Source organism: Phalaenopsis equestris, unplaced genomic scaffold (genome assembly GCF_001263595.1).
Source record: "Phalaenopsis equestris unplaced genomic scaffold, ASM126359v1 Scaffold000600, whole genome shotgun sequence".
NCBI lineage: Eukaryota > Viridiplantae > Streptophyta > Magnoliopsida > Asparagales > Orchidaceae > Phalaenopsis > Phalaenopsis equestris.
The window spans coordinates 1,400,412-1,472,500 of NW_018165040.1; the positions used below are offsets into that span (position 1 = coordinate 1,400,412).

General features: G+C 34.1%; 5 protein-coding genes across 5 annotated transcripts in view; 3 read left to right on the forward strand and 2 right to left on the reverse strand.

The window, feature by feature from the left end:
• The window catches only part of LOC110029770 (F-box/LRR-repeat protein At4g29420), a 19,255-nt gene extending 13,838 nt beyond the window's left edge, over nt 1–5,417 (forward strand). Inside the window, exon 2 of the mRNA XM_020732200.1 lies at nt 4,321–5,417. Within this exon, the coding sequence (XP_020587859.1) occupies nt 4,321–5,216 (896 nt within the window). The 3' untranslated portion in view covers nt 5,217–5,417. The remainder of the gene's footprint in view (nt 1–4,320) is intronic.
• Nucleotides 5,418–10,947: 5,530 nt separating this feature from the next.
• Nucleotides 10,948–14,445, forward strand: LOC110029746 (1-aminocyclopropane-1-carboxylate synthase 7-like). The gene is made up of 4 exons (XM_020732172.1): nt 10,948–11,115; nt 11,270–11,398; nt 13,246–13,406; nt 13,566–14,445. The coding sequence occupies exons 1-4, from the start codon at nt 10,948–10,950 to the stop codon at nt 14,443–14,445; spliced, it is 1,338 nt and encodes a 445-aa protein (XP_020587831.1).
• A 6,934-nt stretch (nt 14,446–21,379) lies between these two features.
• LOC110029768 (far upstream element-binding protein 1-like) lies at nt 21,380–36,121 on the reverse strand. Its single transcript, XM_020732198.1, has 7 exons — nt 35,691–36,121; nt 34,969–35,087; nt 34,687–34,872; nt 34,509–34,604; nt 34,350–34,421; nt 30,765–30,884; nt 21,380–22,567 (listed from the first exon to the last, which is right to left on the reverse strand). The coding sequence occupies exons 1-7, from the start codon at nt 36,013–36,015 to the stop codon at nt 21,569–21,571; spliced, it is 1,917 nt and encodes a 638-aa protein (XP_020587857.1). The 5' UTR covers nt 36,016–36,121; the 3' UTR covers nt 21,380–21,568.
• A 4,985-nt stretch (nt 36,122–41,106) lies between these two features.
• On the forward strand, nt 41,107–43,961 carry LOC110029629 (uncharacterized protein At5g41620). The gene is made up of 3 exons (XM_020732000.1): nt 41,107–41,745; nt 42,057–42,179; nt 42,246–43,961. The coding sequence occupies exons 1-3, from the start codon at nt 41,245–41,247 to the stop codon at nt 43,683–43,685; spliced, it is 2,064 nt and encodes a 687-aa protein (XP_020587659.1). The 5' UTR covers nt 41,107–41,244; the 3' UTR covers nt 43,686–43,961.
• A 963-nt stretch (nt 43,962–44,924) lies between these two features.
• On the reverse strand, nt 44,925–55,260 carry LOC110029628 (ABC transporter C family member 10-like). Its single transcript, XM_020731999.1, has 12 exons — nt 54,862–55,260; nt 52,738–54,770; nt 52,089–52,409; nt 51,923–52,009; nt 47,713–48,309; nt 47,460–47,624; nt 47,086–47,380; nt 46,701–46,915; nt 46,292–46,597; nt 46,081–46,144; nt 45,738–45,977; nt 44,925–45,432 (listed from the first exon to the last, which is right to left on the reverse strand). Exons 1-12 carry the CDS (start codon nt 54,875–54,877, stop codon nt 45,323–45,325), a joined length of 4,449 nt encoding a protein of 1,482 aa, XP_020587658.1. The 5' UTR covers nt 54,878–55,260; the 3' UTR covers nt 44,925–45,322.
• Between the last annotated feature and the right edge of the window lie 16,829 nt (nt 55,261–72,089).

Consider the following 72,089-nt stretch of genomic DNA (forward strand, 5'->3'; position numbering starts at 1 on the left):
CAAAAGGTCCCGGGTGAGTGCCTCGAGCCATCGGATGCTGCGGGTGAACCGTAGATCATCTTAAGTCGTGCAAGTGGACACCCTACACTCGTGACATCAAAAATTGATGCGAACAATGGTATAAGAGAAAATCACTTGTAAGTGATGTGTACCCTGCAAAATGAAGAGGATGTAGAGCTGCTTGAGATTTTGTTCCCTTGCATGTTGGTTCCTTTATGGAATCAAAAGAGAAGGTGGAGGAGTTTGGTCATGTTCCACTAAAATCTTGGAGATGAGAGTTTTGGATTGTTATTTTTGTGAAGGAAGAGCTACTTCCTTGCTATTATTGGTTGGAAGTGTGAAGAAAGGAGAAAGAGGTTGCGGCTCATCATGTGAAGGCGGTAAAGGAGCTTCCTTGCCTGCAGACAAAAGGAGGAAGGGGAAGTTTGCGATTCCTTCAGTTAGAAGAGGAAGAATATTCCATTTCGGTTGGGTGGTATGGGAACCCAAAAATGGACACTTGGGGCATTAATAAGACTTGCTAGCCTTTAATCCCCACCTCTCCCTCATATTAAATTCATAGGGTGGAGAGAAAAACGAGGAGTTGAGGGCATGGAAGAAGGCTTAGGGTTTAGAAGAGGGCTTAGGCTTGATTTTTTTTAATTGGACATCTACATGCCTATCACCCACCTCTTGTGTATTTACGTTTCTATCACTTAAACTTTATATTTTTTTACATTTATGCTTCACTTTTAAATTTAAAATTGAAATGCATTTTTTTCATCTATAGAAAAGATGGCATATATGTAAAAAAATGACTTTTAGGTGTTATATATTAAATATATAAGATTTAAGTGGTATGTATGTAAATATTCATTTTGTTCGTTTATGTTTTGTTTAGTTTTAAATTTGGTTTGTTTTATGTTTGATTTTAGTTAAGTTAGGATTTAGTTTAATTATAGATTTAATTTAATACAATTTAATTGTTAATTTTATTCTATTTTGTAAGATTTAGGTTTGGTTTTAATTAATTTAAACTTGGTTTGATTTAATTTTGTTCTAGTTGGTTTTAACTTTTAAATCTTCTTTATTTAAACTTTTTAAATATAGATGTATGTTTGGGATTTAATTTAGATAATTAACTTAGATTTAAGCTTAAATACGCTGTTTAACTTTATATTTTAGATAAAAATCTAAAATATAAAGTTAATTTTAGATTTTAATTTTATATTTTATATTTTATATTTTATATTTTAAATAAAAATCTCTCGTGTTGATTTACTGCTAACTTTTATTTGATTTTTTGGTCTAATTCTTTTACTTCAATGAAAAAATCACTATTGAAATCTTCATGTTGAAAATCTAATGTTATAACTTTATTGCCATCATCCACGATCATTTATCATCTAATGGCACAATATTTGATTCTAATGGATCTGTTATCTTCCTCTGTAGCCTTTTCCTTCAAGTATTATTCCTTTAATCTAGTTTTATACATGATGTAAACCAATGAATTCATCCTTAAAGTGGTCAAACAGTTTCTCCTTTTGGCATGAACTTGTTTATATGGACTTCAATTTTGTACACAACAAAATGAAAAATATGTAATTCCTATCCTTTAATACCAACTCAATATAGCTTTGAAGTGGCATCAACAAATTAAATCTACCATTTAAATAAACTAAAAAAACACTAAATAAAAAGAGCATTAAATTTGTTAAAATTTTAACAAATAAATGTTTAAATTTATCTAGGAAATATTTTATGATTGCATCTTTAGCTTGTTGTAATTGAAAGAAGCCTGCTTTATTTTTAATGTTATAAGTTGAATATTTTTCTTTACCTTCTCAATTGAGTTATAGCTATGAATCCTTTCATATTGTGATTCAAATTAAGTTCGATCTCATAGTTGGTTAACTTTTCTCAGCATTTTGAACTTAAGGATTTAGTATCTTTTTACATACAAATAAGGATGAAGTGAGAAACCACCACTTCTCATCAATTATTTTTTAAATTTCTTGCAACTAGGTTTTTTCTTCCTAAATTCTGTGATATCTATTCCTTACCTCAACCATCATGTTTTCTATGTAGCTCATGGCAAACTTTATATTCACATCAAGTATCATTAAAATTTGAACTAAGAGCTTAGCTGTTGTTATAGCATAGCTCAAACTTCAACCAAAAACTTCCATCAAAATAATTTTTTTAGCTTCGTTCTTTTTAGGTTTCTTTGCTAAGCATAGTTAAGTCATTGTGTGAAGGTGAAAATAGCTTTTAAAGTTACCTTGCTTCCAAGATGCTTTGTTGGATCAATTAGGCTATAGCAAATCTAGTTGCTTTTAATATTTGTTTTGAAATAAATCTTTCATTGAAGTAAAATTAAAAGCAATCACATGTTAGAGTCCATCAAGATGGAATTTGAAACATTGGGTAACAATTTGCAACCTGAATCTTAACCCTCAATAGTTTGTGTGATTCATTTGCAATCACCATAAGCATTCTTATGTTCAATTCTCCATGCCTCAAGGCTCTCACTACTCTCATCTCCTTTAACGCAGAGTTGTAACAGCGATCTTGTTTGATGAGGTTCAATGTTATGATTATTCTTTTGATAGTTAAATATTGTTTTAAACTTGTAGTAGCATTAACCTTTAGATCACTATGATATGTTATTCTACCGTAATAATATTTATCATTTTTTTTCCATCTTTAAAAACATACTTGATAAAATAATCTCATACCTTGGATCTTGGCTTTTTTGTTTGGAAAAGGTAGTTTGGTACTTGAAGTACTTAGATTACATACAACATTAGACTTGTTGGCCGGAGATTGGTTTTGTAAAGAACTAGCTACATTTGTACTCTTTCACAATGGAGATTGGTCCAAAACTGTAACATTATGGCAAGGATACAAATTAATATGAATGCAATAGGATTGTAACAATGGGAACTCGACTAGATATGCGAAAGTCTTGCGTCATCTATAAATTTACCCCATGTGAAGAACCAACATGATTGATTAGTGGTTGATTCCCTGATGCTGATCCTAAATGAAATTGGTGAGGCTAATGATGTTGAGAAGTTTATTTTAGTAGCTCTTAATTCCTGCCCACAACCATTGCTTTAATCTCCTTTGAACTAATTGCACTCTGCCAATATTATTTGGAAAACTACACTCAAACATTAATGTTGCAGGCTTTCTATGCTTCATACCAATTCTAAGAACTATATTAAATATAGCTTATTAGAAACTTTTTATGGATGGGTAGACAATTTTAGCAATACAACTTCTATTTCTCATCGTTTTACTTCTGATCTCTAAAGCATATAATGAGAATAAATTGCAAGGGATGCTTCCATAGAATAATTATAATAATATACTCAGACTGAGCTTAGGCTTGGTGCGTGTCTTCCCTGAATTGTATCTTGGACTTCCTTTTTGTTTATTGGAAACAGCTTCTGATAGCTCACATTAATCTTGACGATTTTCCTTATTTCAATGAAGAATGCTGTGCCTTTGATTTATCCTTTTATGATTTTACTATTCAGGTTTGTATGTTTATTTCCCTTAATTTCCTATTTTGAACATAGTTTTCTTTCTTATTTTTCCCTGTTTTTGTGGCAAAAGGTTTATGCATTCTAAAACTAGTTTATTAATTAGATTAGCGTTTGGATTGTGCCAAGATTGGGAATAAGATCTTTGGTTTTAGGTTTTGCATCAATGGCTTTTCACAAATGATCAATAAGGTGGTCATGATACGAACTTTTATGCATCTTACCTTTGAAAAGAATTTGTTCTGGAGATCTATAAATCATTATAACTTTTTCCTCTTGGAACAATATCCAAAGGGGCTTTTACATACATACCACCCAATTCTTATGCAGTACATATCTAACGCCTAAACTTTAATTTTTACATTTGTATCACTCAAATCTTTCATATCACATAAAAGTATCATTTTAACTTAAAAAATGAAATGTTTCTTTTCATGCATAGTTAAGGTGGTATGCAAGTAAAAATTTAAGTTTAGGTTTTAGATATGTAAATACATAGGGATTGAGTGTTACACTGGTATGTATGTGAATCTTCCTTATTTAAAAGTTCTAAATCTAGTCAAATAAGTTTGCTCGATACATTTTTCCTTATCTGGTTGTTCCTGAGATTAAATTGCAAAGTAATCTTATTGTCGCCATTACTATAGAATAAAATGCAGAGATTCTAATTTTGCATCACCTTCAAATTTTAATTGTTGTGCCCATCTTAAAACCGATACTCTCCAATAGAATATGTATTTATTTTGTTCATGCTATATATATATATATGATAATCTTTGATGTACAGGTTGTAACCTGCTGAACTTAGAAATGAAGAATGCTTCTCTGTCAGTCGATGGGCTTAAACCCATGCCAAAACTGACCAACTTAAGGCTCGAATTCATTAGATTAGATGACGAAGACCTAGACAAAGTCAACGAGAGCTTTCCTTCCCTTAAAATTCTCAAATTAATTGGGGTTGGAGGCCTAAGAAAGCCTACGATTAGCCTTCCACATCTAAGGATATGCCATTGGACGGTTTCAAATTTCCCATTGTGTTTAGCCGTTCATGCACCCAACTTAGTCGAGTTGAAATTAGAATGTGTTGAACCAAAATATCTTGTTCTTGAAGCCCCACTCCTATCTCAAATCAACCTTAAGATCAAAAAACCAGGTGGACTCATCAAAGTTCATAGTTTTCCTTACTTGAACTCCATCAAACTGAAAACATCAGATCTAAAAGGCATCAAACGACTGTTTGAAGGGTGTAAAGCTGTCACGAAGTTGGAGCTTGAAGGATTCCAATCTTCCAATGCCAATGAATCGTTCGGAAAATTCACGGCACTCGACATTGTCAGCACATTTCCTAATGTGGATGAGCTTAAGTTAGGACCGGGGGCGTGGACTCAACTGGAAAATTATGTCAGCTCGTCAATTTCTTCTCAGTGGAGGAAATTGAAGAGGTTGAGCATCAAACTGCCGCCAGTTGATCTTGACATAGAATTGGTGTCGTCTGTGCTCAACTTTTGCATGCCTTCTTGTGAAGTGGCAGTGCTTATTCACAAAGATTCTTCTGATTCTATCAAGAACAGAACTATTGGAAGGTGCAGAAGCCATTTCCCAATTTTTAAGTGGAAGTGGGGAATATGGAAGGAATCATGTGTGGATAACTTCATGGATTTGCATTATGAGATAAATTTTTGAGCTGGAGGTCTTTTAATCGAACAGTACGTCAGCTTTACTTCTGTTATTGCTGTTTTTTGTCTGAAGTATATATATTTGGCAATTCGGCTTGCAAATACGTTGTAGGTGGCAAATCTGTTGAAGAAAATGTTGATGTAAATATTACAAAAATGATTGAAGGATTCTTAAGACTCATTTCTGTATAGTTTCCGATGCATACAATTTATATAGTGTTGCTATTAGGCTCGGTATTGTATAATGTCTTTTATGTTGTCTTTACAAAATCTAGTACATAGGTGATATTTCAGAACGGCTGAACTGATGTATTTACGCGTGCCACAATCAAACCATTGAAAATTTGATAAAAATGAAAAATGGGTTGGGATTTTAACATGAATTTTGATATTTGACTGAGAATTTGAACAATGGTTGAAAGAGGGTGCTAAATTTATAAATAGCAATGTTTCATGTACCATGTATGTGATTGCCCCGTTTTATATTTGTTGACTCTGATTTTTTAATTAAGATGTATTGCCTTATCTTGTAAATACTGTAGGAATACCTTCTTTCTTGTTTTTGCTTTTCTTTTTCATTTTTTGGTTGTTTATAATCTATTTGATTGTTTTAAGCTCTAGATTTGTTCAGATTGGTTGAATGTGAGTAATATTAAACGTGAGGATTTATTGTTTATGTGGGGTCTAATCGCCTAAATTGAACATATGGCCTTTTTGAGGTTTATGATGTATTATTCTTAAGTTTAATGTTTTCTTTGGGATCAATAAATGAGTTTACAAACTTTTATTTTTTGAGATAATTACATACAGACTGCCCGTATCGTTTCAGATGATTTTTTTGAACTACTGAATCTATGTATATCTGTAATTGAAAAATGGATAAAAGAGGTTGGTTGATTTGTAAATAGCGAGTTTTAGGTGATATATATGTAATTGCTTCTTTCTTAGCATACATGCTCTTCATATTAATTGGAATTAAAATATTTGCTTTTGACAATGTTGGCGTTATCATAAACGTGCACTTCAATAACAATCATGTAATTTATGCTTTCTTAAAATTCTTCATGTCATTCATTACACTTGTACTTGTGGGTGACTAGCTTTTTAAGTGTAAGGAGTGCCTTTATTAAGTGAATTTAGGCATGTTTTTTAATTTTTATTTATACCTCATAATTGTGGGTTTCTTGTAAATATCGCCCTCATAATTTGGGTTTAATTTGAGTTCTATTTGCAATTGTCTAATGAAGCACCCTTAACTATTTCAGAGCAAGTAGGTTGTGAATCCAAATTGAAATGTGTTTCTTTTGCTATTGTTGGGGATGATTTGTGTCTCTCATTCATAGGATCTCTCTGATAGGATAATTATTTAGACATGTTCTAAACCTCGCGGATAATGATATAGAAGTTTTAAAAAACAACAAATTTATACATATATGTCGTGTACTTTGAATTGTTGGTTGGCAGCTGTGAGTCAGTTGTAAGTCCCTTGAGGTTGAGGGTTCGAATTCCCGACAGTCGCTTTATGAAGGGTGGTATTTGAATGGTTAAACAAATTAGGGGTAGCTGGGGGCTCTTGTAATACCCTCCGGCCTTTCCTTTTCAAATATATATAGTATAAACATTATATCAAAATTATCTAAAATAAAACTAAGTTATAAAATGTGCAACAATATATTTGGATTTTCTTATGGGTAAAACATTTAGATATCCATATTATTGATGAATGTTATATTACTTAATGACACGTTGCTTTATATATTATTGGTGTTATTTTTTTTTCATAGAAAATTTTAAGATATTGTTCATGTGCAGATTGGATTTTATAAATCAAATGTTGTAAATTAGTTAACTATCAAGTTGTATAATTGATGAGAAAATTAAAATAAATAAATAAATAAAGAGTTATCAGCGTAAGTGTTCAACCATTTCTTTGAGTGGTAAAACCAAAAATTATTTCGTCAAATTAGTGTTTAATTATTTTAAAAAATCATGACTATTCGTCAAAAAAATTGTTGTATGGGGTGATTGAATATAGAAATAATTATAAATATTCTTATAAGTTCGTATTCTTATGATCAAAACGTTCCTAAAATCATATTGACACGCAAGAATCTCGGCGCACATTTTGACCGAGAGCTTCAAAATTCAAATTTAGAAACATTGTGCTCTGATTTATGATCAAATGAAGGGTCTTAGGGAGACGGGCCTGATGACATAAAAAACAACCCGATCCGAGTCCAATTGCACCCAAATCATGCACTCAAAATATAATTGTATGCTTTGAAATATATTTTGGAGTTTGACTAGTATGGTCAAATCGAGCGTCTTGACGAGCCATATATCACTTATTTCTAACATCATTAAGGTGCTTAAATGTTCATAGAATATCATTTGATCAAAGGGATCACTTTGGGTTGTTCAATGGAATAATCCGGATTCATGTAATATTTATGGAGCATGCTACTTACAAAATCTATAAATTGACCTCCACCTTATGCATGAAGAGGAAATTGGGCCTGGAAGAGAAAGTTGAAGGAGGTGCAAGCTCTTAAGGATTCCTGAGCTCCACTGCTGCCTGAAAAACGTTGTCGAGCCGTCGCAGCAACCAGACCACTGTTGCCCGACTAAAATCGTAGAGCTGCCGCCACAGCTAGGCCATAATTGTCTTGACACCGTTGTCTGGTCAGCTCCACCGTCAGACCACTGTCACTGCTCAACCACCGTCATTAAGTCACCGCCACTGTCGGACAACCATTGCTCGATCACTGTTATTGCCACCACTGGGGCACCATTGTCTGGCCAAAACCACCACTGAACCTCAGCCTTTTGACCTTCATCACCGTTGTACCATTGTTGCCCGACCCTCACCTTTGCCTAACCACCGTTGCTACTACCAAACCACCGTCGTATAGCCACAACCAACCCCATACCACCACTACGCGTCTGCCATTGTCGTTGAGCCGTTCCATCATCATTGGGCCACTGTCACCACACCAAACCATCGTATGACCATCGTCGTCGCTAGACCAGTGTCTCCCAACCTCCATTATTGTTGTCATCAGATCACGAGCTTGAAATGATACTGTTCATAAACATAAATTAACCAAACAATAAGTTGTTCAAGCTTGTTTATTTAGTAATTGAATACTTATAAAAATGTTCAAGCTTGTTTAACTAATTATTCAAATGATCATAAATGAGCTTTAATCAAGTTGACCACAATTAGCATGTCAAATGCTCGATTCATTTGCAACCTCACGCAAGATGGCTAATGTTGCCACTACCAAGGCTCTGCTTGCAGACCATCATCATTGTCGCCTTCAGACCACAACCACCACTAACGACACTAGCATCAGACTTTTTGGCACTCGACCTCTACTAATGTCTTTTATTTGTAGCAGTCGGGTCACAACCACTTCCTCAATATTTTCTGCCACTTTCCTGGTAAAAATCACACTCCACTCATGTAATATTGCTTCTGGGTATTCAAAGGCCGAGAAAGTCTTGTAACATATATCAGCATAGCGCAATCATTTCACTTAAGTCAGACCTCATGATTTTTGCCCCTTCAAATTTTCCACGTAAAAAACTCTTGTCGTCTTTTTGTCAATTTCTTTTTACCAGTATCTGTGTCAGATTTTCGTACAATATTAAGACTTTAATATGACACACCACCGCCGTGAATTTATAAGCACCCGACAAGGATATGATAGGATATGTCATACTTCAAATTTTCCACGTAAAAAACTCTTGTCGTCTTTCTGTCAATTTCTTTTTACCAGTATCTGTGTCAGATTTTTGTACAAGATTAAGAAGTTAATATGTCACACTACCGCCGTGAATTTACAAGCACCCAACAAGGATATGATAGGATATGTCACACTTCAAATTTTCCACGTAGAAAACTCTTGTTGTTTTTCTGTCAATTTCTTTTTACCGGTATATGTGTCAGATTTTCGTACAAGATTAAGACGTTAATATGTCACGCTACCGCCGTGAATTTACAGGCACCCAACAAGGATATGATAGGATATGTCACACTTCAAATTTTCCACGTAAAAAACTCTTGTCGTCTTTCTGTCAACTTATTTTACCAGTAACTGTGTCAGATTTTCGTACAACATTAAGATGTGAATATATCACTCTACCGCCGTAAATTAAATTAATTAGTATGTAATTAATTAAAATAGTATATTTATTTATTTCTGGAATAATAAATTTATTTATTTGTCAATCTGATAGGTACAAATCATAACAATGATTTTCTGAGAAGCCATCCAAGCTACCCTTTATAGAAAATGTACTTTTCGCCCCTTCCCTTTTTGAACCTTCTCTTTACTGAATCGTCAACTCAAATACCTTATAACTCATTTTTGTTGCTCAACAGAAATAAAAATAGAGCAGAAAGTATGATGAACATTGCTCTATAGTGTGAACAAGCTTCCAACTTGATCATCATCTCTAGCACGAATTCTAAAGCTAGGACGGATTTACCGTCCATCTGCTTACAATGCAAAACCATTGGGACTGTTTGGAACATAAATTATATTAATTATCTTTTTTTATCTTATTACAATACACATTTAAAAAAAAAAAGATAAATAAATATAAAAACTTGGGGTAGTTTGGTTCCTGAAAAAATGATGGGAAATTTACATGCATACCACACAAGTCCTATATATTTACATATTTCACACTCAAAGTTTCATATTTACACTTATAACACTTTGACATCATAAACTTATGCATTAAAATATACATATTTCACTTCTAAAACTATAGTGATAATGGTAGTTTTGATGTGACGTTAAAATTTTGAATTGTATGCATGTAAATATGAATATATATATAGGTGTTGATGCATAAATTCATGAGAATTGTGTGGTATGTATGTAAATGCCGCAACAATGAATTAGAGAAGAAAAGTGCATTTAAAATTTTAAAAAATTATAGCCAAATAATAAACACTTCTACTTTACTATTTTATGGGAATAATTGTTATAAAAAAAAGGGAAATTTACCTACCTAGCACACAATTCTTACTGTATTTACATATCTGACATCTAAACTTTCATATTTACATACATGGCACATTGGTGTGCTATTTTATGTGACATCTAAACTTTCATTTGCATGTAGGTTTAATTTTGTTTGGAGTAATTTATTTGAATTTGATATAAATTAAACTTTGGAGATTAGTTTAATTAAAGTCCTAGTATTTTTTTTTTTTTTTTTGCTATAAAAAAAACTCTCATATTTTAAAAACTTAACCCTTGTAATTGGTTGAAATACATTAAATTTTATGTTAAATAAAATTTTTAATTTTGTTTTAAGATAAGTGCGATAAAAATTAATTAAAAAAACTAATTTAAGGTCCTTAATTATATGCCTAATGAAGCTGAGATATCAAACCATGAAAATATCTCACTGTGCTGCAAATCTGAAAACAGCTGTCCAAACACTCAGCAGATAACACTCTCCATTAAATTAAAAAAAAAGAAAATTGCCACAAAAAAATTAGAACCAATCATTAGCTTAATTGAATGTTAATATAATTAATTTCATGCAAATTTATAGTCCCATGCATGACCAGCTTGGGCTTTGGAGCCCTATAAATATGAGCAATTTATGGCAGACAATCAATTCCTTGTAGCCTTCTCCTTCTTTTTTCTAAGTCTTTCTCATATTAATACTTGTCTCAATCTAATCTCTGCTATCAATAACTACTAATTAAAATCATGTCTAAAATGTTTGGGAAAGAGGTGCCATTGTCAAAAATGGCGGTGTCTAAAGCTCATGGAGAGGACTCTCCATACTTCGCTGGCTGGAAAGCTTATGAAGAGAATCCTTATGATGCTGTAAGAAATCCTGATGGAGTTATTCAGATGGGCTTAGCTGAGAATCAGGTAAGTTTAGTTCAATAATTCCTCATGAGGTGCGAGTTTAAAAAGCAAAATTTTAGCTTTTAATTAATTAATTTCTTTATATAATTTAATTGCAGTACATGAGTTGTGCAAGTAAACATTAACTTTGGGCTGTATTTTTTTTTTCTCTTAATAGCTTTCTTTTGATCTGCTGGAAGAGTACCTGGAGCTGCACCCAGAAGCTTTTAGCTGGGGCTCTGACTCCTCTAGTTTTAGAGAAAATGCTTTGTTTCAGGACTATCATGGCCTCCAAACTCTCAGACAGGTCTCTCTCTCTCTCTCTCTCTCTCTCTCTCTCTCTCTCTGCGCAAAGAAGAAATATTAGATGCGTGGAACTCACCTACACCCAATAGGAAGCGAGAGGAGAGGAAGTGAGAGTGTCCGCCTTTCTCTAGCACTCAATAAGATGAGCACTTAGTATTTCTATATTTACATAATGTTTAATTACTTAAGTGGGACTAAGGCCCTCTTCCATTCAAAGAAGATTTTAATGAACATTATTCAAATAATCTGGATCATGTAATTGAGCCATCATTAGGGGTAAGCCTGTCAAAGCGACTCGTTCGTCACGAACAGCTCATGTTCGGCTTTTTAAGAAGTTCGTGTTTTACTTGTTCGCTAAGTTAGCGTGGCTCATTTTGCCTCAAACTACTGCTCATCAATTTTATATATATATATATATATATCAATTAAAAATACAATAATTATTTCAAGCCAAAACGAGCGGAACAAGAACACACAAATCTTTGTTCGTGTTCGGCTCGTTTATATATATATATATCAATTAAAAATACAATAATTATTTCAAGCCATAACGAGCGGAACAAGGACACAAATCTTTGTTCGTGTTCGGCTCGTTTATATATCGAACGAAAAAAAAAATTGTGTTTTGCTTGTTTGCTTAACAAATGAATCGAATACGAGCTGTTTGCAAACAACGAGCCGTTTTGACATCCCTGTATACAAAAATCCAAAATAGCTAAGAGAACGAGCCGAACACAAACACACTTTTTGAGCTCGAAATATAAACGAGCCGAACACGAGCGAGAGCTCATTTACACCCCTAATTAGGGTGTAGAATTAGGATTTCTCTGGGGTGGACAATTGCTCATCGGAATAGAATTTGAATATTTTTTCTATATAAATAATAAAATTTAATATTTATTTATGAATATTATTAAACAATTTAATAATTTTACCCCTTCTTAATTTATATTTTTACCCAATACTTTAAGAATATAGACATTTTATGGTTTTTGCCCACGCAAAAAGCAATGTTTCGGGTGCCATGTATGTGGATAATTACACATATACATGGTCGAGAATTTAATAAAAAAAATTATGAGTTATGGTTTTAACATGAATTTTGATAGTTGAGTGAGAATTAAAAAAAAAGATGAAAGAAGAAGCTAGATTTGTAAATCGCAATGTTTCGAGTGCTTTGCATGTAAAAAGCTCATTAAATAATGCTGGTTTGGCGCCTAACTATTATAATTATTTAAATTTAATTATAATTCTTCTGAATTAGAAAGATTATGGAATATTTATTATTGTGACGTATCTAATTTTTTTAATGGAAAAAAAAATTAAGAGGAAAAAATGATAAAGTACTACAAAATTTAGCATAAGGGATGCTTAAAAAGGACAACCAATCAACTCTTAACTTCGAGTAAATATTAGGGTCTATTTGGGTCCGCTTGTGTGTTTCAGGATAAGCAGCTTATCCTAAAACGGACCCACGGGTCGACAGGGGGGGTCAACCCGCGACCTACTTTTAGTGTAAAAAACACAAATGAGGCAGATAGTATTTTCAAAAATGTTCAAACAAAACGGTTAGGATGCGTTCTCAAAAACACCGCCGGACATATAAGCTGCCGCAAACATACCCTAAGCCAATAAAATAATACATCTTATATGAGCCCGAAGCCCGGTCCGACCGGTATTCATTATCGTGTAACATGTTAAGCATTACAAATCTTTTTGGTTACGTAAGATTTTCTACTTAACATTAATACTCTCACATTCCAAACTAGGCATAAATTGTCTTTCTCATATAATTAATCAATCATATTAATACTATGATATATTCCTCTATTTTTCTTTATTAATCAGGCATTGGCTAGCTTTATGGAGAAAATAAGAGGTGGTCGATCAAAGTTCGATCCCAACTGCATCGTCCTCACCGCCGGCGCCACCGCCGCCAACGAGATCCTTACCTTTATCTTAGCCGACCGCGGCGATGCCTTACTTGTCCCAACTCCTTATTATCCAGGGCAAGCATTAATCTTTTATTTACTTCGTCTAAATTTTAAATATAATATTTTGATCATCCATGTTTTGATTGGAAATATTAAATAGTCAAAATATTATATTTAAAATTTTGAATTATTAAAATGTTATATTTAAAGTTTGTGTCTCTGTTGATGTAATAGGTTTTTGAGAGACCTGCAATGGAGAACTGGAGTCACCATCTTCCCCGTCCATTGCTACAGCTCCAATGGCTTCCAACTGACTCTCTCCTCCCTCGAAAAAGCCTACGCTGAAGCCAAAGCTTCCAACTTTAATGTCAGGGGTCTTCTGATGACCAATCCTTGTAATCCTCTGGGCACCTCTGCCTCTCTTTCTCTTCTCCAAGACATAATTCACTTCATCTCAGACAAAAACATTCATCTGATCTCCGATGAGATCTACTCTGGCTCTGTTTTCTCTTCTACAAACTTATTCAGCATTTCAGACCTCATCACTGATGCCATCTCTGAACAAGTTCATATTGTTTATAGCTTATCGAAAGATTTGGGCCTTCCTGGTTTCAGAGTTGGAGCTCTGTATTCCTATAACGACAGAGTTGTTAAAACAGCTAGAAGAATGTCAAGTTTCAGTCTTGTTTCTTCTCAGACTCAAAAATTGCTGTCTTTTATGCTGTCAGATGAGGAGTTTACAGTGAGATATATAGAGAAGAATAGAGAGAGACTGAGAGAGAGATATGAATTAGTTGTTAATGGGTTGAACGAAGCAGGGATTGAGTGCTTGAAAGGAGAGGCAGGGCTGTTCTGTTGGGTGAATATGGAGAAGTTGATGGAGGAGGAGACGAATGAAGGAGAAGCAGAGCTCTGGAAGGTGATAATTGATGATTTAAAGCTTAATATATCACCAGGTTCTTCATGTTGTTGTGCTGAACCAGGTTGGTTCAGACTTTGCTTTGCTAATATGAGCAGAGAGACGTTGGAGGTGGCGCTGAAGAGAATGAAAAATTTTGCTCAGAAGAAGGTCGCTGCTAAGAAGAAGAAGAGGAACAATGTTTACTTCTGTTGATTAATTATACTTAGTTGTACTTAATTTGTTTAATTAATCAGATGAAAAGTAAGTTGTACTTAGTTGGACACTTTGAGAAATTAATGCTATTTTCATTGGTACGTACAGGTTGATATGTGAGTTTTGAGTACTGTATATATCTTAATTGCATTTCATGAAATAAATGTTAATTATTAATTTTCACTTTTTTTTTTATAATATTGATCTACTGGCACAATACACCAATTTATATATTTCATTATTACATTTTGATAAACAAAAATATATTTTTTTTGCATATTTTTATTTATATTTTGTATATGTTGAATGTAACCCCATTGTATCTATAAAAATGGTCCTTTTTTTCCAAATTTACCACAGTTTTGATGTTTTATATACCTGACGTCTAAATTTTAATATTTACTAAGATTAAAATTTAATATTATAGTAAGTTTAAAATATATGCTTGAGAAGATATGTTTAAAGAAAAATGAATATTGATAATATTTTTGATATGAGGATAAAGATCGTGATACAAGTAAATATCAAAATTTGAAAGTTAAATCCATAAATTTATAAAAATGCACGTTATGCATATAAATTCCCAAATTGTTTGTGCAAGTGGAAAATGCTGTATTTGGGAGCAAGCATTTTTTGATATGTGTGACCGTGACCACTGATTTGTATTATATTTTTGTAAGTGAGTCAAGCTGGCCTGTGAGTTGCTCGGGCTCGATTCAATAAGTGGCTCGTGAATTGAGCTCGATGAGCTAACATACCAAGCTAAAGCCAACCTCTACTCAAATCTTGAGCATGTGAGCCGGTTAGTTTAAAAAATAATTAATAAAAACATACTTACAATATATTCAAATATAAGAATTTTTTTTAAAATTATTATAAATATTAAAAAAAATGATTGGATGAGTTTCTGTTAAGTATCCCCTAAATATTCATTACATATGTTATGTTAATATAACACTAGATTATATTAATTTTTTTTTTCTTCATTGACACTAAAAAAATCGGTTTGGACTCGTAGAGTTAAGCTTAAGCATGAACTCAAACTCGATTAATTAATCAAGATATAGTTCGAGCTGAGAGTGACTCGATTTAGATTCGACTCATTTACATCACTAACCAACCAATAATATGCTACTCATTCAATTGGTTGAGTACAAGAGTTGGCCACTGTTATTTGCATATAAATATTAAAAAAAATATAACTTTTTTTCTATTTATGGATAAAATAGAGTCCAATGAAATGTGCACACTTCATCTTATAGACATTAACATGATATATCACCATTTTATGGTTGCTATCCTCCACCTATTCATGTGAATTGGGCTCCACAAACTTTTGATATTGAGTAATTCTTAAACAATGCGATGGCTATTACAGTTTTATTTTATTTTCGAAATAATCCTATGTAAATTTTTAGCAGATACTGCTTTTAGCCAGGTCAGGTTAATAAAGAGACGTCACACCGCCACCACACTGCTCCCCCAAATGCAACTTTAGCCATAACTTTCTTATTGCTCCTCAACTTTGAGACACTTCTATGATAATAAAAAGTATTTTTACAACGAGATATATTAGCGAATGGTAGCAGCAAACAATTCCACGACGAAAATAAAGAAGAATAAGTCAAAATAATATACAGAGTATTTAAAGAAGATCTTTGTGCAATGTTTGCCAAACATTGGAATCAAAGTTGGCAGACAAGAAAATAGTTGCATGAAATCAAAGTTTAGCAGTACAACCATTCTGTCAGCAGATACAAGGAATTAAAACTTAATTAATCCATATAAATGAATCATTAATATTAAATTAATCTGGTTTTTGAAAATAAAGAACCATTGATTGGTGGATCTTCCAATCAGTATAGATAACGTATAGATCAGTGATTGGTGTGAAAGGCTTATCTGCAAATCCTTTTCGGACGGCGGCCGATACTGCCCAATAAGCATCCATAAGAAGCATTTTCTGTAGCAGAAGAAAGAAGAGAAAGATTTCCATATTCATGAATTGTGCACAGCAGCCCAATTAGACCACCATGAAGTGAGATTTATATGTAGCACCAAAACTGGATTAGTGTACTTAACACCTTCACTTTTCACTCCAATGGTTTGTCAGAACTTAGAACCCAATTCTTATTCTATTAATCTAGCACCTAAATTTTATTTTTTTACGTTTATACCAGACATATCTTTCATAGAAGACCAAAAACACCAGCACTTGAATTTTTAGGAATATTTACATGCATGCCTCTTGATTCCCATGTATTTATATATTTGACCCCTAAGTTCAATTTTTACATGTATGCCACTGTTGAATATGAGATTGCCTATGAATAGTAATGAACGGTGATGAAGTGCATCATGTTTATAAAATGATTGTATTATTTAGAGTGAAAAAAAGAACAACGGTGATATTACATTTTTTGCTCTTCTTTGGAAGGGAGCCGTACTATGACATTTCTAGTATTTTATAAGTATAGGCTTATCGCCCAACTGACTTTTGGCTCGTGGCCGACTATGCTTAGTTGATTCGAGTATACATGCATCCTTAGACTCAATGTGGACCAAACTAGGGCAATGATAGGCAAAGTGACATTTCAAAAGGGGCAAAACTTATATTTTAGGAGGTCAGCATTTCTATACTTTGGAAACTCCAAAACACTTCTCTCCTCTCTTTTGCATAAGAAAAAGTCAAAATCAATCACCTTCCTATCAGGAAAACTGAAACTTTAAATGAAAAACTGCCCAAAGTTGGTTACTAGCATTAGAGAGCCACAATAGTGGCACCAAGGCACCACAATGCTTCAAAGGGGCATCTGGGCGTTGCATTTGGGCACTACAGTGTCGTGCTCTTGGGTTTTAAACTTGAATCGGGCGTGGTGACGTTGTCTTCTAAGCAATATAGCGAGAAAAACACACAGAACCACACCACACAGGCGTAGAACCAGCCTCGTTTCTTAGGGAGGGCAGACTGCCCCCTTAGACCCAACGTGAACAAACTAGGGCAACGAAGAGCAAAGTGATATTTCAGAAGGAACAAAACTGATATCCCCCCCCCCCCCCCCCCCCCCCCCCCAATAAGTAACAAATTTGAATGTAAGGGTGGGGTTGCAATTGCCCCCCTCAACCATACATGGGTTCGACCCTAACCACACCAAAAATATCCACTATGGAGAAAATGAGGAGAATCGTACACATTACACCACACTCAAGCCTTTCTATTCTTGGGAAACTCCAAAACACTCATCCCCTCTCTTTTGCATTAGAAAAAATTGAAACCATTCGCCTTCCTATCAGCAAAATTGAAGCTTCAAATGAAATACTGTTCAAAGTTGGTTACCATCATCGAGCAGCCGCGATAGTAGCGCTAGGGTGCCGCGATGCTCTAAAGGGGCATCAGGTTGTTGCATCTAAGCACTACTGTGTCGTGCTCTTGAGTTTTATACTTGAATCGGGTCCGGCAACGCTAGCTTCCAAACACTATGGTGATACTAGCTCACTTTTTAAAAGTCAAAATGGTGGTATTTTTTGGTATGAAATGAAATATTTGGGTGATATGAATAGAAAGTAAAGTTTAGGTGTTAGATATGTAAATACATATGAGTTGGTTGGTACGTGCGTAAATATATCTATTTATACAAACCAAATACACCTTTGCATGCATAGGTAAATGGTATTCACTTAAAAATTGATATTTAGTTGTTAGATATGTAAATACATAGTAATTGAGTGGTATGCATGTAAATTTTCCTTTATTTTATATTTCATATTGTGCATTGATTTAATAGATAATTGAATTTAGCTAAGAAATTAATGTATTTATATCATAAATTATGGTTAAAAAAATAAAGAGAATCTCATTGCATTATTATTGTGAATTGTGTAAATGAACAACAAAAACCAAAGAATTTCTCACTTTCTAGAACGTGGAAGAAAATTACATTATCCGCGCATTAAAAAAGAAAATGTTTTAGAGGTGGAAAAAAATATAATTTAATACTGCTCTCCATTTCTATTTAAGAGTAGAAAGATTTACATACATAATGGCCACTTAATTCTTATATATGTATATATTGTTGAATCTATATTTGTCATGTCATTATTTACCCATATTTTAATAAAGATGTTACACAACTCATTTCCTTCTGTCAATTCGCCCCCTGTGACCGATAAGCTTTGGATCGGCAAGGGGCCGCACGGCAAGCTCTATTGAGTTCAAGTGGCCGACCGACTTAAGCTATTGTTAGTCGGCGGAATCTTTGACCGGTCGATCGGCTTTTGTGGTTTATTGATCAGCTTTCGATTATTCTCTGAGGGAACTGAGCATATGAAAGTTTCAGGCTTATGTGCTATATATTTTAATCATTGGTGGGTCCTCTTTGACCACTCCTTTGACCTTTAAAATTTTCTCAAAATTTGTGCTTATGTGTTTTAGGTGCACACATATCTAAAACTTAAATTTCAATTCTTTTCATATATGTTATCTTATTTATGCATGAAAAGGTGTGTTTTACATTTAAGAAGTTAAAATAAAGTTACTTCTTGTGTTAAGAAAGGTTTGGATGGTATAAAAATTAAAAAAATGAAGTTTAGGTGTTAGATATGTAATTATATAAAAATTTGATGGCATGTATGCAAATGCACCCTTAAGATGATTACATCAATTGAAGGTGCCGGCACAGATATCTTTATCTCTCTTCTAATTCGGAGTATCAGTGCAGTGAATAGCAGAACAAAAGGGACAGTGAATAGCAGAACAAAAGGGACTATTAGTGGAGGCACAGCAATAAATGTGCATTTAAATTACAAAATATTATTCTAAATAAAAAATTGCATGGCAGAATTGAACAGTGCTGGACTGCAGACCGCTAGATGAATCAGTTTTGACGGAGAAAGCCGCATATTCTGGACCGCATATTATAAAGACTTGCAGAAATAGCCCGGATTTTAATAAAATCTTTATCACATATATTTGAATAAAAAGACGCCAATAATATCATAATAGCACCCGAATAATACTGCGCTATTATTTACTTGATTGTCCGGATGATGTTATTGGCGTTGTTCACAGGTGTTATTGTGATTTTATTGGAGTTATTTTGAGGGGTTATTGCGGTATTACAACGGTGTTATTTGTGTTATCCTCAAAGCGGTGCTATTGACGATGATTGCATATGTTCTTATGGTGTTATTTGAGTTGTTTTGCGGGGTTATTGAAACAAAACTGTGGTACTAGTGGTGTTGCGGTTTTATTGTGATGCTATTACAGTTATTTTACTATAACAACACAATAAGTGTCTTTTCGTCATTTCTTAGGTAGTCTTTCAGTTACTCCATCCTTTCCATATTCTGAGTACTCTGATAGCATAAGATCATATGTATATAAAAAAATTAAAAAAAATAAAAAAAATGAAGCTATTATTTGTTTAATTAGCACGCATTTGAGAAATACTGCATTATGTGTCGTTATGCCAAGGATGGATTCTCACTAAAATAAGTTTATTTCTACCCACTTTATAGGGCTTTTTTGTAGCAGTTTCTACCAATTTTTTTATTTCAGACCTCCCATCACAACTCTATCGAGGAATTATATTCTTGTCCCTTTCAAGAAATTTATATGGTTGGAATTTTTTTTTCTTCAACTTGACATATTAAAGTACAATGACTATAAGAAAGCTGCTAGGAAAAAGTATATATTTATAAACTTTACTACAGAGCTTTCTAAAAAATTATTTTCTTAATCATCATTTTACAATCACATTTTTAAAAATTTGCGGCTACACTTTTCTCTTTCTACATCTAAGAAACTAAAGAAAATTAAAACAAATTTTGGTTTAAATTTCAATTTGAGCTAAGCAAAATGAACAAATTTTGAATTTTTTTTCATTTGAATATAGTTCAAATAAATTTGCATTTGTCTATAAAGTTTTCTACTAATTTAACCTTTTTCTGTATCAAATCAATGTAATAGGCCATTAAAAATATGAGGCAATCCTAGCATACATTCCAATCGAATCAAATTTATGACTGTTTTCAATCTTCTCTGTAACTTTTCAAACCCTAAAAGGCTAACCACCATGCCCCACAAAGAGCCTAGGTAATGCCCTAAAGTTAATGCTTGCATTGGATCTATTGATTACTTTGATTTTGGTATTTAAACATTGATTTGTAAAGTTAGTTAATAATTTGCTTTATTCGCATACAAAGTTTAATGGAACTTTGGATTGAAAAATTATCTTATTCTAGAGTGTGCTTTACCTAAGCCCATTAAAGATCAAGTGTTTAGACTTGCCTCTATTTTTTATCTACCTACTAAATTTTCTAGTGTTTTTCCTGCTGTCGAGAAAATATTATATATGAACTCCGGACTCTATTTACGTTTGAAGTCTAATGATAGGGCGCCACATGTCAAGTGGGTTCCACCGTAATAAAAATGACGAGACCCAATGACACGCGGCACCCTACCATTGGACTACAGATGCATGTGGAGTCTGTAAGTTATATTAGTAGCATTCAAAAAAGTTGGAAATAATTAACATTCCCCCAAGATAATTAAGTTGACAACTCTGAAATATAAAATGTTAAATTTGAAGATAACAACAAAAGAGAAGCAATAAACTTAACAAGCTGTGGTTTAATATTTTCCTTTAGTGCTAAATACTAACAAAGATTATGACAATTTGGATGGCAAAAAAACTTTAATCGAAGTAAATATTCTCAAAAATATTAGTTTTTAAATAAAATGGCATTAATCCTTTATATAATAAGTACAGGGCAACAACGTAGCAGAAAATTCAAACCATAGTGCTCTGCCAGTCAACTACTATGATGCCACAACACAATTAACATGTTGCGCGGTGGTAAGAAATCATTAATATGTGCACCAAAAAATATCAAAAATGATCTACGGGGGCACAGGAAGCCAGGAAAAACAATATTTTCATCTGCAATCAAGATTAAAGCATCCTAATGCTAAAATAGCATTTAGTTTCAAAAGAAATTAAAAATATTCATAACAAATCTTAGACTTAAAACTAAAACAACTCCAAAATAGAGTCAAAACCTTATACCACAACATTTCCATGATAACTAGTAATTCAGAGGGGATAAATAAAAATAGCACGTATCAACACTGGTGAGAACCTTTTGTCGCTCCACTTGAGGGGGCCAGTTCCGCGGAGGTTGTAGGTATGCCATCGGTAGAATATGGAGGCTGCGAAAAAGCACTGCCAGAGTATGCATCACCATACACCTGAGTTTGCTGCTGAGTATAACCACCATAAGACGTCTGTCCATAGCCCGCCGGCGGAACCCCAGAAACATACCCAGGTGGGAGCTGCTGAGGGTCCTGAGCATAACCAGATGGAGCAGTTGGAGGCTGGGAATATCCCTGTGCAGAATGGCCATAAGCAGGCTGAGCAAGGCCGGCTTGAGATGGCTGCAGAGGTGCAGATTGGGAGTAGTTAGCATGAGCAGAAGGTTGGCTAGCATATCCTGGCTGAGATGTAGGAGTCACAGCATATCCAGGCTGTGTTGTGGCACCTGGCTGTTGACCAGTTGGAGCTTGTGGGGTAGAAGTTTCAACGCCATAGTTGGGGATATTAGATCCCTCTTGAGTTGATTGTGCAGTATTACCATAAGACGAAGCAGAGCTATAGGCAGCTTGAGGATTTGAAATTGGTTGAGTATAGCCAGCCTGAGGTCCAGCTAGATTATAATCACCCACCTGTCCATAGCTTTGCTGATACCCAACAGCAGCCTGAGAATACGTGGATTCACCATATGTTGCTTGCCCGTTGTAGGCTGTTGGAATCTGGCTGTAGTTGTAAGTGTTGCCATCCATGGGAATTGAGGTTCCCCCAGCCTGTGCTGGTGGTGGCGGCAACTGTTGTTGTTGCTGTTGTTGTTGGTTATAGTAATCATATCCTGTACCTTGGGCGGTTTGTTGAGCTTGAGGTGGATATCCCATATAAGGTGGCTGAGACATGTTATATTGAGGTGCAGAACCAGGATAAGCTCCTGGCTGCATGTAGCCATAACCAGGTTGTGGTGCTCCTGAGGGAACCCAGCTCGTTGGCGGCCTGGGCGGGTGATAACCCCCTGTTTGTGGGTTTCGAGCACGGTTCTGCATCATCCATGTCATCTTATAAATCTTATTGAATCATAAAAACATGCAAGACATAATGGGACAACATTCAATACAATGGAATCAGTACTGAAGAAGTGTCTGGCATTTAATATTCAAAGATTAAGCATTTAAGCATTCATTCGAATAAAATAAAAGACCAACTTACCAAATTAGATGATAACTCCCAAGGCACACATCTGATGTCCCCTCTTCTCCCATGTCCTAACTTATTTGGACTAGAAGAAAGTACCGCACAGCCTAAACAAACATTTCTAAGAGAACATGTATATACATTGCCACGTGCAACAAAAATATATAGTTTAATCAAAAGAATCAAATCACAGATATCTCAATTGGAGAGAACATAGATACAGAAGAATAAAACGATAAAGCAATAGGTTTAGGACAGTATTATAAAATAAATAGATTTAAGGAAAAACACGAACAGATTCTATGCACCATCAATATAATTTATAATAGCTAATAGATTCTTTTAAATAATTAAAAAAGAAAAATAGAGCATGATCATGTGGAGTTGGTGATAATGAAAGAGAAGAGAAAACAAATTCAATTGCATGAACTACCAGATTTCAAACAGAAGTTTGAAGAACGGAATTGTCTAGGAAGTCAACCTGCAGGAATGGAAGGCAGATTATAGTTACAGAACAAGATTTGAACTAGTGTAGCTCCACAGGCAGTTCCTGAATAGCTGAAGGGGTGAGGAAATTTGTTACAATTTCAGTAACCATTTTGAAACCACACAGTAAAATTAAATCTAAAGAGATGCTGCACCGTAACTCTTTAGGAAACATAATTTCTTAACACACTCAAAAACTCCATAATACTTCCAAAGACGACATGAATTCAAACATAACATGTTCAATTTTGACATATACAAATATGCTAATCAGAAACCTGTTCATACCATTCATCAAAGCACCTGTATAAAACATACATTATTTATGGATAAGCGTGATGATATTTTTTTTTTCTTGACAGATACACAAAAGCACAAACTAATGGTAGAAATTGTAAACGCTAAATACATGCAGAGGTGCATATCTCTCTCCACACGCATAACAGGATAGTGCAATATTATTTAATATGAAAAGAAAAGGAAGATTGTTCTCCACGAATTAAGAACATGCTGGTGATCTTATTTAAGAAAAACCTATGAATATTTCCCCATTGATCAAACTTGATGAAAAAATAGACTGACTGCATTTAACAAAAAATAGTAAAATAACTATTACTATTGCATTTTTTTATTATTATTATTGAAGCCATTCAAACTGGTTGTCATATATATTTTATTTTGCTCGAGGATTCTTACATCATAAAATTATTCAATCAACTATCTCACCATCAAAATCATCAATTAGGGATTTCAATATTATAATTGATGCAGATCAGATTCATGAAATTATTTTTCATCCAGTTCATTTTCACTGTGTGTATTACAATGAATTGTCAATTAGCTACAGAAGGATATTAGTATATCTCTCCGTCCAAGAAAATTAATGTGTACGCAAACACAAAATTCAACAATCATAGGAAACATATATCGTAAATTAACAAGACTTGGCATATAACCTTCTCATATGATGCAAATTTCCAGTGCATTCTATGCTTAACAGCCATCAAATACAGCTTACTGTTAAGTCAAAAGTGAAAAAAGTGAATCCTCTGTACGCAAAATTTACATAAACCAGTTAATGATTAATGAAGAAAATAATATGAACAAGACAGCTAGGATAAAATTTATTGTGGAAATAAACTTATTTGATAGTGTTCAAAGAGAAGAACCAATAAAGACAAAGAAAATGTCAAGGCTATGCAAAAAAAAAAAAAGGGAATGTCAGCCTCAATTAATCAGTTAAAAAAATAAAGAACCTTGATGAGAGCTCAGCAACTAACACAAAATTTTAGGACTATTCTTTATCATGAGCAAAAGCCATATGGAAAAGAAAATAACAGCAATTACGAAACAATAAAAATAAATATATTACAAAAGAAGATAGCTAAGGAAAGAGATGGGTGCATATAAATTTTTGGGACATTAAGAGGATAAAATATAAGAAATAAATGTACTTTTTATTTTTTACAATGGCAATTTAGTACAAAATATAAAATATAATTTTTTTTTGCCCAACTACAAAAACAGCACTTAAAAAAAACAAAGTTGGACATGATTAGAGAAAATAAAAGCAATTATATACCATGTCAGAGGCCCCATTCTGGGGAACTGATAGCTAGGTATGACTTTCTTCCATTAAAAAATTATTGAGCCCGAATGAGATTGAAGTAAAACAAAGTTCACTTCAAGAAAGCTTGATGTCTACAATCCTTTCAGAATTTTATTTAAGAAAAAATGAGAATGAAGCTCAGCATTACATCAGCCTCGTCTAACTAAAGGCAGAAAGTTCAACTCAAAATTTTCAAGTAACTGACAGAATTAGTAAAAGGTAAGTCTAATTTCGCAATTAGAGAATAAAAGAAAAAGAGAAGTAAAAGTATCCTTTCTATCTATTCACAAATATGCACACATTAAAGCACGAGCAAAATGATTCACAAACCAACAATGCACAAATCTCACTCTCCCTATCCCGCTCACCCATATATATATAGATATAGAAAGTACCCGGACAGCCAAACATACCCATGAAAACTCACATATAAACATATAAAAAAATATATAAAGAGATGCATCCATGCAAGCATATAAGCATCACATTGTTTTTAAACATTCAAAGATATATAAAGTAATAGGCATGGGAAAAAAACTTGAAATAAGGTAAACATAAATATACAAGTGTTGAAATATGCAACAATAAGTGCTTCTTATACTTGCTCAGAATAGGTTTTATGAATGTCCTAAACAAAGGACAACAAAAAAATGGAAAACTGTCTAGAAAAGATTGATATTTGATATAATAGAACCATGGTTCAAAACAGATAAATTGGACAACAAACAAAATTATATTATCATTTCATATATACAAAGCAATTTAGCAGTCAAAGATGGAGAACTGTGAAAAATTATGAACATCAATATATAAAAAAGCGGAAATTTTCAATACAAAATTATAAAGCAACAAAAAATTAGGGCAGGAATGGAATATATAACTTAATGGATAAGAGAAGTTCATCAGTACAAGAGAGCATTCAATTTTCCCTACCATCACTAGCTAATTAGAGAGAAAAGGCAACAGACTCTAGCTTTAGCAATATATCATTATCATTTGCTTTATCCCAACTATTTGAGATCAGTGATATACATTCTCATTTATCATTCATTCACGTTGAGTATTGTATGACGAGCTTGAAAGATTCTTAGCAAATCATTTTGAACAATTTCTAACACTGTAATCTAAGGGTAACTTTATCAATTTATCTAAATAATGCATTTTCTACTCATTTTATCAAGGTAGAGGTAGACCTAAAAAGCCTTAGGCATATTGTATAAAAAATGATCTTAAAATATGATACTCAATAGAACACAGTGGAGAAAAAGGATTCATGTAGCCGACCCCACTTAGTGGGGATAAAGGCTTGCTTGTTGTTGTTGTTGTACTCATTGCATTGTTGAAGCATCTAAGGGCCCGTTTGGGGCAGCGCCTCACTGTTTGATTCGTGTGTTTATCGTGCGTTTTTAAAAATGGAGTTTTATCTAATACATTAAACGCCGACCGCGGTATTACCCCTGCGTTCCGCGTTCACACACCAGCTATTACCTCCCTGCCCACGCTACCCGATCGTCGCCCCCCTAGTAAAAATTTCTTCTCCTCCCTCCTCCCGCATCAAATCTCGCTGCGCCGATTCTATCTCCAAGCAATCTTGACGTCTTCGAATATGTAGATTCTCTTCCACTCTCCCGATGCTTCACCAGAGAAGAGGTGCTCCCCGCAGCACCAAGACACTCTGGTCAGCCACAGAGGATGCTGGAGCAGGTGAAGAAGGATGAGATAGAGTGAGCTGGAGCTTTGTCTTCAACTTTTATGTTTTAGATTAAAGCTCGCAGGTGTTTTCGCTCGCACCTTGGTCAACACAGGAATTAGCGTTGGGTTGGTCGAGACTTCTATAATCCCCTTGCTTGTATGTAAATTCTTTATTTGCTCTCAAATCATTGTTGTTAAAGCTTAATTAATTTACATATATTTCCGCTTTTAGTGATTTTGCAAGATAAGGATCAAGAACAATTTATAAAACAACTTCTATACTACTTTGGGAGCCTTTGCAGGAGGGATTTCGGTGAGCTTATTGCTGCAACCTTGTAGGTATTGCTTTGTATTCTATTAAACAAAAAATATTGGGGCATTTACATACATACCACCCAATTCCTATGTAATGACATATCTAACACCTGAACTTTATTTTGAACCGTTTGTAATGCCCAAATCTTTCATATCAAATAAAAAATACAGCTTTTTTATGTTTGAAATATTGAAATACATATGTTAATGCATAGATAAGGTGGCATATATGTAAAAATTGAACTTTAGGTGTTAGATATGTAAATATGGAGGAATTAAGTTGTAGGCATGCAAGTTTTCCAAATGTTTTTTTTTTTTTTTTTCAATTTTTAGTTTCAGACTGATAAGCTAATTTCTAACCAAATTGTCTTCAGCTTGTCAATGGAAGTATGATATTTAATACTATGTTTCATATATTATTCTAAGAAACATATATGGAATAGCCTGAGAGAGGTTCATAAAACTTTTGCTCTTTATGAATGTATTACTTGAACTAAACCTTAAGTTACAGAAAAGTAAATCCAATGAAATAGCATAAAAAGTTAAATAATATGAAGAACAAACTTTCCTTCAATGAAATTGTGTTTATTTTGTTCCGATGTCTATTATTAGTCTAAAGCACCCTTTCTCACTTAACTATGGTAAGTTTTTTTTGTTGAAAATTTGAAAAAAAGATGGATTGGGAACGGGATTTGTTGCACTTATGACATTGTTTTTTAAAACTGTTTAAATTTGCTTTTGACAAGTTTCAAGGAGTGATGTTTGAATTTAAATTGATGGTGTTTGCTCTAAATCCAGAACATCCATTATAGGCTCCTGGTTTCGCTAATAAACTAAGCAGTGGTGATTCCTGGTGTTTTTAAATCATATTTCATTTATCATTTTCTTTGTGATTTTTTTTTAAGATGTTAATAGTTGACTCTAATACCTTTTTCCCTTTTTTCACTTTTGGAAGCTTTAATCTCATTGGTTTACTTCATGAAATTCAATGGTAGCACTTTACAGATCTTTGTCCCGAGAGATTATGCAAAAGACACCCTATCTCGAAGATGGTGGTCTTGGGTGACTTTTTTTATAATTAAATAAAATTATTGAAATTATCATAATTTTGTACTGTTATGAAATTATATTTTTTGTTTTGAACTGTCAAATGTATAGCCGTTAAAGTTCTAATATAAACAACAACACATCGTCTGTTAGAATGGTATTTTATCCACAAAAAACTGCAAATCAACTGTTTACAAACGCACAAATCAAACAGCTAAACAACTTATCCAAAACAAGGGCAGAATGGTCATTTATCCAGAATCAGTTTTTTTCGAAACACACAAGCCAAACAGCTAGTCAGCTTATCAGGATAAGCTGCAAATCAACAGATTATCATGATAAATTGTTTATCTGGATAAGCTGCAGCTGCCCCAAACAGACTCTAAATCTACTTTAAGTCTCACAATCTTCAAAAGATATCACTCCAATAATTTCTCAAATATAATATTTCATTAATTTATCCTTCTGAGTTAGGTCACACATCCATCGTAGTATTCTCAATTCTGCCACACTCAAGCTATAAATAAATGTTTTTTTTTTTTTTTCATTCAATTTCAGCAGCATACGTTTTATAAAATGTCATATTTAAGACTACATGACAATCTCTTCTCACATAAAACTCCAAAGGCAGTTCTCTAGTTTAATCATCCAGCTTTAATTTTATAACATATACCATCAACGAGATATCCATTCTGTTGTAATAATAAATCCAACATACTTAAATTAATTATACATAAATATCACATTATATTTCACAGATATTGAATAATGATTGTTAACATCAACCAATTTTAATAACATATCATATACAGGATGTTTACTCTACTGGTTATAAGGTCTCTAACTTTAAAGCATTTCCTTAATATTTAACTTACTGCAATAAATATCAGTATTCAAAATTATAGTACATGCAAAAGCATACACCAAGGCACCACACTTTGAACATATTTTGTAAGCATTTATATATCCATGTAACAAAATATGGTCTCAACATTAATCGTTGATATAAGCCCAAGTAAATGAAAATTCATGGTTTGTTCCACAATTATATCTAATAATAGAGATAATGCTACATCATACATAGTTTTAATTAATTTAACAAAAATTTAACACAAACTTATTTACCATAAAATACTATGGTGTTGATATGCTTTTTCAAGAAACAACAAAACCAAATGACAGTTCTTTCCTTCTTCTTTGTACTTCTCTTAATTATCATAATACAAAGATAGCTTTACATAGTAGATCTTTCTAGCATAAAATCAAATTGCTTCTCCAATTTTGATGTAATTATTAGATATAATTGTGGAACAAACCACGAAACATCAAAACCAAATGAAAGATCTTTCCTTCTTCTCTGTACTTCTCTTAATTATCTTAATACAAAAATAGCTTTACATAGTAGATCTTTACAGCATAAAATCAAAATGTTTCTCCAAATTTGATGTAATTATTACTTGGTCAAGCTTCATTATATAATTTATAAATTTGATTTGTTTATATTAAAAAAATGTTAAATAGTATATTAGTTATTAAATATTGGTATCAAAATACTTCTACAATCATTTGGCATCCACCTAATCTTAAGAACCCAATTAAAAAAAAAGTTGCTAATCAGATCATTGCAATATCCCACATATATTCAAATCTTAATAGCTATTTCATCTAGCTCTAAACTGAACCTTTATACATCTTATATAAAATTAACTCTACATCACTTTTTAGGATCAATTTATAATATACTTCATTATATGCTCGTCGTTATGTCACAATTTAACTTGCAATTCGTGGCAAGAAAATTTGAAATATAGAGAATGACTTTCCGCTGTGAAAGCTATGGATTATTTTACAGCACAAAAAGAAAATAAAAAACAAAAAATAAAAAAAAAATAAAAAAAAAACATGATACTCAGCCTCTATTCTCAGCCTCTATTACGTATATTACGTATAAATTTATGTTCCTTCCATATCCTGGTCCCCAGGAATAGCAGGAGCAGTTTTAAGGCATTCAGTTGGATGGCTAGGGGAAGAGATTTATTTGTATAAAAGTTGTAAAGCAGCTTTCTTTGCAATATATTGTGGATAGCTCCTTCGAAAGGTGCTTTCATGAATTATAGATTTGTTATTACATTAACTATAATGCATTATTATTATTAAGAGTTATATACAATTTAAATGATTCTATAAACTCATATAAGCGCCACAACAATTGTTGACCATGTAGCTGCAATATTTCCATCACCTTTGACAACCACCATAACATACTTTTAGCAAGAAATCCATCCACTTTAGTCAACAACACAGTACAATACAGTCTGGTGGAGCTGAAAACAACAATATGCTAAAAAGAACCTTCATATATGTTGTACGCATGATGATGTGGACAGGAATCAAATCAGATGGCAAAAAATCAAACTTTGACATTTGAAGAGTAAAAAAATAATGACAAGTCATAAATGAAGACATGCACAATTAACATTTGAAAAACAATTTCAGAAAACTTGATCATTTATGCCAACTTACTAATCATTTCAGTAGATCATTCAGACTACATTTTAAGATTGAATAGCATACATTTTATGGAACTGTTCAAATTCATTGATGATAGCTAAAAAGCAATTCAAAGTCCGTTATTATGAAGCAGCCAAAGCTAAAAAGAAATTCAAATTCCGTTATTATGAAGCAGCCACTAGCAATTCTTGATAATAAAATACATTTAAAAAATATTTAACTACAAATTTTAATTTTTACCTTAACTGATTATTGATTTTTTATTTTGCTTTAATTCTCTTGCAGAACTGAACTTCATTCAAACAATATAAATTCATCAAAGCAAAATAAATTTAACCAAAAAGTGGTCTAATTTTTTTCAACCTTTAGAGCCCTGTTTATACCTCATTACTTATAACATCATTGACCAACTGTTTTGCTAATTCAATCTGTTCTTTCGTGCCATCTATATGTACGGTTCTCTCAGTTGAGGGATCTCCTGGACGTAGATGCAGTGGTATCACCTGCTTTAAGACAGAATTTAAGCATAAATAAAGTCTAAAAGTAAAAGTAGAAGCACAACTTCATAAAAAGGTAAAAGTTATCCAAAGGGAAGGTAAAGAAATAAAAACATTTAATGTAGTTTCATGAGAAGTCGCAAAATTGCATCCTATAGCACTTAAATTTATTGAGGAAAAAAAAGGTCAGACGACAAATTATTGTGAGCGCCAAAAAATTAGAAGAGAAACAAAAAAGCCGGCAAAAGAAAAAATAACTTCTTGAAAACATGATATTTTTTCCAGTAAATAGATGTTAATTTTGAGTAGGCAACACCACGTATATCTTTATGTTTTATTCTTAACTAATTAATGACTTTTTGCTAACTACAACTCATACGAGGTGATTCAAAAAGCAGATCAGTGACTCAAGCTTAAAGTAATAAACCAAGGTTTAAATGAAAAGGCACAAATGTTCCAAACAAATTGGCCAAGCTGCACATGTATAACCTCCACACCACAAACCAAATATACGTAAAGCTCTTCCCAGGAATCACCAACACATAAGTTGAAATAGGTTTACGGACACGAGAGTTTGTGAGCACATCTCATGCTTTGTCAGTCCCACATAATCTGACAGCAATGACCTAGTGATTACTTTTTCCAAGCTGGCAATGTAATTACCTTTTCCAAGCGCATCTCACCCTTCATTAATCCCACATAAACTGGCATTCTCTACAGTTTTCCTTCATAACAGTAATCACTTGCAGTGAAATTGGCATATAAATCCCTGATTTTTTTGCAAGTTTTACTACAACGATTCATTATAAATCAAAGAAATTGGACCCTCAATTTTCTTTGCAGAAGGTATCAAGGTTTTTAGAAGTAGACCGGAGACATTAAACTAGAAAGAAGAAATTCAAAATTCCACTGGCTTAAACCAGATCTGTAATAAATATTAAATTAATTTAATATGATTTAAAGGATGTCATCATGATATGATAATGATGAAATAATGATATCTTCACCAATTCAATATACAACTTTATAAATCAGGACACTTCATTCACAATTATTTTGAATATGATCCTAAATCAAAATTTAAAAGCATGATATTTCAATTATTCTATTTTTAATACAAATCTTCTATTTTTAATCAAATGAACAAAAAATAAAAAAATAAAAAAATAAAAATGATCGATATTAGAACTGAGTGATTCATCAAAAATCATATTGATTTACCAATTCTCTGGTTCAATTGTTGGTTCTAATTAATTATATTTGGTTCTATGTAAAAAAGGTTATGAAAAACATACCAAACAAATCAGAGGACCGGTTTATGTTTGAACTAGTCGAACCGGCCAATCCAATCCATTGTTTAAAACCATGGAAGTAATAAATTAGTTCAATCAACAAATCTAATCAAATTGTTGAATAAGTATTTGACAAAATAGATGCACCTACCTCCCCGTTAGATTCCCAAGAGTATGGCAAAGAGGTAGCATAAAATGATAGAAAGTGGTTCTATTGCCCTATATGCCCTGACATGAAAGGTTGGAGTCAATGAGTTCAATATTCATTAAAATTATAACATCATGTACTCAATTCATTTAACTAGTCATATATCATTTATTATTCTAATTTTCCAATTCCAATACAGGCCGTATCATTTAAAATTATAATATACAAAAAAACCCCCACCAAGGTTTGTCTTCTTTAATATCCTTCACAAGCACCTTCATGCCTAAAATTAAAAGATATGACCGTATTATGATCCTTGATTGGCCCAAGAGGATGAAAATAAGAGCAGGTTTGTGACACCAAAATCAATCTAATAAGGCAGATAAGAGAAAGCGTGTGTGTGTGAATAATAGAAATACAGTTCTTCACTACATTCCAACCATCCTCTCTCTTTAGGTAGGCTTTTTATAGACTATCTTCTTTTCAAGACCAAAAGCATTCACCAACTTATCTTTATTTAAGAACGGTATGGAAAGTGCAAGCATGACCCCTAAAGTATCTTAGATGTCCTCCAGATTATATGGCAGGTATAAATTTGAAACGCAGATGAAGTTTCATAAGTATTGGGCTATAATTTGATTATGTCATACGTTGCACTTTTGGATGTTGGGTCTAAGTTAGAACACATTTAATTTTGCTACTCAACTCTTTATGGATAAGAGAATGCAAATCTTATTAAAACAATTTTAAACTTACAAAAACAAAAAAGCGGCTTTTAAATCATGTTCTAATCAGGTTTTCTGCAAAATTCAATAAAAAAGAAAAAAATTTCAAAAAAAGTACTAGAAAAGAATATCAATAAAATTTCCAAAACCATACCTTAATCTTTAGCCAATGTATTCATCTCATATTGATATTGACTACTTAAATATTGTAAGCAAGGTTCCAAGAGGATTGCCTAAACTAGATGCTATGAGATATTTTGTCTATTCGAGTATATGTACAATTTGGTGATATTGATGGGGATGTTATAAGTAGAATTCAAGTTGGTTGGTTGAAGTGCAGGAGTGTTTCGGGCCTTTTGTGTGATAGAAAAGTACCGCTAAGACTGAAAGGAAAATTTTATAAGACGGTGGTGAGACCTGCAATGCTCTATGGCGCTGAATGTTGGCCTTTAAAAGAGAAGCATAATAATAAGTTAAGTGTTGCCGAGATGACGCTGAGATGAGAATGATTGGGCGGATGATTGGCTTTACACTTAGAGAAACTAATATATCTGTGATAGAGCTGGCGTAGCTCTAATGACAGACAAAATTAGAGAGTCGTCTTAGATGGTTTAGTCGGATTAAATGTCTTTCATGTGATGATCTGATTAGAAGAGTGGATGTTTTAGATTCAACTTATGTTAAGAAAGACAGAGGTAGACCAAGGATGACTTGGGCATATTGTATAAAAAATGATCTTAATGTATTATAATTAAATGAAAATATGACACTAAATTGGACGCAATGGAGAAAAAAGATACATGTAGCCGACAACACTTAGCGGATGAAGGTTTTGTTGTTGTTGTTGTTGTTGTTGAGTATAAGTACAATTCCTTCTAAATTAGCTTTTAGTGTATGGAGAAAATTTATAAAACTGACAAGAACCACATTGAACCAATAAAATACTCAAGAACCTGTGCTTGAGAGTTTTCATTAGGTAAGTCTGAAATTTTCACATTCTTGTATGTTTTGCTTTTTAGCTAAGCTTTGATATTTTTATTTTTGCAGTTGATCAACTTATTTTAGGCCAGATTGGTTAAAACAAACTCCAAAACTACAAGTGCTGAGAGATTCTGTTCAGTGATTGGCTTGGGTGTTAAAATCACTACCAAAAAATGACAGAAATGCCATTGAAAGAACAATAGTGTCCAGCATGTAGAAAGGAAAATTCCATGTCTGGCACCGACAGAAAAGAGTGATAACAATTAAAAACCTTTTATTTATGCTGAAAATACGTAAAAATCACATAAAATAGAGGCATTCAGACCTGGATACGTGCACCACAAGTAGTCTGCATGTTTCTTATATTCTCACCACCTTTGCCAATTATTAAGCCAACCTGAATATAATAAACAACAAATTAAAATAGGTCTAAGCGGAAAGAACAAAGTAATTGACTCTGATATAGTTTGGCGAGGATACCAACCTTGTTGTTAGGAACTTTCATTGAAAAATGCTCAGAATTAGCAGGAACAGTAGATAATTTTCGAGCAGAGGAGAGACCAGAGCCACCACTTTCAGCCTTAAAAAGTAATGCAAAATTAGAAAATGAGAAAGCAATATATCAGAATCATCATTCCTTCCTGATGTATTCCATCACCTACCTCAGAAAGGACCTCATTTACCAATTGTTCAGCCTTGCTAATCTGCTCAGTGGTGCCAATAAGTTCTACAGTTCTCGTCTGTGAATTAGGATCAGCATCTACATCTCTAGTTATTTGAATCCTGGCTCCAGATTGCACCTGAAGATATTTTATTGTTTCTCCGCTTCGACCAATGATAACCCCAACCTAACAAGAATCCCCAAAAATAATAGATCAATAAAATGAAACACCCTAAACATATAGGAAAGCATGTGGAAGTAATTTGGTTCAAAAGATCATTACCCTGCCATTAGGAATCTCAATTTTTTTGCTTGAACCTGAATAGACATGAGAAGATAAAGTTGAATTGGTCCCCCCAAGTTGCAATGCTATAGACTGACCCATTGGCTTTAGTGATTGGTCTTTTGCGCATGCAAACAGAACATTTCATATTTTAGGAATAAAACATTGAGTTTCATAATCAAGGAATAAAACATAGAGTATCAGAATTAAATAAAAAAGCCAAGATAAATATTATTTGCATAAAAAAGTATGAAACCAATGTTCTGTGAATCAAAATACAAACTAAACAAAGTGGTGCAGTCTACCAGGTTCCAGTAGATCAAAGAAAACCATCTTAAACATAGAAAGAACAGCAAATGATGGAATTGTGTACCTCAGAACTGTGATCCAAAAGCTAATACCGTGGCACTACACTAAATTTGGACAAAACCCTAGAGATATACCACCGTACTATGGTATCCTAATAGAAATGCTTCATATGAAATTGTTAGCACCTACCACGTGATATTAGATGAATAGCACTAGATCGCCAATTCTTTCAGCAGGTCTAATGCCACTTAAATATATAAGAAGAGTAAGACGCTATAGTCATCAAACTTTATGTAAGGAAAACAATAACATGAACAAGTACACATATGAAGAATTAGCACTCTCATGAGCATATTCCTAGTAGATCAGGAATAATAGCGGATCATTTAAGGCGTAATATGTAAGATAGATACCGGTGCTAAAACCCTTGTTGCTTGAATCTTCAGAACCACCATCGCTTTCAAGCTTGGGCCTCTTAGCCTCGGCAACGCTGAATATCCTTGCAGCAATCTCCTGAGCCCGCTTCTTGGCAAGCTCGATGCCATCGGGAGGGGGCGGAACATTATTGTAAGACGACAGTGCTGCGGCGCCCGAAGTTGGCGAGATGATAGGAGCCGAGAACCCGGTGGGCCTCCGGCCAGACGCTGAGGTAGCAGGAGATGGAGAGGTAGCACCACTCTGATCCTCGAACCTTCGCTTGTTATCCAACCGGGAGGAATATTGAGGGTCCTCTGCCATTAGGAGAAGCCTGCCTTCCCACTGCAAAGCAAGAACCGGAGAGTAAAAGCCTGGTGACAGACGACCGCGAAAACCCTAGATACTGAAAAGGAAACCGGAGAATGGTGCGCCGTTATCGTAACTATTTATAACCCATTTTCATTCGCACGCAAATGCGCAAAGATCTTTCTTATGTAAAATAATAAATTTATTTTTAAGTTTATGATGGGCACGAATATAAACATTACGCACTACACTCGGTAATCTAGCGAGCCCAATAATGCGTATGGCTTTGTATAATAAATTTTGTTGTTTCTTATAAACCGAAAAAAAAAATGTAATATCATAATAATAATAAAATTTTCAAGCAGATTTTAACTTATTTTATTATTATGCATGTTAGAAAATATGTGGTGGTTGAGTAATGTATTATCGTCTTAGTGTTGCTTGAGAGTTCAGCACACACGTAAAAGAAATAACCACTTGAGATACTATAAAATTTTTACGTGAAAACCCCAAAAAAAGACAAAACTGATGGATCTGACTTTGTTATAAAAATCAATTATAAGTTGATAATTACAGAGATCTTTTGTCCCACAGACAGAAAAAAGTTACAAATTTTCTTAATTACAACATCAATATGTGAATGAACTTGTTGCGGGGGGACAACGGTCATCAGAGGGTGGTTGATAGTTATCAACAACGGTCATCAGAGGGTGGTCGACGGTGGTTAGCAGTGGTCAATGACGGTTGGCGGTGATCGACGATATTCGACAGGTGGTGGTCAACGGTGGTTGACAGCAGTCAGTGGTGGTCCACGGCGGTGGACAGTGGCAAGAATGATGTTCGACTCCGACTCCTTCTCAAAGCTTCAAGCTCTTCCTCAAGTCTCATGCTCATTTCCCCACCCCCCTCATGAAAGGGGTGGACTTTATTTATAGAGTTATGAGTGTAATTAATGCAAAAATATGAACTACGTGGGCTTTATTTATAGAGTTATGATTATAATTAATGCAGAAATATGAATCAATTTTATTAGACGACTTAGAGAGATTCCTCAATCATACGACATTTAATAAATATTTAAGTGCTTTAGCGATGTCAGAATTGATCGGTCTTGGGCTTGTCGGATTCTTCTTATCAATACACTATGTTTGACTATGAGAACATCATATTAGACATTCAACTGACCTTCCAAATTTGTCCGAAAAACTTTCAATAGTGGTTTAATTACTTGATCCGAGCTTGATATGGGATCTCAGAATAAACTAATTTAGATATTATTGGATTCATCTCGTTGATCCGGTCAGTTTGACTTTGAGTTTGCTAAAATCGGAGTTCTGAATGATTTTTTATGAATGTTTGAATATTTCTTTCTCAAAACTTTGCCTCGAGATACGTGAAAAATGATAAAAATTTATTAGAGTTGTATCGGTCATCATCACCATCTTTGATACTCTATTAACAAATTTTTAACATCCAATATGAATCTCGGGATATGACACAGATCTTGAAACACCCTTTTGAGCAAGAAATGTTCAAACTTAGATGTAAAGACGTCCATAGCTCTGATTTCAACAAACTTATAGTCAATCTGATCGGTTTGACGAGACAAACCTAATGATACAAAATTAGTTCAATCTGAGTCAGAACAAGTTCAAATCAAGCTATTAAAACACTTTAGAAAGCTTTTGGGGCATATTTGAAATGTCAAACGTATGTCGACTATGGTGAGCTTGTGGTTGAATTGAGTGTCTCGATAAGATGAATCCAAAGAGCCCAAGATTGCTCAATTTCGATATCGTTAAGACACTTAAATGTCCATCAAACACAATTTGTTTGAGGGAGTCTCTCGGGGGCGTCTGATCATAGGGGTTTAGATTCCTTCATTAATTGCAACTGTGACTCTATGAATAGAGCTCCAACCTCTCATGGAAGAGAGAAGCTTGAAGTCTTAAGAAGTGCTTAAAGCTTTAAGAAAGAATTGGATACTAGTTTCACTTTTGCTGTCATCGACATCAACTAGCCACCGTCGACCACCACTTGCCAATTGTTGCCCACTCCTTGTGACGAGACAACGTGCAAAACAACAACTGACGTCGTGGAGTCACAATATGACAGTGGTAGATTGATTTCAAAAGTTTACAAAGAAGAGGAAGAAGCATCTCCTAGCCAGGGAAAATGGTGTGGGAGCTCCCAAAAAGAGAATGTCACAAATCGCAAAATCTAGCGAAAATTGTGGAATCCTTTCTTTCAAAAGAGCAACACCGCATACTCAGGCCACATAATGATTACGTGAAGTGGAGCTAGAATGCAGACTACCACTTTTTGCAATTTATTTATCGACGACAGTTGTGAGAGGGTGGTCGACGGTGGTTAGCAGTGGTCGACGACGATTGACGGTGATCGACGGTGGTTAGCAGTGGTCGATGACGGTTGGCGGTGATCGACAATAGTCGACAGGTAATGATCAACGGTGGTTGACAGGAGTCAGTGGTAGTCGGCGGCGGTGGACAATGACAAGAGTGATGTTCGATTGCAGCTCCTTCTCAAAGCTTCAAGCTCTTCCTCAAATCTCATGCTCATTTCCCAACCTCTCACATGAAAGGGGTGGACTTTATTTATAGAGTTATGAGTGTAATTAATACAAGAATATGAACCACGTGAGCTTTATTTATAGAGTTATGAGTGTAATTATTATAGAAATATGAACCACTTTTATCAGACAACTTATGGATTCCTCAATCAAATGACATTTAATAGATATTTAGCTGCTTTAGTGATGTCAGAATTGATCGATCTTGGGCTTGTTGGATTTTTCTTATCAAGACACTCGATTTGACTATGAACACATCATATTATGCATTCATCCGACCTTCTAAATTTATCTGAAAAAACTTTTAATAGTGGTTTAATTACTTGTTCTAAGCTTGATCTGAGATCTCATAATAAACTAATTTAGATATTATTGGATTCATCACGTTGATCCGGTTAGTATGACTGTGAGTTTGCTAAAATCGGAGCTCTGGATAATTTTTTATCAATATTTCTTTCTCAAAGTGGTGCTCGAGATTCGATAAAATGATGGAAATTTATTAGATTTGTATCAGTCATCATCACCATCCTTGATACTCCATTAACAAATTTTTAACATCCAATATGAATCTCGGGGTATGACACAGGTCTCGAAACACCCTTTTGAGCAAGAAATGTTCAAACTTAGATGAAAAGACATCTATAGATCTGATTTCAACAAACTTATAGTCAATCTGATCGGTTTGACGAGACAAACACAATGATATAAAATTGGTTCAATCCGAGTCAAAAACAAGTTCAAATCAAGCTATTAAAAAACTTTAGAAAGCTTTTGGGGCATATTTGAAATGTCAAATGTATGTAAAATATGGTGAGCTTGTGGTTGAGTTGAACGTTTCGATAAGATGAATACAAAGTGCCCAAGATTGCTCAATTTCAATATCGTTAAGACACTTAAATGTCCATCAAACATAATTTGTTTGAGGGAGTCTCTCGTGGGCGTCTGACCATAGGGGTTCAGATTCCTTCAATAATTGCAACTGTGACTCTATGAATAGAGCTCCAACCTCTCATGGAGGGAGAGAAGTTTGAAGTCTTAAGAAGTGCTTAAATCTTTAAGAAAGAATTGAATACTAGCTTCACTCCTGCTGTCATCGACATCAGCTAGCCACTGTCGACTACCACTTGCCAACCGCCGCCCACTCATTGTGACGAGGCAGGGTGGGAAACAACAACTGACGTCGTGGAGTCACAATATGAAAATTGTAGATTGATTCCAAAAGTTTCCAAAGATGAAGAAAAAGCATCTCCTAGCCAGGGAAAATGATGTGAGAGTTCCCAAAAAGAGAATGTCGCAAATCGTAAAATCTAGCGAAGATTGTGGAATCCTTTGATTCGAAAGAGCAACATCGTATACTCAGGCCACATAATGATCACGTGAAGTGGAACTAGAATGCGGACTACCACTTTTTGCAATTTCCTTATTTCTTTCTTAGCACCATATTTCTAATTAGATTTTTCTATAAGAGAACTATTTATATCTTACGATTTATCTATTTTTCAAATTTTTAGTTTGGTTTATGTTATTTGGAGATGTATTCTTTTGATTTTTATTATTGAAGTAATATATCCTTTGATTTCTTTGAGGTGGTGCATTTGTAACCATATATGCTTTAAATTGATAATCTCTCTCGAACGTTCATAGGCCTCCTCGGTCGGCCAAAATGCTGACTAATGTTGTTCAACAATAAAAATTAACTATTATTTACTTCTGAATTGCTGTCATTCTATCGTTCACGCTAGAATTCAACTTACATTTGTTCTCCCACTTTCCTTAACTACCCTTGTGTTCTTCAATACCATCTAGAAGCTTTAAAATAGTATCACCAACACACTCCTCAAATGAGATGCAAAACTTTAATATAATTGCTAGATCATTGAGGACAGCTTGGCATTCCTAAAATGCATGAGGTGCTCTAGTCTAATTCATGTTTTCTTCATGTAGTAAAATTAAGGTAATGAAATCATATCTATCATATCATTACTTTCAAAACATTTAGCCGAATGTCATCAATGCTCATAATAAAGATACAATGTATGTTTTTTTTTTTTCATATTCATCTTGCACTTACAATCCTTCCAAGTTCTTAAATTCATATTTTCTAAATCTAAGATTAAAAACACACCAAATCCATCAATTCAATCACATCACATTCAAAAATTGAATTTCTGACTCAAAAGTCAAAATCTTTCTTGAGGATACAAATTACTAGAGAAAACAGACTTATCATTAATTGCTGAAGTGAAAAATTAAATGACTTTAAGGAAATATTCATCTATGATAAATAATATTAAAAAACTCTAGAAAAAGTTAAACAATAAATCAAGAAATATTCTCTCCTTACGAAACCTCCCCCAAGAGTTAATTCCCTGCCTAATATGAAATAAATTCATATATCCCACGTCTCCAATAATAAAATACAAACGGTACGCAAATTAAGAAGCACTTATTCTCTATCTCTCACGCAAATTCCTTAATCTGCCCCAAACGTTCCCTTAATTAATCCACCGCTGATTTCCTAAAGCGACAGTGCGAGCAAATGTCCTCAGGTCACCCAATCTCACATCCTAACTCTCCCAGAAACAGTACCGGCTTGACAAACTTTAATTTTTTTAGGGGAACTTGATGGTGACCAAATTCCGACAGCAGGGAAAATGACACCAGCTGCCTCACAGGAGAAGGTTAACCGCGAAGGAAGAGAAGTGGAGGAAAGAAAACCATGGGGCGACAAAAGGGTTAGCTTCCAGCCTCATAAAGGCGATAGCTTGATGATGGAAAGAGGGCGAGATAAAGGGAAAGCAGCAAGCGATGATGATGAAGGGCCGGCGAGAGCGCAGGAGACGCTGTTGAGTATAAAGCTAAGAAGAGGGCTTGCAGTCGGGAAAAAGGCCAGACCTTGCACTCCTTCTCCTGTCTGGAAGCTGGAGGAGGACTGCGGCGAGGAGTTGGAAACAGACGCCGGAGTAGAGGAGAGGCGTCAGTCTGCAGCGAGACGGAGAGAGTTTGTTTCGGCGAGGAAGCTCGGAGCGAATCTCTGGGAGGTGCAAGATTTGTTGCCTGCCGTAGGGATGAGTCGGAAGGGTGCGCGAACTCACCGCCGAGCGGATGCCGGAAGGGATCCTGATGATTTATTGGCTTTTGGTTCGGCTGATCCGGTGAGTTCATTCAATATCTAGGGATTCATGGATGATCTGATTAAATTGAATGAAGCATGTGGGCTTTTGGATTACCCCCCTCAAGCTCGCATTGTTCCTTTTTTTTTTTTTTGTTCTCTTTTGGAAAGTTAAGTCTTTTTTAGAAAACCTCATGATTTTTATAAAGATTCCCCAATCTAATATTAAAGATAGTATGGGGAGGAAAAAATTGGTGAAAACCTCATGAATTTGGTTAAAAATGGTAGAATTTCATGAACAGGGCATGTCTTCATCTTTTACCAGCAATAATTCTGTGAATATCTCTGTGGCAGCCTCGAAGTGCTGGAAGTTTAAGGAGGCATGTTGTTGCTTCATTAATCCAACACCGCAACTCAAACGAAAGGAGGAACCATTGTTTACGGTCATCTCCTGCAACTTACAGTAGTTCTATGGAGGTATACATAACATGTTTTGTTCATTTTAGACTGCATTTTTCTAACGAACAGCTTAGAACACTGCAGGTTACCCCTTTCAAGCCGGCAATTAGCCCCGGCGGTCCGGTGGGTCTGAAGGGTCGGATTGGAGAACCAGGATACAGCTTGAAAACATCAACTGAATTACTGAAGGTGTTGAATCGTATTTGGAGCTTGGAAGAACAGCACGCCTCTAATGTATCTGTGGTTAAAGCATTGAAAATGGAGTTGGAAAATGCAAGGGCGCGAATTCACCAGCTGATGCAGGAACAGAAGGACCATCATCACGAAGTGGACGAGCTGATGAATCAAATTGCAGAAGATAAAGCAGTTAGGAAGAACAAGGAGCATGGAAGGATGAAGGCTGCAGTTCAGTCCATGATAGAAGAGCTTGATGATGAGAGGAGATTACGAAGGCGCTCCGAGAATCTGCATCGTAAATTGGGTAAGGAGTTGTCTGAGACCAAATCCGCGTTAGCAAAGGCGATCAAAGCCCTTGAAAATGAAAGGAAATCAAATAGTTTGTTAGAGGATCTCTGTGATGAGTTTGCAAGAGGAATTGGGCAGTATGATAAAGAATTAAGGGAGTTGAAGAAGAAATATACAAAGGATTGCGAGCATAAAGCCGACGGTTTGCTGCTTTATATATCCCAAGTATGGTTGGATGAGAGATTGCAGATAAAAATGGCTGAATCCTGCAGTGAAAAGATTAAAAATGTCACCATGGTAAACAGATTAGAAGAGGAAATCATTTCATTTCTTCAAGCTAGACGAGTAGGCAATGTTAAGGAGGAGAGTCAAGAACAGCAACATCATCATAATTTGCGTCGTCTATCCCTTGAATCCCTCCATTTGAATGGCACCGTCAGCGCACCTCATGATGTTGAGGACGATGATTCCATTGCTAGCGATCTTCACTGCTTTGAGCTCAACATGGAGAAAACTAAAGAAGCAGCTCCAGATGCAAGAAAATTATCTTCTGGTAGAAAAACTGCAGGGTATCAGAAAAGTATCGAAGGATTAGAAAGGCAATCTGCAGGATTGGAGTTGGATTCAGATGCTGATTGTGGAGGAGTTGCAGAAGCTGATAAGGGTGAAGTTTCTAATTCTGCTGGTGGCGATGAACGAAATGTCGATGCCATGAATGGCTTGAACTTGTTGACTCATTACATGGTCAATAACCATTTGGAGAATTCTGGTGGCTTCAAGGTTCATCATGCCAACTATCGAGGGGAAGTAAGTCGTAACAAACTCTCGGGAAGAGGGCAATTTCGGCCGAACTTTGGCGATGATATTGAAGGAAATTTCGTCGCAGCATCCAGCCCTGTGCAACAGTGGAATCACAGGAGAGTATCTGCTGACCTTGAGGCCTCAGAATGCTCATCCAAGATGCCACAAGGACTGAAAGATAACACTTTGAAGGCAAAGCTACTTGAAGCGAGATTGGAGGGAAGGCATGCTCGTTTGAAAGCTTTGAAAGGGTCATGAATTGCAGAATCAGGTATTATAGAGTTACTGTTAGGGTTGCCAACTTCCTTCAATATATTATGTTTTAAGGATATGTAATTAATGGGAAAAAATTTTGGCTCTTGATATTCTGAATTAGTTATGAGAAGAAGATAATTGTTGTCTTTGCTTTGTAATTTGAGAGTTCCTGCAAAGCAAAAGAAAATTGTGAGCTGTGTCTTTAGAATTGACTCTGAATGTACTGAGCAAATTTTATTTTCCCTTCAGTGTATATGGAGCTGCCTCTGCTTTCTCACTATGCCAATATTTAAAATTGTGCAATTGGGTGCAATAAGCCGACCCCACGTAGTGGGATTAAGGCTTTGTTGTTGTTGTTGTTGTTGTTGAATTGGGTAATGACATGTTTTCCATTTGTAAGGCGAGGTGTAAGCCCAAAATTGCAGAAGTCAAAATAAAAGGATAAAATGATACATTAGCATCATAGACTCAAAAAGTGACAATTTGTATTTATACGAAATAATAAGTAACATAAGCTGTAAATTAGCATATGATAACTTGCACATATAAAATATAAAGTAAACATCAACTAATCAACATCACTGAGGCTGCTTGATTAAGGAGGGGGTGGCTTTAATTCATATTCAAATCGTCTAATATTAGAGGAAAAAAAATAAGCGCTAGAGGGGCACGCCCCAACAAAATTGAGATGAGGCCTGCCTCAACTAATGTGAGATGCATGTTTTGCCCAAGCTGTTCGAAGCATATACCTCAAAATATTTTTCTAGTTGCGTTGAGGCGGACCTTAGATTGCAAAAAATAAAAAAAATGCACAAGGCTTGTGCAATCAATGGCCTGCAATTAATTACTAAGTCTACTGTATATGGGGGCTTTAGAACTTAAATCATACTTTATTTCAAGTACCATTTCATCAAGCAATCTACCTTGAAATCCTAATTATGTTATTGTTATTATATGTAATTAAATTGATGTTGAGAGACTAAAATTGAATTATACTTTATAATAATAATAAGCTAATTTACTACAATACTCATTTTGAAAATGAGTGAAAATTTTGATCTTTTTTAAGCTTTTTACTGAATGTAAACAATTTCTATCCATTCTAACTTTAAAAATAAATAAACAAGGCAATACTTTCAAAGAAGCCCAAAAGAAATTGCTCAGTCATAAATTGAAATTATGAGTTTGCATCAGAATTCCAGGTGTAAATATAGCAGGCGCACAAATATAGGAGGGAGAAAATTCAATAAACAATTCCTCATAGCAGAATTGTTAACATCATTCATTTTACATTGAAAATCATACTTTTTAAGCACAGGCCTCTTTATAAACCAGAGACTTGTAAATACACAAAATTTTAATTTCACATATAAAATGAGAGCTCATCAACTATGATAAATACAATATGTAATTTAAAAATAGATAAACAAAAGCATGCAAATTCCTTCAAATATTTCTATCCATGCAAAACTCTACACAACGCTGCTCAGCATCAATAAAGGAGCACTTAAGCCTCCCTCCCAACTTCATGCACACATTCTCAATAGCTGCAATATGCACAATAAACTTCGAGCGTAAAGCTCAACAGCAACTTCGTTTGAACTCGCAAAAAGCTTCTAAGTCGTCTTTCTACGTGCTAACTACACATTTACATTTGCAGTGTGGGACCAATATTCATTGACGAGCTCCCGAAACAGAGATCCTTCTGTGTTCATGAGTTTCACTGGTTCATCATACTCTACCATCTTCCCTGAAATATAAAATCACATCATTGACATGCAGTTTAATAACTTTTATATGCTCACTCAATAATAATGTTAAATTTTATGTAATTATCCCTTTTTTTAATTCCTTGCATAGAGAATAAGAGCTTCTCATAACCTCATAAAAGTGTGAAATGGAAGAAACCTTTGCATGAATCAATGAAGTTCGTCGTTTGGTGTTAGAATGTTTTATCTCAGTACAGATTTTTTGATGATTAGAATCATGTCATGAACAAACTACGATCTAGCGATCCCTAAAAGAAAAGGATGGATCAGACTGATAGAAACTCACCATCACTAATGACAAGAACCTTAGTACAATCCACCACAGTTGGAATTCTATGGGCAATAGTAATGACCGTGGAGTCTGCAAATTCTGTTCTTATAGTCTTTTGGAGGATGGCATCGGTGGCATTGTCGATTGATGCTGTGGCCTCGTCGAGCACCAGTATGCGGCTTTTCTTTAACAATGCTCGGCCCAAGCAGAATAGCTGTCGCTGTCCCATGCTCCAGTTTGATCCATCTTCAAGCACTGAAGCGTAAATATTTGATTTTTAAGAACATGAAATGTAAAAGAGCTTGATGTTTTCATAATTTCATGACGGTATAAAATTGGTGGAACTGTAAATTGTTACCTATTGAATCTAGACCGCTTCCTTTCTCTAGGACAGCTTCTCGAAGTTGACATTTATCCAGAACCTGTTCAGCAGAGTTCAACAATCAAAATTCAAGCTTTAAGGTCTAATGAAAGAATTCAAGAGTTTTTTGATAAAACTAACACAAATCTGAATAAAAGATGCACCCAAGCTCATCCATGGATTAAATTACTACTTTGAACAACATTACCTCCCATATTTGCTGATCTTCATACAGTCCCAATGGATCAAGATTATATCTTACAGACCCATGGAACAGGGTGGGATCCTGAGGAATAATTCCAAATCTCAATCTTAGATCATGCAGGCCAATTTCAGCAATATCAATCTCATCTATAACAATCCTCCCTCCGGCCGGTTCAACCAGCCGGAACAAAGCCCCGATCAACGTGGTCTTCCCACTTCCGGTCCTCCCCACAATTCCAATCTTGTCTCCTCCTTCAAAAACGCAACTGATCCCCTGAATAACAAGAGGAGTATCTGGCCTATATCTGATCTGCTTGTAATAAACATTTTTAAGTTGAATAATTGTTAAATTTGCAATATTTAAGATATTTCATGAATTTAAAATGAAGAATTAAAAAGCATTTGGTAAGTACCTGAAGATTTTGGAACTCTACACGACCAAAAGCCGGCCAATTGGGTGTGGGTCGGTTGGTTCGAATGACTTCGGGAGCTTCGCTTGGAACATGCATGTATTGATTTAGCCTCTCGACGGAGATGATGTAATTTGCGAGCATGCACTGATTTTGTATTGAGAAAACAAGTGACATATTTAAGGATAGGCCGTAAGATAGCGCCAACCCAACAAAACCTGTTCCAAGGAGATGCAAAATGTTATTTACAAGGCAATGAGAAATAAAAATTTAGCATATTGCAGGTAATGAAAAGAGTGCTCATTTGTAATATAATCCCACCACTCTAATAAAATGTAGCCTACACGGTTTAAAAATTTCGAGGAGGAAGTGATGACAGATGGCTAACCCGGGCTGAAAGTTCCTGGAGGAAGTATAGCCATGACAAGAGCTGAAGAAGAAAGAATAAGAGCGCTCATGGTCTCCAAACGCTGGATCAACCACTCACTTGCAGCAAAGTTATGGAAATAGGGACTGGCATTTTTGTCAATAAGAGCCAAGCTTTTAGCAAAAAACCTATCTTCCTCTTCAAAAGCTCTGATTGTCACCACTCCTGATACCGATTCAGCAAGATGATTTGCTACTAGAGATTTAGTGGTTCCATTAATTCTCATCAACTCTTTTGCTGAAGCTAGATAGTACCTCTGTTTTGTAACAAAGTAAAATGGATCTATGAAACCTAGGAATCCATTAATCAGAAAAGGTATTATATGTAGAACAAACCTGTAAACGAAGAGTAAGGTAGACCAACGGTACAGCAACAAACAAAACTTGCCATATAACACCAGAAAGCACACCAATGTTGCTATAGGCATTAAATGTGGCGCCGAAGCTAAAAATTAAGGCAAATGGCACATCCAGATCCACAATACTAAGGTCAGAGGAGACCTGCATGAGAATTATATTAAAGTTTCAGATAAACACAAAATAAAAGAGTTGAATTAACAGCTTATAAGAACTGAAACGCCTTCATTACCCGACTAAGAATTCTTCCCAGAGGCGTGGAGTCAAAGAACGACATTGGTGCACGAAACAGAGAGTTTAGCAGCTGAGAAAACAGAGATCTTGATGACTCCATGCCCAGAACGACAACAAATATGGATCTGGATAACAAAAAAAAGACGGTGCCAAATCCTATCATCAAGTACACTGAAATCAATTTTAGCATGCTCACTTCTGGGTCTTGAACTTTAGCAGCCATCCATGAATTTTGGGAAATCTGACCACCCATGAATATGGCATGAGAAAGTGCAGCTAGTGAGGCAAACAAAAAACCGTTGTTCTGAGACAAGTACTGCAAGTAAGGTTTCATTCCAGTGTTTCCAGCTTCTTTTTCTTCTTTCTTAATCAGCTGCTCTGCTCCATTTGTGTCTTTGGTCATTGGTTGTTTTCCCCCATCATCATTATTGATCTCCATGATAGATGATTTGTTTCTTTTATTAGAATCCAGTTGATCAAGCCTTTCAGCACCAACAGTATTTTTGTGGGCATTGACAAGTTCCTGAAACTCCTTGCTGGAAGCCAATAATTCATGGAAAGGAGCAGCAGAAATAAATTCCCCATCTGACATCAGCTGCAAGGGTATATCAGCATTTGTTAATCTAAGAATAGAAAATTTTGATCACACAACATTTGTGCTCAGTGGTGGAAATAGTAGGACTTCAAGTGAGAGGAGTAAGAAAGGTTTACTAAACAAATTTGTGGAAGGGAGAAAGGAAAGGAGGAAGAGGGTGCAAAACTTCCGCCATTGCTTGTGCTCTCCTTGTATGTAATTGGCTTCGTGCCTACTAATTTGTAATTAGTATTGTGTCATACGTTTGGGTTAAATAAACAAGAGTTCCCACATTATGGACATATGCAGACAAAGAACTTGGTCCATGAAACTAATATTAGAATAAGTATTTGGAATATAAATACTCATGAGTAAATTAATCGAATTAATAGATATTATATTTCATAAGAAGATAAATTTCTTATACATTCAAAAAACTAAATGAGTTTGAGCAAAGACTAAGAAGAGTGATAACTTAGATTTTAAACTTTGGTATTCAAGTAAAAATCGTATTAAAAATGATGTATGCATTTATAGATAAAGAGTTTGAAAGATAAAGTTGTAAAAATTAATAGAATTGAACATAGAGTTATCGCTCTAAAAATTGTTATTGATATTAAGATTTTTAATGTTATAAGTGCTTATGCTCATCAATTAGATTTGAATATATGTTAAAAGAAAAAGTTTGAAATAGTTTAGAATAATTGATACAAATGACACCTCTCGAAGAAAAAAATTATTGGAGGACATTTAAATAGACATGTTGGTAGAATGAAAAATTTTTTTAGAAGTATTCATGGTGGCTATGATTTTGAAGTGATTAATGAAAAAAGTATAGTCATATTAGACTTTGCTTTAACTTATATTTTGTTATTGTTAATATTTGATTTAAAAAAAAAAGATGAACATGTTATCACATATAATAATGGATCTAATCAAGCACATGATTATTTTCTTATGAGAAAAATAGATGGTCAAAATTGTAAATATTATAGAGACATTCTAGGTGAAAATTTAGGTACCCAGCATCAATTATTAGTTTTAAATTTTAAAATTAAAGATTGGAAGATTAAAAATATAACAAAATATTATTATAGAGCTAGATATGAGTACTTAGTAGACAAAAAAATTATTTACGGGTAAAATTTAAGATCATAATATTTGGGATATTTATGACGAGCCAATATTATGTGAAATAAAATGAAGAGTATTATTAAGCAAGTTTTAAAAGTTGTGCTTGAAGAATAAAAAAATTATGAATAAATATAGATGATGGTGAAAAAATAATGTGTAAGCAAAGATAAAAAATAAAAAAAAATTATTATAAAAATTGATTTAGATGTAAGAGCTTAGAGAACTGAGAAAAATATAAGGTGACATTTTTTAAGTTTAAAAGATCAGTTTGTGATGTTAAAAATTTTATTTTTAGTGATATTTATAACAAAATTAGATATTAAAAACAGTGAACTATATATATAAGTTAGCCGAGCAAAGAGAATAATAAAGGTAAGGTTGTAGTTCAAGTATGTTAAGAATGAAAATCAAAAAGTATTTTTTCAAATGATAATATTCAACATAGATGAGTAAGATAATATGTTAAACTATTCAATGAAGATTATAAAAATATGATCAGCTTTAGTGATCTTAATATTATAAATAATAATAATAATATTTGTTATTTTTTCTAACATCACATTAGAATAATAGAGATTGAGGAGGCTTTAAAGAAAATAAAGTGTGGAAAAATAACAGAACCTAATGATATTCAAACAGAAGTGTGGAAATGTTTAAGCGATCTATGAATTCTTTGCCTTGCTAAACTTTTTAATATTATATAAAAAACTGAAGAGTAGAGAAATAGTATATTGATTCACAATTTTAAGAATAAAAGGGATGCACAAGAATATGCAAACTATAGGAAAATTAAATTAATTTCTCATATACTAAAGTTACGGGAGAAAGTAATTGTACATAGAATATAAAAATTTCTCAAAATTGGTTTGGATTTATGCCAAGAAAGTCTATTATGGAAGTTATACATTTATTGAGAGATTTGATGGAGAAATGTAGAGAAAATAAGGAGGAACTACAAATAAATTTTATTGAATTAAAAAAGCTCAAAATAAAGTTCCAAGAAAAGCACTTTAGACAATTCTAAAAAAGAAATGTGTTGCTATTACTCATATTCAAGTTATTAAAGATGTGTATATCGTAGGCTTCGAAAATTTTGATGCACAAAACTCTTCTTGTTATTGTTTGAGAGAGCTTTAAGGGTTAGCTTTTCAGAATGCTGATTGGGTTGTAGATAAGACCCTACGCAGCGATTTCACCCTCATTTTGCGATGATTTTTTTGATGTGGGGTTCGAGGTTTCTCATAGGCACAGATATCACAATGGGTCGCATGATTAATTACCTCTCCTAATAATAGGAGATCAATTTCGATTAAGGCTATTCATTTAACACTAACTAATCAACATATAGTAGCAACATGTATACATTTTAAATTGTAAAATTTATCACATTGAGCTTAAAAAGGATTGTGGGAGAAACAATGATAAACATGATTAAGATCTCATGGTTTTGTCATCCTGGGACATCACAACCGCCCACCTATTTAGTTTGAGAAGATAGTCGACCCAACCTAATTTAAGGACTCTTGTCAGCAACAATGGGTTCTTTCGTCTAAGCAACCTAATTTAGTGTCATCGTGGTCCCTAACCCTTCAAAAATCATGCTGCTCATAAGTTCGACCATTATGGTCTACGGACGTTATCACTACTCATACAATTCTCAACCTTGGCCTCTGTGCCTTACGAAATTTATCACAACTCATGTAACTCTCAACTTCGACCTCTATGACAAACTGACGCTACATCTATCATCTACAAAATTCACATCAAACTATTGCCTCCAGAGCAATTGACCACGGCTTTCGCAACTCATTACGACTATTATTGTTGAAATATTGTTCATGTCAACTTTATAATTTCATCTTCCCTAACTCGGGAGAAGAGTAGACTTGTGTACTCACCATTAAATAGTGAATTATTTAACTAGACTAGGTCCCATGATTTTTTCCCCTTTTTAGAGTTTTCCATGTAAAAACTTATGGTGTCTCTATCTGTAACTTTAATTATCAAAGTGTGCGCGCTGGATTTTCATGCAACATTAATACGCTAAATAATCACTTTGCCGGAAATCTTCCGGCATGCATCAATCCCATATCAAAATAGAAGGACAAATTTGACACTTTTAGAATCTAAAACTAAAATAACTCCATTTAAATAACCAAGTGACTATTTTGGCACTTCTGTCTCTCTCTCAATAATATGATCGGCTTTCAGATTAGATCACCACGTTATCCTAAGGTTATAAAATAACATTTAAAACCGTACTAAAGGTGGTAGCTCTCAAAGTAGACATAAATTAAACTAATCAAAAGTTATACACATGATTCAACAGTGCACGGCTTGTCCCAAAGTACGAATCATTTAACAAAATAGGCAAGCACATGTACTCGATAGTATTTGGTAGCTCTCAAGTATGACGTAGATAATAACAAGTTATGCACGTGGATTCAACACCACAAATCTGTGACATAAAAAATCAAGAGGAAGGTACAGCAGCACTTACCAAAATAGAGTTGAATGCCGGAAGAAAATCCACTTGATGTGTTACTAACAACACAGTCTTGGACGAAAGAGCACCCATCACATATTCCTGCATATCATCAATTACATTATTTACATGGGTCCTCCGCAATTCATTAATAGCACGACTAATATGTAACAGAATTTACATTAAAAAGGCTGCTGGCAGTATGAGCATCAACAGCACTGAAAGGATCATCAAGAAGATATATATCCGCATCCTGATAAAGAGCACGGGCAAGCTGAACTCTCTGTTTCTGTCCGCCGCTCAGATTAACTCCCCTTTCCCCAATTTCGGTTAAATCTCCAAAAGTCAACATCTCAATATCCTTAATTAATGAGCATCTTTTCAGCGTTTCATGGTATTTTCGTTCATCCATTGGGGACCCAAATAGAATATTCTCCCGCAGAGTTCCAGTCTGAATCCAAGCTGTCTGGGAAACATAAGCAATTTTTCCAGAAACTTGAACCTGCAAATTTCCAATCAGGAAAGCCATTTAATGCAATTTTACAACAAAAAAAAAAAAAAACAGATTTTAGAAGTAAAGCAGGATTCTTTTTCCAGCTGCAGTAAATATAAGCAGAAGCTGATAAAAGGGCCAAAAAAAAAAAAATTATATGCATACCATTCAATTCCTTTGTATTTACCTATCTGATACCCAAACTTCCATTTTTTACATACATACTATCTTATCTATGTATGAAAAAGGTGGTATCTTTGATATCATATTAAAGATTTGGGTGGTATAAATGTAAAAAGGTTGTGTTTTTGATGTGATATATATTTAAGGGCATTACCATGCCCTCTGTTTTAGTTATTTCTCCAAGGACCGCCGCCAAAAGAGTCGATTTTCCTGATCCAACCTCCCCGCAAATTGCCGCCTTTTCGCCGGTAGAGATCTCGAGGTTTATATTCCTCAAGTTAGGCTTTGAAAAATGCTCGTCCCATGAAAAGCTAGCTGAATTTATCACTATTGATTTCTTCATTTTCACGCTGTACCTTTTCGTTTTCAGCTCAGGCGAATCGAGGAATTTAACTATTCTACCAAACGCAACCTTGGCTTGTATGATCACTCCAATAACATCAGGAATTTGTCTAACCGGATCTTGAACAAGGCGCAATGTGGCCACAAAAGTAAATACATTACTCGCATTAAGAGGAATTCTAAGGAGATAGCAGGCTGAGAACGTAGCAGCAGATACTAGAACAGGGGAACACCAAAATAAGAAGCTATTATAAGCTCTCCGAAGCTGAAAAGCTTTAAGCCACTTACACTCTTCCCCTCTCAAGCCTTCCACAACCTTCCTGAAATGTGTTTCCCAAGCATACAACTTCAGTACTTTCATGTTCACCAAAGCTTCTGACAAAGCTTTCAGTCTCTCATCCTGAGCACTCATGAGTCTTGTCTGAAACTTGTGCTGCAGCTTGGCCAGCGGGGCATTGCAGAGCACAGTAAGGATTATGACAACCATGGCTGCTACAGTTGCAAGGCCCACAGCATTATAGAGAATTAATAAGGCTATACAGAGTTGGAAGCTAGTCGACCAAGTTTGATGAAACCAGAATGGGAATTCACCAATTCTGTAAGCATCGACGGTGAGATAGTTCGTTATCTCTCCAGAAGAATGGAGAAGTTTAGCTGAGTTTGACAGCTTGAGTTGCTTCTGATAAATGGCTGCTGATAACAAAGACCTCAATTGCAGACCTAACCTTCGGGTTCGGAAGTACCACTGCCTCTGTGATAAGGACTCTAATATTTTTGCCAGAAACAAAGCGATGGCCAGCACAAAACCTTCATATTTAAAAGTTCCTTTCCCTAATGATACCTTAATGAAAGCTTTTAGTAGAATAGGACCTGCAGAGAGTGTTAGAATCTTAAGCAGTGCGAAGAACCCTGATACTAAAATTTGATCTAAATGGCAACACACAATAGCCCTTAAAACAGAAGGAGAAACAGTCTGCTGCTTCTGTTTTAGCTTGTTCAACTGCTCCAGAAACAAGGAGTAGCGCGTCTCCGCTTGGTCATCTTTCCCCAACGAAGGAATATCTTTCTCCTCTAATGGCTTCTCATAGCCTTTCTTCATCAAAGGATTCAACCACCAGAATGACAATTTACTAAAGAAGCCAGCTTTCGCAAAAGGTGTAATTGAAGCATGATCATCTAAATCAACTAAGTCGCCGTCATATTCAGATTTAAGAGACTCATACAAAGAACTGTTTATGCTGCTAGAATTCTGTGAAGGTTTTTTCATCTTCATGACCAACACAAGCATAAAAATTGCTTCTGGCAAAGAGAAGATATCTACAAATAGTTTGATGGATCTTCTCTTCACTACAACTAAATCTAGAATGGAAGATACACAGAGAAATCCATCAAGCAAAGTAAAGGCTACACACCATACTTTCTTAAAGATCTCTCCTAGCAACTCTACTCGCATGCTCACCATCATGCATGCGATCAGCCAAGTTAAACCTATATATAGAACTACAAGCCATGAATGGAGAGGATAAAGGCCAGGCCTTTTTGTTAATTTCTCTTCCAATATCGTTAGAAAAACTCCTAAGTATACCAATCCCAGACTTCCATTGAGAGCCGAGCAGGTTGTTTCCAACGGTGAAGAGAAACTGAAGAGAGGTCGCAGTCTAACATTCCTTGACAAGGCAGCCTTGATAAAGAAATTGATCAAGAATGCGACAGCTAGGAGCAAACTGACTAAGCTAACAAGCAAATGATTCGAACGTGTGGACGAGCAGAGCACTCCCGCAGGACCACAAACATCGCCACCTTGTTTTAAGGAAGCAGAATCCGCAGAAAAGAGAAGCCCAGCACCTAAATATTTCAACAGAAAACCATTAATTTGATATGAAAGAAAACTGAATTATAAAGTAATAAACTCAGTGAGTTAGCTCATCCTCCTTACGCGCAAAAACCTCCATCTTTGCGGTTCCTCAAACTTTATTCCCTCCTCCAAACAATCAAAATGCTATTTTAAGCGATCCTAAACAACAAAGTAGAAAATTTTGGATTCTTCACAACGCCTTCAATTCAAGATCAAGGAAGAAAAGAAAAAAATTGCAGCAAACCCTGCACTAGAAATCTTAAAGCATTAAACAATCCGGGAAACCCTTCTCCAACCTGTAATCCACCAGAAAACTTTTAAAAAGCCGGTTTGTCAAATCTTAAAACCCTGAAAAGCATTGCGAAGCCAAATTGGCTTTCCATTGACAACGAAAGAACAACTTGCTTTTTTAAATACACGACATGAGCATCATCGGACAATGCGTGATAAACTCCCAAAATGAAGAGGTGAAAGAAACCGCTGAATCAAACAAAACTCTCTTTTAAAGCAGAACAAGTGGTCAAAGAAGAGTAAGAGTATTTTTATACGGAGAGATTGTGGTAGATTGTTATAAGATCGTAGACGAAACAAAAACGGAAATAAAAACCTGCGAGGGAGAAGAGAGAGCGGAATGGTCGGTGTACATTGAAGATTGAACGTCAGCGCTCACGTTGAAACAACGTGGCCAAAACTGGCACGACTCTGGTGCGCCACTTCATCATGGGGACGATTGGCTTTTTAAACTATTTTGCTTTCACCTGTGATGTGTTGCCCCTCGCCAGAATAATTTGTGCTTTTCTTAATATTGAATTTTTCTCTTAAGTTTAATTTGGAGTTGATGCCTTATCAAGAAACTGTATTTTTTGCCATTATGGATATGTTTTAGTAAGAAAAATTTTAGTTTCAAATTTAAAATTATTTGGGGCTATGTTTTCCACAAAATTATAGTTAATTTGGACGTATCAACAATATTGAAACTAATGATACCAAAATTATTTCAATCCGAGTCAAGTCAAGTTTATATCAAAATTTTAAAGCATATTTGAAGACTTCAAATCGTTAATCGAACAGTCAGATGAATTCCTAATTTAACATATTCATATTCATATCACACGTCTGAATGAGAGAAACCTAACGAGCATAATGACACCTCCCAAAAAAGCTATTCGGGGTGATGGGCAACCCAAAACTTACATACTACTTTTCGGCCCTACACCTAGCCGATGTGAGACATTTTTTGTCTGTGACATTCTCCTCCACTCAATCACATGACACCCTCATCACGGATCGACTCCACTGAGGGTCTCATTAGATCATGGAGAGTCCACACTCCTGACAGACAGTAATCTACTCTGATACCACTTGTCATCTCCCAAAAGAGCTCTTCAAGTGGTGGGCAGCCCGAGACTTAAATACTGTTTTTTGACCCTACACCTAGCCGATGTAAGACTTTTTGTCTGTGACAATAAACTCGCTTAATTATGAAGTAATTAATACTCTCAAATCAAAATAATTATTTATGATGGAGGAGGATCAATATGGGTCGTTCAATCATATGGTTATGAGATTTATTTATCAAAGGATCAAAATGATCCTCCTCTTAAGCTATAAACAGATCACTCTCTTAACTTGAGGGGAAAAGAAAATGAGTAGAATTCAAGTGAAGTTCTCTACTGAAGACAAGACAATAACTTTTGACCTTTGTGGCAACCACAGCTCGTCGACCGCCCCTGCTCGTCACCGTCTGCCACCTTTGCTTGTAACGTTGTATCTAAAATATAGTCATAACATAACATCTTATTGAAGATTCAACGATAATTAATTCCAGTGTTGTTATGTGTGAATCCAAATCTGTCCAACGAGCCATGCCTAAAGAATGAAGCGTTGGATTAAGGGAAAAATATTGAGAGATAGAGAGAAAGAGAGGAGAAGAAGAAGACTTCCCCCGGTCGGGGGGACATGGGGTGTTACAGGAACTCTTTGGCTCATTTTATTCCATTAAAAACTTGAGTTACAAGTGGGAGGATCCCCCTAAAAAAAGGGCCCCTCTTACATCATGAAACTCTCCGATTTATAGATGATAGAAGGGGGTAGAAAATATAAAATTTACATATCAGTTATGCCTTAAAAAGAAGAAGTAAAGGGAATTTTAGTTCATTTTACTCCAACCGTTAGACAGTCTCGAGATCCGTGATCGAATTAATCGGCCAGTTGAGAGAACTAGTCGGTCGATTGGCGTGAGGTGGATGGAGGAGAGATATGGACGGTTGATTGACGTGAGATGGCCTAAGGAGAAAACTTAACTGACCGAGTGACACGAGCCGGCTGACTGAAATACTTTTGTCTTCGGCGATGATTTGTTTTGGCCTGGTAAGGTTTCAGCATCATTTTCTGTCTATACATATTAAGTTCCCCTGTTTTCTTGCTCTTTAACATCTGCAATAAGAACAAGTAAATTTATATAACTAAAGCATGAATCATTAATGATACTCCCTACTAGGCGCTCTTCACACTTTATTTTTGTCATCTGTTGGGTCTGTCATTCTGGAGATTTTCCGTCGGGGAAGTCATCGAGTTCTGATGGTTGGTCGGAGGAAGGGCAGTGATCGAGGGAAGAGTTAGACGTCAGAGGGAGAGTCAATCATTGTAAGAAGAGTCTTAGAATGTACGCCCTTGACACACACCAAGTTTTACAAAGTACGAACGGCTCACACAAGCATACGTAGCGTATCAATAGTAACAATATTTTAGTTCGGTTGTCGATCCCACAGAAAATGAGAGGAATTCTAACAAAAAAAGTTCTACCCTACAGTTGTTAGTCATAGCCTTTAATTTTAGTTTGATTTAAATCCTATAAAAGCAATCTTAAATTAACAAAAAAGATGTTGAGAATTCAAGTACGTAAAGGTTCTCCCCTAAAATGGTTCGAATAAGACCCTTGAATGTAAAATCATATAGAAGTAACCCATCATGACAAATAGGAGCAAGACTCTTCTTTATCCCATTCTGGTAGCATAAAGAAGTTTGGCTAGACATAGCTTTATTTCCATAAATCCTATTACTAGCCCAATCACAACATTCTTCCCATATATTTACATCACCCTACACGATATATTCCTATTCCTATAGGCTAATGTGAATAACTTAGTTGATTCCATTATAATCTCTTCCAAGAGTTATAATTTGCAACAATTTTTAACACATTACACGACTAAAATGAAGTGTAAATGAAGTTCAGAAAATTAATCATCACCATAAAATTATTTTGTTCAAAGACAAATTGCCCTTTTACACCAATCCATCTTACTTACCCATCCCAAGGAAGAAATAGAAAAGTTACTCACTACTCATGCTGTACACACTAACACATTTATTTGTTTAAAAGAGAAATCAGGATTACAAAAGTCTTACAAATAATATATTACAACAAACTACATACGAGAAATTATCTTTATTATCTTTCTCTTATTCACAATAAAAAAACAAATGGAAATACAAGCACTTAGTCTCTATAGTATCTCACACTTCCTATCTTCTGTTGTTGATGATCTGCAAGAATTTTTCCTCATCGCCCAGAGAGAAGAAAAACTAGAACTGAAGTGAAGCAGAAGACTCCTCTCCAGTTCGTTCTCATTTTTATATTTTCCTTTCAATGAATTCCATGATATCTCGTGATCTCGAAGCCCGAGCTGCTTCAACTACTGGTTTCAATTTTGAGCACCTAGGCACTCAGGGTCTGGCGCCTAAGTGTCAAGCTCTCTGTTTGGAACTGTCCATCGGGCGCCTAAGTTTGTGGCGCCTACGCGCTCATTGTCGTGGCACCTAAGCACCCATGGATGGTGCCATGACACCATGCTCTCGGGTTGTGGCTTGATTCTAAGCAGGTTCTGATGCCTAGGCGCCCAATGGCCAAATTGTGCTCCATGTTTTCGTTTGATTCTTGATGCCCATTTCCTGTTGCAACCTACAAAATCAACACAAAAACCTTTCTCAAAAGTGTAATCTCATGAATTAATATAAATGCAAATAATATTAATTTTCAAATTATCAACATATTAAAATCCGCCAAACTTAAGGGTTACCTGTCCCCAAGTAATAACAAAACTTAAATATTTTATTTTGTTGAGCCTAATAGGAGCTGGTTTTCTACAATCAAATTTTCAAAGATACATAGTTAGCAAACACAATTTCTCTATTGAACTATTCCGTCACATGTGCTTCAAGAAACTTTGAACTCTTCAAATGTTATATAATTTCATATTCAATTTAAGGGAATTAATAAATGTTAATCTAATATAATTTACATATCAAAATTTAAGAATATAGCTCTCCATTAGGTGGTCTGCTGATAAATCATAATATATAAAATGAATAAAAGTAATGTTTGTAACTATTGTAGTGGTAGTCGAAAGATATAGAAATTAATGATCATCTTTTGACTGTCCATCGTCATGTCAATCCTCTGGCTCGATCAATTCACCTTATTGGGAATAATGTCAACAAATTATTAAAAACTGTCAACAGCCAAAAAGAGCTTTACATACCCATGAATTTATCTATTGAAGAAAGAGTTGCCAAGATTTTTTTCTTTTTCTTGAGGTGAGATACCTTTGTCTTCATGTAGTAACAGACAATTCATAAGACACTGTGATCGCCACTCCCCTTGGCTCCATTCAACACTCCTTAACCCCTCCAGCAAGCAAGACCAGTTGGCTTTCAACACTTATACCCATGCCAGACTCGGGGACCGCAACCTCCTGAAGAGAGACTTTTGGCATTCGCCCCTCGAGTTCCCCAAACGAGTTGACTTGATCAGTAGACAAAGTTTGGGCCTCGACCATTTTCCATTCTTAACCTTATTCTTCTTTGCAAGGACCAAGGGCTCATAGCCCTCCTTGCCAAGAACTTTGGGGTCCACAGTGATCTGGCTCTAATCATCAACCATGATGCAACTCATTTAACTGAAAAAGAAAAAAATGACGGCAGTAGATGCCCCGCCATGTCTATGACTATTTCTAAAGCACGTTGAGCACAAAATCAAAGGAAAGTTAATTGTCTCGTTAATTTTCTTGATTTTAGCTCCACTGATTATTAAATAGTTTCCATATCTTTATCGTAGTTGTTACTTTCAAGAAGAAAGAAAAGTTAGGGAACTAATATGTATACGCTAGAACTATCAACATGGATCTCAAAGCAATCCATCGGTTCAGGATAATTGATGGATGATCAAGGCGTCAGACCAAAAGAGAACGATTTGAACCGTTCATTCAATGACCGACCACTCGATCAAAGTCAACCGACATACTATGACGGGGGACTATCAACTGACCACGCTCGCAGTCTTGATCGCCTAAAGGCCCCCTACAAGGGCGCTCAATCATAGCTAGTCGGCCAACCAATTCTTTACTTTGGCAGGCACGACCACTATATGATCAGCTTCCTCGCTCGATCGAATTAAAGCGCGTCAGTTGGTCGGGTTGCCGCCACTTTCAAATTCAAATTGCAATACATTCTTGATATAAGATCAACATAATTAATCGTATTAAAAACGATTTTCATAACCATTTCTTCCTTTTTGTAATTGTACAAATACGCCTCTATAAATAAGAAGCTAAAAGACAAATAAATAGACTTTTCCCCGACTTCTCTAAAGGAATTGGCCTACTCTCTCTCTCTATCCCTCCTTTTCCCGACTCAAACTCTCAAGTATTGTTCACAAAAAAACAACTGAGGATCCAACATACACCATTCATAAAACATCAATTTTCTCAATAAAATACAAAATCAAACAAAAAAATTCTTTAAAAGGCATGAGGAATGATTGCATGGTTCTTCCTAAAATCATTGTATTGTGCCAAATCTGTTTGTCAGAAGACCACCATCAGATCTAATGAGGTTGATCATGATAAAATTATATCAAACAAAATAATAACACATTTATAAGCTAATTAGTCTTTGGTATAGTTCTTACATGCATTTACATCATTAATATTTAGGGTTTGTTCTACTCAGAATTTATCATAACCATTCTCACTTCAAATTGTTTCAGCAATTAAATAGAATTAGGTTTAACAAAATTTCGAATTTATTGTTTCCAATCAAAGCTTAGTAAAAATGAAAACATAAATAATAATATATATAATAAAGTCTTATTTACTAAAAAGGAGACTTTAATTCACTTATACACTTAATAAATAAAGCCAAAAAATGTATTTTTCCTGAGTTTATATGACCAGTTATTAGAGGCTTTATTAAATATCTATTTATATAATTATATTAAGAAAAATTTCATGCATACCACGTAACTTTTATGTATTTACATATCTAACTTCTAAATTTTGCTATTTAAATTTATGAATGAAATGTATTTTAATTTTAAAAAAGATAATGATTGTGATATTTTTCATAATTAATGAAAAAACAACTATTTATTTTTGTTTATCGATTTTAATATTCTTAATCAAAGTTTTTGTTTTACATGCAGACTTCAAAATAAAAAATATAAATGAAATAGATTAGCATGTGATAAGATTTATGGGTTCATTGTTATTTATTAAGAATATCACATCAAAATACTTATATCAAATAAATTTTCAATTGGAAGGTTAAACTCACCCTTATAATAGGTTGTTGTTGGTATGTAAATCGAGGGCTTCGAGCAATTAAAATCACGGTGTAGGAAAAACGATCATTCCAAATCGAAAAATTGTTCATAAAATATCGAACAATAACGCACAAGAAAGTCGCTCAATTAAAATAATCCAATATTTTTCTGTGATTAATTAAGTTGGAAAGTTTATCTCATCTCTATTTTCTTAAATGAATGACTAGAGGCTATTATAAAAGCTTCCAGTCACTCTTAATGTGTCTAATAATTCAAGTGTCACCTCTTTAAGTTCAATTGTGCTAGAGAGGATTCAAACCCACGACTTGAGGGGCTTACACCGATGATGCCAACCGACTGGCCGAGATACGCATCACAGTTTATCTCATCTATTTAATTATATATATGAAATGCAAGAAAAATATTTTGAATTTTTCAATATTTGAACAACATTAAAATTAAAATTTGGGCTCAATTTATTGCATGTAAAATATCTAAGAAATTAAACCTTCTACACAATATTTAAATTATATATCTTTAATATTTTAAATTTGAATGATTAAAATGTGATATTAAATATTTCAAGTGATTGTTATGTAAACATATTTTAGAATTTTATTAAATACCATTATTAGGCGCCCGATAAACATTTTTCCTTTTTTTTCTCTGCGTGGCCTTTTTTTTAACATGCTTTCAATTTTTTTTATTATTCTTCATTGGAAGTAGGGCTGTCGAAACGGCTCATTGTTCGCGAACAGTTCGTGTTCGGCTCGTTAAGAAGCTCGTGTTCGGCTCATTCGCTAATTTAACAAGCTGAACATGAACAATACTAACAAATATTTATTCGTTCGTGTTCGGTTTGTTTTGACTCGAAATACTACTAATCAATTATAACTATATCTTTGATGAGCAGTCTTTTTAAAAAAATTAATTGACTACAAGACTACAAAGATTTATAATCAATTAAAAGAATTAATGAAGAACATAAAATAAAAATTATTAAATTAAATTCAAATGACGTTTTAAATCATGCCCCAACCCTTAACATCTGATGGCTACCTGATTAGGGTCGTGAACGGCTCGTGTTCGGCTCGCTAAGCAAACGAGCTGAACACGAACACATTTTTTTAGCTCGAAATATAAACGAGCCAAACAGGAGCTGAGCCGGGCTCGCTCCTGTTCGGCTCGTTTACACCCCTAATTGGAAGTGATATATACGTAAATAGTTCTTAATGGATGATTAAAATTAATTATAATTGAGTTATTGTTTTTTTAATTTACAAATACAGTACAGTAAATTATAAAAATATAAAAAATAAACTTAATAATTTGATTTAAATTTAATTATGTTTTGTCGAATAATTATTTCAAATTTATATTAACATAATTTAATTTAATTGTCAAAATAACTTTTAGAAATATTAATAATAATTATTTTGTCATAACTTTTCACTGATTATTCTACTTGATCGTTAAAGAAGAAAAAAACTGCTATTGAATTTTAACTGGATCAATTAAATAAATTAAGAGAAACTTTACATATGTTCCACTAAATTCATGTGTATTTATAAATTGAATATTTGAATTTTAATTTTTTATAACAATTAAATTAAATTTATTTATCAATTAAACAAATTATTAAGTTAATATCTATATTTTTATAATTTTATGTAATGCATTTAAAAAAGAAGAAAAAAGTTATTTAAATTATGAATAATTTATTTTAATTATTAATTAAAAAATGTCGTATGCTATTTACATGCATACCACTTGCTATGATAAAAATTAGCTGTTAAAAAAAATTGAAAGCTGTTAAGAAAAAAAAAAAGAAAAAGAAAAAAAAGGCCACGCGGAAAAAAATAAAGAAAAAGATGGTTGTCTAACTGTAAGGAAATTTGAAAGCTTTGCCTAGTAATAAATTTTATATTTTGAATGCCGAACTCGATAATTTGTTTTTTTCGCGTGCGTGCCACCTTTAACACCGCACATAGACACCGCACACAAGCATACCTCACATCCACCACCAAACCCATACACACAAAGGCAGGAGAGCACATCCTAGCCAACCTAAACGCCACTCAAAATCACTAAACACAAGCACTCCTCACATCCACCACAAAAACCACACACCCAAAGCCATGAGAGCACACCCAAGCCATGAGAGCACACCCAAGCGTCATTCTCAAACTCATTGGTTCCATTAATTGACCCTACTCCATAAGAATATAAGCCAAGTGTATTACCAATGCCTTCAACAACATATAAGTTCACTTAAATATTTTAAAGCATGGCCTTTTGCTTCTACAGTTAGGATTTCCTAGGAATTCCCTGCACCAAGCATGGAAACTCATATTACATATGGACAATATAACCCAAGTGGCTTCCATGGAGAGCAACACAATCGGTGCAGTAGTGCACTAACAAATAATATAATATTTAATGCAAAGGAGCTGCAATCACCATTCTAATCATGTCAAGTTAAAAGAATTTAAAAATTCAACAAGTATTCTGAAATGTAAAGCAGCAACATGTCGTATAAAACTTAGATCATTTTAACTTTCTCGTGCACATGCCACATAAGCATAGCATTTCTAACTGTTATAGCAAAAAGAATAACTGAAATGCTCAAGCATTTCTCACGCCCGAAAACCAAGGCCAAAGCCACCCGAGAAATTAAGGACAAAACCACCTACACACATAGAAACCACACCCAATTGCCACAGCCAATAACACACACAGAGAAACCAAGGCTAAAGTCAAGTCATCAAAGAAAGCAAGCCCAGTTGCCCCAGCCACCAACACAAACAGAGAAACCAAAGCTCAACTGCCCCATCCACCAACACACATAGAGAAAGTTCTCACAGAGGTACCTTTCACAGATAAATCCATCACTTTTCAAAATAGAGCACTACAAAATTCTCACATGAAAGAAGAAGAGCAAATTTCAAACCCGAAAAAGACTCTGGAAAAAAATCACCAAGACAGAACACCAGAAAATAAGCGCAGATATATAAATACTAGATAAATAACCTTCACATGAAAGCCATTCTTTCAAATAGATCACCATAAACTTCTCACTTTAAAGGATGAGGGGAGATTCCAAATCCGAAAAAGCCTCTAGATTGAAAATCACCAAAACAAAGGTGACGATGTTACTTACAGAGCACCACAAGCATAGATCAGAGATAAGAAGAGGAGGATGAAGGCAACGGTCGAGAGAAAGGAAGAGAATCAACGAAAGTTAGGGCTTCGACACGAGACAAGCATAGATGAGACGATCGAAAGCAGAAGGAAAATAGGAGAAATAAACAATTTCTACACGCAGGACGCAGCCTCTCTACCGCGTCCGCGTATAATAGTAAATTGCGGGTGGTGTTTTGAAAACGCCGCCCGAACGTTGTAACCAAACAGTCGTGCGACATTTTCAAAATACCAGCCACACAAATATTCTCTCCCTAAGGCACCCTAATTTAACACTTTTTAAAAGTCAGAGAATAAAAATATCTTTTTTAAATTGTTGGGGACTATTTTGGGACTTTTCTCATTAATTTAATGTAGTGTTACAATAAAATGATAAATATAATTAGAACTTAGGAGGGAGATAATAAGAAATCAATTAATATAAAATACAAAATATTTTTTTTAAAATTATTGTTAACACTTTAAAAATAAAATCTTAAAATTTAATATATTTATTGTATATTTTGTAGAAATATTTGTTTAACTGAGCTGGCTCACGAGCTAAAGAGTCAAGTCGGGGTTAGCTTGAGCTTAGCTTGTTAGCTCATCTAAAAATGGTAAACTTATAATCCACTACACTCAAATACATACATGAATTTTATCTCACATAGGCTCACACACATATTCAAACATACATTCAAAACCGCTTCAAGTTGAAAGAAACTTACGTACATTGTGTTCGGACAACGGTCGCGATACACTTTATAGCAGCGATTTTTTTTTTTCTCAGCCACGATCAGCACATCATGGTCGTTATTCTGACACAACTCCGCTCGACTTCGCAAGCAAGCTTTTTCCTTGAAATTAAGGCTATAATTCTCCTACACATTCCTTACATTTTTTTCATATTTCACAAAAAAAAAATCATAAACACAATCAAACGTTCTTCATGATTTATCAATTAAAAAACAAATAAAATAAAGTGAAATGTGCTAAGAATAAACAATCATTTGAAATCATGTAAGTTTGTCGGCTGCAATTCAACAAAAGTAGAGGAAATAGTATATAGCTGCCAACACGTGCAAAAATAAGGCATATATATATATATATATATATATATATATATATGTACTGATTAATTAAGAAGATGATATGTAACTTCAATTTTGAAACTTACATACTCAACCTCAATTTTACTTTTTTTAGTTAATAATAATTAATTCATAATAAATTAACTGATAGATTAAAATACTTCTTTTTTACTTATAAATAATTTATATGAAAGAAAAAAAAATAAACTGATATTTTTAAGTATTGCAATTTAATCACAAAGATTTACAAAATTGCAAATTTTTATAATATATATTTTTGATAATTGATGTTTATGCATGGAATTTTCATGCTTGTAATCTTTCCAACAAATGACAAATTGTATTTGATGTTTAAAATAAAATCACATTTGCACTAATCATAGATCAACAATTCAAACTATTACTTTGTTTTGCAAGGAAATAACCTTATAATATTTTCCTACCATGGGACTAGGCTTAGTTATTATGATTGCCCATATATAATAAGTTTAGCAATGAAATGATGAATGTTCATTGCCACATCTATTCATTTTGATGACTCAATGAGCTAGTAAAGTAGCAATGTAAATTTGAATAATTGGATCAAAAAAAGTTTGAGAGATTGATAAATTGAGAATTATAAGTGTGCCATCAAAATTATACATAGTTATGAATTTTAAACTTGTTATAAAAACAAAAATTTAATTATTGATCCTATGTAGAGTCTGTTTGGAGCGGCGGTGTGGCAGTGTACCGTAGTTTTGTCTGTTTAAGTAAATCGGGTGAAATCGTGAGCACTGCATCACAGTTTTGACTAGGTGTGGTGGTAGATTTCTAGTTGAGGTTTGATTTTTCAAAAAAAGAAAAAAAACAAAATATTTTAATAGTAACCTCAGTTTTTTTTCAGCAACTTCATAACTATTTTTTAATGAGCTACGGTTGTTCCAAACAGAGCCTTCATATGCTACTTTAATTCAATAAATTTAATAAAATAATGGAAATATCACCATGATTTAAATTTTGATTGTAGTTTGATCACTTCTCATAAATTATATATATATATATATATATATATATGATAAAATTTGTCTCATGTTAAATGCTTACGATAAATCAAAGAATAATATGGTTATTGAATTGACAAGACAAGTATGGTGGTTTCAATAATGGACTGGTCACGTGACTTGCAAACCATAGCCCAATTTAGACTCTTACTCAATTTATCCTACGCATTTAACTTTGTTATTTTTTTATCATCGAATATTCAATATATTCCGTGATACATGATTTGTCATACATGTTGAATGCATAAGGATTTTGGAAAATTTACATGCGTATCACACAATTCTTAAGTATTTACATATCTCGCACTTAAATTTTTATATTTACATTCATAGCACTTCTGTTTTTTAAACTATGCAAAAAAAAAAAAAATTTATTATGTTTTTAAAAAGTGTAATATGTTATTGCATAAGAATTGTGTGCTATTTATGTTTGTAAATGCCCCAAAATTTATCTAGAAATTTTAAATGTTAGTAGCCAAAATAGAATATAATTGGTTAATATTTAGAATATTGCACAACAACAATTTTCTCTTGCCCACTTAACAAATAACTGAAGTGTTGATAAACATCCATGTCAATATCCTTTGAAAAACAATAATTTCATAACACGTCTTTTTGAATTTACGGGAGTCCCTCAAATAAGATAACCCATAATTGCTAACGAGATCTCACAGGTTTAAATGAGTCTAACAACTCATTTAAGCTAAGTAAATTCAAAAGAAAAGAGTGTTACCGGAATGAAGGAATCGTGGGATCTTAACTGGTGTCGCTTTAATCAACTTTAAGCCCCATAATGATTGAATTTAAACTTGTTAAACCTGTTAAACCTCAGACTTTAGTACTGCTACTTCGTCGAGGAGCTTGGAGCTAACTCTATGGGCAACCTTCTACAACAGTGATCTCTAACAGCATGAGGATCTAAAACAACAAATCTTTCCTTAGAATTAAAACAACATGCCGGAGGACTTCGAGGTTGTCTGCCTAGTGTGATTTATACCCTCAACTCATTTTTAGGCCTTTGCACAATTATGTTGTGCAATTTAAGCCCTAACTTGTTTTAGGATTCCGAGGTTGTTGTTCTTCATGACCTAAGTCCTCACATCTTCCAGACTATTTGTGTAATCGTCTCACATAAATGTAAGCCCTCGCTAATAAATTGACATGATGGAATACTTGATTACTTCTTTTTTGAAATTGAAACCAAACTTTAAGATAGCTTGGGAAGTCATTAAGATTCTCCTCTGCCGGAGGTTTTCGAGGTTGACTGCCTAGTGTGATTTAAACCCTCAACTCATTTTTAGGCCTTTGCACAATTATGTTGTGCAATTTAAGTCCTAACTTGTTTTAGGATTCCAAAGTTGTTGTTCTTCATGACCTAAGTCCTCACATCTTCCAGGCTATTTGTGTAATTGTCTCACAGAAATGTATGCTCTCGCTAATAAAATTGGCATGATGAAATATTTGATTACTTCTTTTTTTAAATTGAAACCAAACCTTAGGATAGTTTGGGAAATCATTGAGGTTATCCTCAGGATCTGTGAAAACCCCTAGTCCTTCTTCCTTTAGATTCCATAATTAAATGTTCCAGATTTGAGTCTTTCTCATTTCACATCTCTTTATCCGATCTTTGAAAAGCATTATCCCTTTGAATTCTTGGAGGTAATATTTTCTAATATAAATCGAGAGTTTTCATAAGTGACTTCAGTCATTTAAGATGTAATTGACTATTGGGGTTTGCCTATATAGAGAGTTATGTCTAATCGTTTGTATTAGATAGGATAACTTGTCGGTAAATATAAAGGTTCGCAGACCAAATGGATGTCATAAATTTTGTAGTTTATTTAATCGAGTCTCATTATCAAGTGATGTATATATTTCTCGGAGTAGATATGTCACTTGTAGTGTTGTGCTCGTTTATTTAAACTATTGTTCATTCTGGCTGCTGACAATTTCTAATTTGACGACTGACAATAACTTTTGCATGAAAGTTATTCCATCAAGTAGAGCACCACAAACTTCTCACATCACAGAAGAAGGGGAGATTCCAAACCCGAGAAAGCCTCTTGATTGAAAATTACCAAAACGAAGGTGACGAGGTTACTTACAGAGCACCACAAGCACGAATCAGAGATAAGAAGAGGAGGATGAAGGTAACGGTCGAGAGAAAGGAGGAGAATCGATGAAAGTTAGGGCTTGGACACAAGACGAGCGTAGAAGAGACGATCGAAAGCAGAAGGGCAATAGGAGAAATAAGTAGTTTCTACACGCGGGACACAACCTCTCTTCCGCGTCCGCGTATAATAGTAAAATGCAGGCGGTGTTTTGAAAACGCACCCCCCCCCCGACGCTGTAACCAAACAGTCGGCCGACCTTTTCAAAACGCCAGCCACACAAATAATCTCTCCCAAACACACTATAATTTAACACTTTTTGAAAGTCGGAGAATAAAACTACCCCCTTAAAATAGTTGGGGGACCATTTTGAGACTTTTCTCATTAATTTAAGGTGGTGTTACAATAAAATGATATATATAATTAGAACTTAGAAGGGAGATAACAAGAAATCACTTAATATAAAATACAAAATAATATATATTTTTAAAATATTGTTAATACTTTAAAGATAAAATCTTAAAATTTAATATATTTAGAGTATATTTTATAATAATATTTGTTTAACTGAGTTGGCTCACGAGCTAAAGAGTCAAGTCGGGGCTAGCTTGAGCTCAGTTTGTTAGCTCATTGAGCTCAGTTGACGAGCTATCTATCGAGCTAAGCTCACGAGAACGTGCTTTACTGCCTCCACCTATAAAGAGAACGTTTGAGGGTGAACCCTAACTAGGGACATTATCTATACTTCTGAGAAATAAATAAATCACGTTGCTTTTCTCATGCCCTCTCTCTCTCTCTCTCTCTCTCGCCTATTTATATTTTTTTCTGTTTTTTTGCATGTAATCTTATGAATATGGTCTCAGTATTACCCACAAACATATCAAAGTTTAACCGACGATTTAATAACTTCTATTCAATCACGATTTGAGCAAATAATTATATAATTTAATGAAAATTTTTTCTTAAGAATGGTAAACTTATAATCCAATACTCTCAAATACATCATAAATTCCATCTCACACAGGCTCACACACATATACACACATACATTCAAAACCACTTCAAATTAAGGCTATAGTTCTCCTACACATTCCTTAGATTTTTCTATTTTCACAAAAAAATCATAAGCACAATCAATCGAAATAATATTAGTTTGTCGGCTGCAATTAATATAAGCTGATGAAATAGTGTCGCTTTTTTAAAAGCTGCCAACAAAGCGGCACGCTCATTTTTTGAAATAGTATAGCTTTTTTAAAAGCTGCCATGCAAATGAGGAGGTCGATTATTTCAAAGCGATTGCAACATTCCCCCAACTTATATCCGAATAATTGAAAATAAATTTAAAAATTATTTTCAAACTAGTATATTGATATCATTTTTTCTTTCCATTTTAACTTTTCTTCGTCTAATTTTGAGGATTAGTGTTAAAATTACATAATTACACTTTCAAAACAAAAAGTTTGCGGGCCTTTTTGGTGGCCATTATCAGTTCCAAACTCCGTTGTAACACAATTTATTGGCCCAATGGAATCTGCTTTATGTCCACAATGATATGGGCTTTTGAGGATTATTACATCTTACATGCACACACAGATATCTATCAATATATATATATTTAGTTTACTATAAATCTATCTTCAGATTGATTATTTCATCACAATTTTATAAATCCAAAGAACTCTTTCTTTAATTTAAATTAGATAGAGGTGAGTTTTTAGTTATAAAACTAACATGTAAGAAGATGATATGTAATTTCAATTTTGAAACTTACATAATCAACCTCAAATTTACTTTATTTATTCAATAATAATTAATTTATATTAAACTAACTCAATGATAGATTAAAATACCTTTTTTTTTTACTTATAAATAATTGATATGAGGTGAAATCACATGCCCTAATCATAGATCACCAATTGAAACTATTATTTTATTTTGCAAGGGGCAATAACCTTATAATATTTTCCTACTAAGGGACTAGGCTTAGTTATTAAGATTGTCCATATATATTAAGTTTAGCAAAGAAAGAATATGATGAAATAAATATTAAGCAATGAATCAAATCTGTTCACTTTGATGACTCACTAAACTAGTAAAACAATCATGTAAATTTGAATAATTGGATCAAAAAATTTTTGAGAGATTGATAACATGAGAATTATAAGTGTGCCATCAAAATTACATATATTTATGAATTTTAAACTTGTTGTAAAAACAAAAATTTAATTAATGATCACATGTAGGGTTTGTTTGGGGCAGCGGTGCTGCACTGCACCGCCCAACAATTTTGTCTGTTTAGACAAACTGTGTCAAATATGTGTTTTCCAACATATCTTGGCTTGGTGCGGTGAGAGCTTTTTAGCTATGGTCTGTATTTTCAATATATATATATATATATATATATATATATATATATATATTTGATCCAATTATTATTCAAATTTTTGATATATATAGCCACCACAACTTTTTAATATATATTTGATCCACTTATTCAAATTTTTGAATTCAAAGGTTATTTGAATAACTTTTTTTGTAATATATATATAGCCTCCACAGCTTACCGTCACATTTGAATTCAAATTGTAATATATATTTGACAACAAATCATCAAGATAAAATTGCATTAAGGATGATTTTCATAATAGTTCTCTCATTTATACAATTGTACAGATACGCCTCTATTAATAGGAGGCAAAATGAGAAATAAAGGATACCTCTCCTCGTTCCTCAATTATTTTTACTCCCTCTCATCGTTCTTCCCCTGGCTCTAATTCTCGAGGATGTTTCCACACAACAATTTAGGTTTCAACATAGGCCAGACTCCGCCTACGCTAGCTATCAAACATAAACAAATTAATCTAAGTATTTATTCAAAACCCATCGAAAAATTTTATTGATAATATCATATTTATATGGATATTATGAAGCCACAATAGAAGAAATAGTGTCTTAAAAAATTTTTATGATGGCAAGTGGGCCCCATTCAAAATAATTCTCTCTCATGATTATTTGCTGTTTTGGTCGGCCCAAGAGCGGGGCTCATTCGACCAATTATTCATCTAAAATCAATAATCAAATTGATATAAAAGATTTTATTTATAATAATTTAGATGAAATTCAATTTCTTACATGATATAAGTAATGAACTAATAATAAAGCAATTCAAACCAAATAATTAATATTATTTCGCATAAATTAAAATTAAATCAAATTGATGTAAATAAGTTTACAATATATAGCTTTTAAATTTGATTTTGATTTTTAATTTTTTATGTAC

Coding starts and splice junctions, on each gene's coding strand:
- LOC110029629 (XM_020732000.1), top strand. CDS start 41,245: ATGACACCAGCTGCCTCACAGGAGAAGGTTAACCGCGAAGGAAGAGAA. Junction 41,746..42,056: donor CTTTTGGTTCGGCTGATCCG/GTGAGTTCATTC, acceptor TCTCTGTGGCAG/CCTCGAAGTGCTGGAAGTTT. Junction 42,180..42,245: donor CTTACAGTAGTTCTATGGAG/GTATACATAACA, acceptor AGAACACTGCAG/GTTACCCCTTTCAAGCCGGC.
- LOC110029628 (XM_020731999.1), bottom strand. Junction 52,010..52,088: donor CTGCCAGCAGCCTTTTTAAT/GTAAATTCTGTT, acceptor GATGATATGCAG/GAATATGTGATGGGTGCTCT. Junction 47,625..47,712: donor TGGGAAGAATTCTTAGTCGG/GTAATGAAGGCG, acceptor ATTCTCATGCAG/GTCTCCTCTGACCTTAGTAT.
- LOC110029768 (XM_020732198.1), bottom strand. CDS start 36,015: ATGGCAGAGGACCCTCAATATTCCTCCCGGTTGGATAACAAGCGAAGG. Junction 34,605..34,686: donor TAAATGAGGTCCTTTCTGAG/GTAGGTGATGGA, acceptor TTACTTTTTAAG/GCTGAAAGTGGTGGCTCTGG. Junction 22,568..30,764: donor ATGATGTTATAAGTAATGAG/GTATAAACAGGG, acceptor TGGATGATGCAG/AACCGTGCTCGAAACCCACA.
- LOC110029746 (XM_020732172.1), top strand. CDS start 10,948: ATGTCTAAAATGTTTGGGAAAGAGGTGCCATTGTCAAAAATGGCGGTG. Junction 11,116..11,269: donor TGGGCTTAGCTGAGAATCAG/GTAAGTTTAGTT, acceptor TTCTCTTAATAG/CTTTCTTTTGATCTGCTGGA. Junction 11,399..13,245: donor GCCTCCAAACTCTCAGACAG/GTCTCTCTCTCT, acceptor TTTATTAATCAG/GCATTGGCTAGCTTTATGGA.